The 57701-nt window shown below is 37.8% G+C and overlaps 2 protein-coding genes across 5 annotated transcripts; one reads left to right on the top strand and one right to left on the bottom strand.

Annotated features, from left to right (window-relative positions):
• Positions 1-1602: 1602 nt before the first annotated feature.
• Positions 1603-18753, bottom strand: ABCE1 (ATP binding cassette subfamily E member 1). Of its 2 annotated transcripts, none has more exons than XM_059826990.1 (18): positions 18736-18753; positions 12857-13024; positions 12460-12545; positions 11822-11919; positions 11321-11438; positions 9220-9357; positions 8991-9060; positions 7766-7862; positions 6717-6806; positions 5987-6108; positions 5082-5303; positions 4529-4588; positions 4386-4444; positions 4096-4206; positions 3854-3996; positions 3634-3756; positions 2378-2489; positions 1603-2132 (listed from the first exon to the last, which is right to left on the bottom strand). In XM_059826990.1, exons 2-18 carry the CDS (start codon positions 12957-12959, stop codon positions 2085-2087), a joined length of 1800 nt encoding a protein of 599 aa, XP_059682973.1. In that variant the 5' UTR covers positions 12960-13024; positions 18736-18753; the 3' UTR covers positions 1603-2084. The 2 variants fall into 2 exon arrangements, with proteins under 2 accessions (XP_059682973.1, XP_059682972.1); XM_059826989.1 differs by lacking the exon at positions 18736-18753 and adding an exon at positions 18535-18610.
• A 517-nt stretch (positions 18754-19270) lies between these two features.
• ANAPC10 (anaphase promoting complex subunit 10) lies at positions 19271-56066 on the top strand. Of its 3 annotated transcripts, none has more exons than XM_059826899.1 (5): positions 19271-19330; positions 25734-25850; positions 27260-27350; positions 28142-28262; positions 55734-56066. In XM_059826899.1, exons 2-5 carry the CDS (start codon positions 25736-25738, stop codon positions 55962-55964), a joined length of 558 nt encoding a protein of 185 aa, XP_059682882.1. In that variant the 5' UTR covers positions 19271-19330; positions 25734-25735; the 3' UTR covers positions 55965-56066. The 3 variants fall into 3 exon arrangements, with proteins under 3 accessions (XP_059682882.1, XP_059682883.1, XP_009812061.1); XM_059826900.1 differs by lacking the exon at positions 55734-56066 and adding an exon at positions 45927-46052; XM_009813759.2 differs by lacking the exon at positions 19271-19330 and adding an exon at positions 19827-19848.
• The last annotated feature ends 1635 nt before the right edge of the window (positions 56067-57701 follow it).

Genomic DNA, 57701 nt, shown 5'->3' with positions numbered 1-57701 from the left:
TAAGCACTGAGGGATTTAACAGTTGATACCAGTGTGGTACTCTGTTTACCTCTACTACTTAAAGACTTACACTGGCCTCCTTCTCATCTTTCCTGGGAGGTTCTAAAATACTACTCCAGTTGTAGCCCAGCTCTGTCCAGCAGTCACTGAAATAATCACTCAGTACGGGAGCAGCTATTTCAGCATGAGCTTTGCTGCAAGAATGAAGGCCGTACACTTTCTACAGAAACTTCCTGGGAAACAATGGAAAACATGGGCATGGCAGTAACTAGTAGGGCTGTGTTTTTAAAGTTTACTTTTAAAACTTGACTTAAAGTTTCTAAGCTGGGTCTATGCCCCACCTTGCTACTCTAGGACAGTTAAGGACTGAAACGTGCAGATACAGTGTTTTCTCCACCTTCACTGTTGCTGAAGCAAGTCTGGTTTTCTCTGGTTTTGCTGACAGACTTGTAGATTGGCCAAACCTTTTACCTGGGCCAAGATGTTTTAGGTTGCAGGATCCCACTGGTTATCAGGGGATTAAATGTAATATTTAGTGTATAATGAACTGAGATACACAGCTTCAGGTATTTGCTAAGCCCTACTTAGGACTGAGGAACAGAAGATGCAGAATGCAAGTCCAGAGGGGTTTGTACTCATCTGCATGACTTAACTGTAAGTGTTAGTGAGCCTTGGGAAGCTTTTGTCTAAACAGAAGGTGGTGCTGGGGTGAGGCTGTACTCAATACCTGTACGTCTTCATGGAGTACCGCTGCTGGTGTCATACAGAGGGATTTCTGCTGTCAGTTAGACATAGAGAGGTGGAGTATATGGGACATGTGATACTGCCAAGGTTATAAAACACCCAATGATGGCTTAAAAAAAAAAAAAAGACTAACCCCTGCCTTCTCCTGTAACTTATGAGGCAAAAATGTAAATAAAGAACAAAACTGTGTTTTCTTGTAACATTTTTCACGTGTCAGTGAAGGCAGAACAGACAACTTGCATGGAAAATACCCTTCCTTACTTTCAAGATACATAGCTGAAAGTTGTTTTTACATGGCTGCAAAACAAACTTGCACAAGTATGTAGGAACCCTTAAATATAGGCACTTTGCCCTCTGTCTCCCTGAAGGACCTTACTTTGTGTGGAAGCTGACTTTTGACAAGCTATTTTTTATTTCCCTTCATTTTTGTCTATAGCAAGGATCAAAGCTTTTGCTTTAGGCAAAAGTACTTCTTGCATCTTAACCTTGTAAAAGTTTAATCTTTACCTGGAAAGAGGGCAGGTACCAGTGCTTACAGATGGAGGAACGAGGTGGAAAACACAGCCGTTAACCTCTCTTCATGACGTAGGTTTAAGTTACAGAAGATTGAAAGGATTTTAGTATTTTCTTTAGGACTTTATTCATTTAACTGCTCATTCTCCTGTAACTAGGCCTGAGAAGATGCACAGGGACAGATAACTAAAAAAGGTGTAGATACCTTCCTTTATATTGTTTGTACTCCATCTTTCCTGTGTTCTTTTCTATAATATGAGAAACTGGGTGTGTGACAACATCATATAAACATACACACTTTTGAATTAGTAATTCAAGAATTTTTGCACTGTGGGAGAGAAGAGCTGCAAGTTAGGAGGATATTTATTTATGAAACCCTCACCCAGAGAGGTTCAACCTTTTTAAAATGGGAGTTGCTGCCATAGCTTGACATTCCTGGTAAGCTTCCCTCTGACACAGAACAGAGCTTCAAAGATTTTTAAAATGAGGAAGTGCAGTCAGTACTTGGTACATGAGTAGGGGATATTGACCTGAAAACCTCCCTTAAATTCTGAAAAATCAGGAGACTCATTTGCACAATTTCAAGGTGATCTATTTTGAAATTATTACACTGAAAATAGGGCTGTGTCACCAAAATATAGAAAGTGGCAGTTTTACTCTGACTAGGATTTACACTGCTACTGGTCTCGGGTGTTACACGCAGCAAGAGAGTTTAAGCTCCAAAAAATTAAGTGTTGTAAAACCTCATTGAGCCTTCTCATCCACCAATGTTTAGACTCCAATATGCACTTCTATATGCCAGTTACAAAGATGCTCAGATTCAGTATTTAGTCATCCAGGAAAAAGTAGTTTCCACTCTTCTTTTGTTCCACATCCTTGGGAAGAGAAAAAAGGTCAATGTTACTTGAAGTAGTCTTTGGCAGACTTGAACACAGCTGAAATGAAAGACACTTACCTAAACTCCCTTCTACTTTCCTTACTACTCTTACTACTCATTTCACATGCTGTTTTCCAGCACAGCAAAACTACCAGATTAGTCTTCATTTTGTTTGTTACTTTAAAACCTGTCTTTTTATTAAACAGTTGTGGCTTCTTTATTGTAAAGGTGCTTCTCTCTTACCTTGATTGAATTGAGTTTGTTTATTCTTGGTCTGTAATTGTTGGGGTCTCTTCTAAAAGTGATTTCAAGTTGAGATAAAAACTTATTCATTCCAGCCAGAAGAGTCTGTGGACTGTTAAGAGAGAAGAACATTCCAGCTACATTTTCAGAAGCTCTATGCTATGCAGATCACAGGCAGCTTTGATCTCCACCCTGAGCTCATTCAGGTTTGGTAACACAAATGTGAGCTGTGCCTGACATACCAGGATGTGCTACATTTTTAGTCAAACCATGTCTCAGACATGAAGTCATGGCTGCTACTCTCATCTTTCAGCAGTATCTCAGCATGGCACTACAGCTCTTCAGACTGCTACCTTTACATCTTTTTACTTTGTATTCACACAGGTGCATGCGCTGGCACGCTTAGTTATTTATGTTCAAAGAAAAAAATGGAGTCGCACCATTAGTAAGGTATAGCAAAGATCGTAACATATACTGATGCTGACAAATGGTTACGTGATCATTTTTTAGTTCAAACAAGCGTCTTGGAAGGAATACCATTAAAACCAGGCTAGCAGTGTGCTGTTAAGACAGTAAACACATTGCTAGATCAATGCATTTACTTCATCTGGCTGGTGTTAAGTACTTGGTAATTACACTGTCCTAAAAGCCTGTTTTCTAATAAGGCTGCTCCTCAAAAAGTCTCTGTAATTTACGTGGAATTATTTACAGGAACAAAAGTAGGCATGCCAAAAAGGACAGCTGTGAAACAGTAAAACTCTGTGTACATTATATGTTGCTGTCAAGACTTGTACTTCACAAGATTTGCATACAGGTACCCTTAGTACACTGCTTTCTTTTAATACATCTGAAAGTTATTTTCATAAGCACAGTTTACAACTGGTCCTTCTTCTCATTCCTTACAATCGATGCCACTGACTTGTTCCCCTCTGACTGTAATTTAATTGGTGTGCAGTTGCTTAAGGCTAGTTTATGCCAGGAGCTGGTCTGGTCTTGGAGAGCTTGGTTACATCCTCCAGCTATGGCCCGGCTCTGTGTCTGAGCAGCCTCCAAGGGTGGGTCAATCCCATTTTCTTTTCCTCACTTCAAAACAAAAGCCAGAACCCTCAGGACACTCTTGGATCACTTTAAATGCAGCTGAAGTTTCCACAGGCAGGGATGCTTCACCTCCATATTTTTGCTGACACTTCTGATAAACAATTTATTTCTACGTTGTCCTCCTTTACCTCGCTTACTAATCCAAACAAGTCTCTTACCTGTTTGCAAGCGTGTTCTTGGAAGGAATACCATCAAAAACAATCACACGATCAGCAAGATATGTAGCCATGATAAAATCATGTTCTACCACAAAAGCTGTTTTTTTAGCATGGAGAATGAAACTGAAATAGAAATTAAAGAAAAAAAAGAGAGCTGAATGTAAACTTACTGTAAAACTACTGAAAATTTCAGTTATTTTTCCCATCATGTATACATTACCGTTTAATGACTCTAGCAGCCATCAGACGTTGTTCAGAGTCCAAATATGCTGAAGGTTCATCAATTAGGTAGACATCTGCAGGTTTACCGAGACAAAGAGCTAATGCAACGCGCTGCAACTCACCACCAGACAGCGTCTGAACCTGTTGGGGTGGGGGGCAACGAGGCCATGTTTAGTTCGGGTGCAGGTAGGTAGTTAAAGAAGAAAAGTTAGGATGTTGTCTCAGGCAATTAATTAATACCTCCTGGTCAATGATGTTTTCTATCTGAAGAGGTTTCATTACATCAGTTACGAACTGGGGGTGTGTATAGGCGTCTCGGATCTTCTCATGCAGTAGCTGACGGACACTTCCCTATTAAAAGAAAAATGTTGCCTCTCAGTTTTATGCACTATACCACAAAAAACCAAGAAGAATTAGAACTAAGAGAGCCTCTTGTTATAGGCATAAGGAAATGCTACCTCTGTACTACAAACATGCTTTTTGTAGCAAACACAATACTTAATAAATTAATAAATAAGGCTTAAACGTACTGTAGATTTAGGACTGATCTTCTGTGGTTTGTAGCTGACATTTAGAACTGGGACCTCACCTATAAAAAGATAAAATTTATAATGAAAACAAGAGCCTTTCCAGTATCTTCAAAATAGGTTTCAACGAAGGTATGAAGCACTACCTCCTTCATCAGGCGTGAGTCTTCCTGCAAGCATTCGGATAAATGTAGTTTTGCCAGTTCCTAAAATAAAATGCAAGTTATGTATTACTTCAGACTTTTTAGCAACTTAGAACTCTAACAAGTCACTGATGCAAAAAAAAAAAAAAAACAACAAACAAAAGACTTAATAAAGAATACATTTTAAAATTAGACTGCTTTGAGAACTCACTTCCAGCAAGCAGCACTTGCTACTACTTGCTTTTTCAAATGGAAGAGACATCTAAAGCTAAAACAGTCTAGACTTGTGGCTAAGCTCACCAGGTCAAGCATCATCCTGCCAACCTAAGTTCTTAAAAGGGGGTAACAGACAAACACAATGGCATCATTAACATTCAATAACTTCACGTTCCCACTATTTAGAGAGCAAGCTCATGGCATGACATCTTCATTAGGATACAAGCACTTCAACCCAACTCAAACCCTGTGATGTTGAAGCCTGGCTCCCAGACTGAGAAAGGGCTTTAGGAGCGTGTTTAGGGCTGCAAAAGCAGTTTCCAACAAGAACTGCACTTACCGTTTTCCCCTAACATCACCATAATTTCAGAATCGGTGAATTCTCCAGCTACTATGGATAGTTCAAACTCTCCCATCTTTTTTTTCATTCCTGGATATTTGTACATACACATCTTTTTAACCTCTTCTTCATTAGCTGTCTCAGCCACTTTAAATACCAGAGATGCGTCTCGAAACCTTAGATTTTCTGTTGGAACGTAGCCATCTAAGAAAATGTTTATGCCTATGAAGGGAGGAAAAAAGATCATTAGGAAAAGTCCACAACAAAGCAAGACAAGATGAATTTCAATTCTTGGCTGTAAATTCCAATCGGATAAGGAGAACATCGGATTTTAAGTGGCATGTTAAAAGAGGCAACAAAACCTCCTCTCTGAAAGTGTGTACATTATGCAAATTGAATGAAGAAAAATCTTACTAAAATTACAGAAAGGCTACAGAAGCTTTTCCTGAAAACCTGGTCTTAGTAATGTGTGTAGGGTTTAAAGAAACTACTTGGACCCATTCTCACAAAAACATTTATTACTGAGTCTCAGTGCTACAAGTGTGGTCAATTCAGTTGAACGCTACATACCTCTGTACTGTGCAAACTGTCTCCTGCCCTTTCTCTACTATTTATAGGGTCTTTTGTGTAACTCCACTGTTTACAAAACACCTGCAAGTATCAAAATTATGTCCATAGCAAGAGACAAAGGGCATTTAATAATTAAGACTTTTAGGTTGAGTTATAAATTTAGGATCACACAAAACAGAAATTCTGCACAAAATAAACCAGTAAGTTTTTAGTTACTGAACTATTACAGGAAGAAGACATGTTCACATAACAGACAACTAGCATTTTGCTACCTTTTTTTTTCTTCCATAGAACTTTTTTGGTATGTTTCAAAAGAGAAATATGGCAAGAATTACCTTCTCTTACGCTGAAAGGCATAGTAACAACACCATACGCACTCGGCACACCGTACAGGCAGCAGATAAAGTCAGAGAGATAATCTAAAACACTTAGATCATGCTCTACTACAATAATATACCTGAAAAATAGAGCCAGAGAGATGCTTTTATACTTCAATGCAAACCATTTTTTTCTTTCTTTCTTACTCATCTTGCATAAGCAAAAGTTACCAACATGATTTTCATTTAATGTGGTTTCTTAGCTTTATACTAAATGAAGACAGAGTTCAAATGTCTGATAAGCATTTTTTTAAACTGTCTAATAAAAAGACATTGTGAACGACAAGTTGAAAGTCCATCTTCAGTGTAAACTGGCAGCTGCTTTATGTACAGTAAGTGGAAGGATATTGATTGACTGGAGCAAAAAATACTTAGCACAGTTTCAGGAAAAAAACAGATCTTTGTGAGAAGGGGATGGAACAGCAATATTCAGGAGAAAAATAACCACCTATGTTTTCACATCCTTACTCCAGAATTTACCTCAATACTGAAATAATACAGAAACTACAGGAAGTAAGTTACCAAAATGCAAAGGATTAGAGTATTACTGACTTAGAATATTTAAAACATCTATTAGCGTACCATACTGATAAGTCAGCACTTCTAGGGAGATGGATGGGATGTTTCTTCCCTCTGAAAACAGTCACTTCTTATTACAGTCTGGCAAAGCATTTAAGTTTGTATTTACCTGTCAGGGTTTATTAGGGATCGAATAGTAATGGCAGCCTTCAAGCGCTGCTTGACATCTAGGTAGCTAGAAGGTTCATCAAACATGAAGCTAGCCCCAAAAGAAAGAATGAAGTCTTAGTGAATGCAAACTTTCTACATATTCAAACCTAATGCTAACATTTCAACCATTAAATACACAGAAATAAAAAATTATCATTACTTATATTGAGAAAGAGAGACAAAAAAAGAGAATTATTTACTGACACCTGCCTTGAATCTCTGATGACTGTCACGTGAAATTGCTAAATGGTTTGAGTTAAGTATTACTTTGCCAAAACCTCTGACAAAGTTATCAAATGTTACAAGAAATCAACAATCAGTTGGGAATCCCATGCACTCAGGTCTGATACAGCTTAAATTTAACACGAACTGAAAAGTGCCAAAATACTTCAGGAGACTGGAAGAAGGGCATCTTCCAAAAGAGAAAAACAAAACAAACAAGAAAACCCACCCAAAACCTGCACCAACCAAAAATACCACAACCCTAACAAAAAGAAATTGGAAAAAAAAAAAAATTCAAAACAAAACCCCCAAATCCCTGTAACTTTTAATCTTGCTTTCTTAGTCCCAAGGAGTCAGGAACAGCATAGACGGCAATTTTCTGGTTTCAAGACAGGAGACGAGAGACACAAGTCCCCAAAGGTGGGGAAGGATCTCTCCATTTCTTACTCAGAGAGGCTAAGTGAGGTACGCTGTCAAACAGGATACATTCATGTGGGATTAGGGAAAGGTTATGAAGTTGTGATGCTGAAATTTAACACTGGCCTCTGAAATTAGCTATTTCCAGTCAGATGAATTAAAGTATAAAAACCCCAGAGATTATATATGGAGTAAACATGGATCTCGGCTGCTGAGTTGGTAAAAACAACTGGGTGGGTTTTTTTGAAAATCCTTTTGTTTAAATATTTCAAACAAAAGTATTATTTCTAACAATAAATGTAAATTAGAGGACCACATTCTGAGACAGCTTATTAGAAGCAATGTGTAACAAAAGTAAATTAAACATACATATCAGCCTTCTGAATGCAAACAACGGCACAAGCAAATCTCTGAAGTTCTCCTCCTGAAAGGTCCTCAACATTTCTTTCTTTCAGATGGGTTAAGTCTGCAAGTAAGTGGTTAATTTTAGATACGTTATAACAAACACAAAAATTCCTATTTTTATTACCTACAGAAACATGTATAATCACAGCAGACATCCTACACAAAGGAAAAAACAGAAAGAAGTAAAGTAAGTGTTCCGTTTATATGGAAGCATCATAATGCTATTTGTAAGTCACAGCAAGTTACAGCTCCTCTGCAGCATTATCTGATTAATTTGTATTGTTGCTTCTTATCGTGCAGAAGGATTGCATTTCTATTTGTTTTTCCACCACACATTTGGTAAAGATTTCTGGCTCTAAAAAGAAACTATACCAGTTTTAAAAGTGTTTCTTGTTAGACCTGGCTGAAGAGTTCTGATTTTCAGGAATATCAAGTCCCCCAAATGTTATTACAGCAAATGGGCAAAGACAGTATTTTCTCATCAGAATATACATTTCAAGAATACAGTGTTTCACTAATAAGTTAAGTGGGACCCAAAGACCACGCTCTTGGTGGTGCAATGCAGCCCCACCTTTACCACCCACATCTACCAAAAAAGAACCCTATTGTTAATTTAGTGACACCTAAATGAACACCTGAATTTAATAACAACTGAATTCAAAACACCTACAAAAAATTACCAGGGGTGGACTATGCAGATGTTCTTCCTATTAACTGCATTGTTCTCAGAAGTCAGTATTACTCCCATTATAATTAGCTATATACAGCTTTTTTGGGGGGAAAAATCCCAAGTTTTTTGCACTTGGATAATATTTTCCATATGCAATGGTTCTCACAAGAGAGGATGCTAAGATTTTGCCAGTTGTAAGCAAGCAAGAGCAGCAGATGGTAACTGGAATTTTTCCAGACTTAAAAATAAACACTTTCTACCATGAAACAGAAACTACATTAGATTCTGTTAACTAGCATGTATCAATTAGTTTGCCTTTGCCACTAGAAAGTATTATTTGCATTGGTTCAGATATGCTTACAGCAAGCCCTAGGCTTTAAACTAAAGCATCTTTACTTTCTTATCTTTTTTTTAAATTGGTATAATTTAAATCTGCTATGTCATTAGTAGTAACTTTATTTTTTCAGTAAATATGAATTTCTCAAATGCTTTGAAGTTTGACTTTACAAAACTACTTACCAAGCTGCTGACATACAACAGTTTGCGTCTTAGTTTCATCCTTCCTATCCAGAATTGATCCCACTGTTCCCTGCACGATAAATAATAAAAAACGCCACAACATTATTTCAACGTTAAAAATTTCAGACAGTAGTGGATTTTTGACATTGAATTATTCTGCTAAATAAAATCTTTAAACAAAAGATTTGCAGAAACTTCCAGCTTTCTATTAGCTCACAAAATGTCTCACCTTTGCAGCTTTAGGAATCTGGTCCACATACTGAGGTTTAATGATAGCTTTCAGATCATCTTCCAGGATCTTGGTAAAATAATTTTGTAATTCAGAACCTCGGAAATAAGTCAAAATTTCTTGCCAGTCAGGTGGATCCTGTGACAAAATTAAAGCCTATGTTTACTTATACCATTCTAAAAACATAATAAAAAATACTGAATTTTAAAATTCCCATCTATACAGCAAACAGAATATGCTTGCAAGATTAAAAAAAACCACTGGATAAAAGCTAGTTAGCAAACTTATGTTGCCTCTGCAAAGTTTCCATAAAAAAAAAAGAAAAGCTATAAAATTGCAAAATGGAGGGCAGAAGTTCAGATATTTTTTTCCAGGTGCACTGTCACTAGCCCCTTCAAGAAAAAGCCTTTTAAATCTGCACCTAGGATATGCAAAACTGTCCTTAGACAGTTAAGAAACTACGAGTGAAACTACTTCATGGGGAAAATGATAGTATGGATTAGTGTAACTGTACTTACTAGCTATCTGATCCAGCTAATCCAAAGGAAAAGGGGTGGACTGATAAAATCAACTTGCACAAAAGATGCAATAAAATTTGGTCATTTTCTCTGCTTCTAGCAAGTATTTCCAAGAAAACAGAAGGAAAAGACAAACGAAAAATCACAAAAAAAAAAAAAGGAACTGTTCAGAGCAATCACCCAAGAAAAAGTCCCAACTTAGACAGTTTTGTTTTATACAGCGCACTACTCTGAATGGTGCTGAGTTAATTATTTTGACAGTAAACAATATGGAAACAGAGCAACACAGCCGTATTTCCAAACCACGCAAATACACAGAGGAAATGCTTCATAAGTTTTAGAGCAGAAGCAGCATGGAAGATTCAGTTCATACCACGTGTTTCTGTGATCATAATGATTTGGCTCGTCACAGGAAAGTCTGATTTTGGAAGCATGGTAATTTAGTTAAGTACACATTCAGAAAGTCAAAAGTTTTGCTATTTCTGCAAGACTACCACCTGAAACAAGAAGTCCACAAAATAATATAAACCAAACTCGAAAGAGAATGGAAAATATAGCTGGGAAATTATTATTTCTTTGCAGTTTTAAGTAGCAGCCATGAAATGAATAATTAATTAAAACGTTACTCTTTCAGGTAAAGAAACTGATGAAGAAGGTTTGAACACACCTCTTCCTACAAGTCCTTCTTGAAGGACAAAAGTGAGCATCAGAATTCAACTGTCACCACGTGACTTGAAGGTGAGAAGGTGATAACTGAAATACTGTCTGATAAGAAGAGTCACAATAGTTATTATTTATGTCTTTTATCTAATAATATTCACTCTTTGAAGTAGTGCTAGGTAAACAAACCCCTGTAAATTATTTTGCTTGCTAGCGGCACAGTTTCACTTAGTGTAAATACATAGGAAAATGGATTATGATCGCCCATGAAGACCAGCAGATTAGAACTTGTTCTATGTCTGGTTCTCAAACAATACTATCAAAATTTCTAAGTATCTAAGAACATGAAGAAAGTAAGGATTTTCAGAACTCAGTATTAAAGTGTATAGTGGGAAATATCTTCAACAACATCTTGTGATAACAATGTATTTTATAAGAGACCATAGTCAAAAGAATCAAAGATAAAAAAGCCTAAGAGATGAAAAAGATACATGGTAAGCGCTCATAGACACTAGAGCTGTTCAGATAAAAACAACGTCGAACTTCTAACTCCAAAACTTGAACTACATAAATCCCTTGATGGGGAACAGGTAAATTGTGCAGGGGAAAAAAGTCAACTTTTTAAAGACTGGTATAAAAAAAACCCTTAAGTGTCCCTTAAAGACAGGAACCTACCTCTGATATTTATCTTTAGTGAGTTACAATTATAATTAGTATCCTTATCTTTCCTGAAAGATATACCAAATTTGCAAAAAAGCCTTTGTTAACAACATCCTTCTACTATTGTTTCTGTGTGGAGCAGGTCACTGGATGTTAACAGGGAAAGTGCCAATGTTCTTGCAAATTCTATCACATTCAATTCAGTGAAAAAACATAACCACAGCTATCTATAATGCCAACCCTGTTTTATTGCTGGTACCTACATCATATTTTCCAAGATTTGGCTTCTGTTTTCCTGCTAGAATTTTCAAGGCAGTTGATTTTCCAATACCATTGGTTCCAACCAATCCCAGTACTTCACCTGGACGAGGGATAGGCAACCTGTGCACAACATCGGTAACTTTGGATTATATTAATGCCATCACACACCAACGTTTGATGCTACAGTAAATGTTACAACCTATTTTCAGACTTTCTGATTATTTCAGCCTAATTTGTTAACTTGCCAATACATAATTCAAATTAAATCAATATTCCTTAAAAAAAGAAGATCAGAAGAAAGATTTAAGAGCAGTCTGTTCTTTAAGCAGGAGCTCTGTAAAATGAGGTCTAAAATTTTATTTCATTATAATACTTTTTAATAAGAAAAAAGTAATTAACATTCAAAAAGGTAATAACCAAGAACACCTTCATACACTCTATCTTTAGACTATCAAAAACTTGAATTTTTTGTCTCTTTTACATTGATTTGAAAAATACAATACCTGTGAAGTTTGAAGGCATTGGCACAATATCTATGTGTTGTTTCTTTCTCCAGGTTGCTAGGTAAGTTAACAATTGACAAGGCTCCAAAAGGACATTTCTGTAATTGAAATAAATTTATAGATTACTAGTGCACACAAACAATTTATTAACAAAATGCTGTGTTCTGTACTGCACCCAGCTATGCACTTAAATACTTCTTTTAAAAGAACTTTTACCAAATTACTTCACTTTCATATACATAGTCAACTTTCCAAAGAAGTTCTATACCACATTTTTCAAATTAAATAGTTAGCAATTTAGACTGTCAGTCTACAATACAAATAAGGCACACTGCATATATTCTCTAGCTCTTACAAAAACATCTTTCTCCTGCTAGGTGTCTATAGCCACAAACAAACCAACCCAAACAAAATCAAACAAAAACTAAGCCACAAACAAAAAGTCACAACCCACACCCCGCAACCCAACCAGCTCAGTAAACTGACACAGTACTTCACTTTTTATGAACAATAACAGTTAACAAGGTCTGATTATTCAGGGAAACAAAATTGCTTTTTGAAGTTACAGTATGCATTACTAAACTTAATAGCATAATACGGAATTTTTATCCCTTTAAATAAAGCAGCCTAACTTTTACCTTGATGCAAATACCACAACCAATACAAAGTGTTTCCGAGATCCACGCTATTTTGCTCTGTGATGAGACTTCTATGCAAAGTTTTCCTGGTGAAAAAAAATGAGATTAACTTAAAAAATTTCTGATGAATCAGAATTCTTGCCAGTACTATTAAATTCCACAGAGGAACATGTAACTGATTAATGTTCACTGAAGCTTCGGATCATCCGAAGTCCTGAAAAGTGGCATTTTTACTAAGAATTGTTCATGCTTTCAGTGATACTTCTAAAGGTTTTATGAAAAGAAGCATGAATGATAAACAAAAACCTAGCAATTATAAAAAACTAGTTCCTTCTCGTAGAACATTATTTAAAACTTCTCCAATTGCTTAAATACTTTGTTAAATTACATCTCTTACCCATTCGAACCACAGGACAACTCTTCTTGCATTCTTGACGGCATTTCTTTGGCTTACACTTGTCATGGTTGACAATAGCAATTCTTGTTAATTTGTCTGCCATAATGCACAGTTTAGGGTTAAACACATACACCAATTACGAGGTGGAATAGTGGGAGTCTTCCAGATCTGAAGAAAAAAAAAGTCCAAAAGACAACATAATTATTCATAGCACAGAAGCACAGAGAAGAACATACGTATCTGAAGTTATTACCAGCAGAATTCAGAGATGAAAAAAAGCAACATTCTTTGATTTTTTCCTCTTTTAAGCAAGACAGCAAACAGGACAAAGTCTCAAGATACAAGTAGTAAGGGTACTGATGTCTAAATAACTGCACTGATCTTTAACATCAGCCTTCCATTCCATTACTATTTCAGCACTGTAAAATAAAACTGTGATTATACCTGAGAATGTATTTGTTTCCAAGAAAAGCATGTCGTAGTAAGAACAGAAGAATCCAGACTGCTGCAAATTTCAGCTTTACAAGCTGCCTTGTGTAAAGTAACGTTGTTCATGCTATAGTGTCTGGTAAAGTCCAATTGTGACTACAACTATTACTCCAAGAATCTGATTAGAATATCCATTTTGCAAACTGTATGCCAACATTCTATATTAAATGATTAAAATAGTGTAAAATTTAAACTAGTTTTCAAAGTGAAAATTTGTAGTTGCATAGAGAAAAGTAATCCAGACAACGTGAACAGACATACATGATGATGTTTGATTCTTTTATCTTGAGTTTCATTAGTATTTGAAAAACTACACTTACATTATGCATTTCCTAATATGGTATCTATGATTGTAATATATTCCAATAAAAATAGGCAAGATTCTTTATAAAATTACTTTATTTTTAGAAGAGAAAGGTCTTGGAGTACTAGATCATTAAATATTCCTGAAATTGCAAATAAAGGCACTCGAAGGAGTGAAATCACAACTTGTATTCCTTCACATAACTGTCTCTTCCCTTGCTTAGATACCTGCAATGCACACTGACAAACACTGGATTGTACTGGGAATTTATGTTAACAATTGTAGCAGAAGGGAGGGAAGGGCAAAGAATTACAAATTTAAGTCTCGATAGATAAAAAAAGGTGGAATGTATGTTAAAGTGCATTTGTATTTCCTTTACCATATTCACACATAGTACTGAGAATAACAATAACAAGGCCTTTATCTTCCTGTGAGCAACACACACCTAAGGACAACTCCCTCCACTCACTCCTGCTTCAGAACAACAAAGACAACTGAATTATGAGGCTCTCGGAAGTTTACAAGATATTGCAGATGACAGACAGTATTTTCTGTTGGATGTCCAGTTCATCTTTAGTTGCTAAAGTAGCCTGCAGTGGTTTAGAGACTATTTACTACATATGGCTATTACATGAAGGTTGTGACTTTCCATCTCCTGAAAGAAGCAAGAATAAAATAGGTCTATGGCACCTTTATCATGTTAAATCCCATCCTTCCCTAAACCCACCTGTGAACTTTAGTTGGAAGAAATCGTACAGATACTACTGTAATAGGAAAGAAAGGAAGAGACTGGCATCTAACAGGGAGCAAAGGTCAGAAATGAAGATGTTATTTTATCTTTAAATCCATTATTACCATAGTTATGAATATTTTAAGTCGTTCCTTTTAAAAGTGGTAGTCTTACTGCTCTTTTCAATTTCGAAAGTAATTTTAAACTAATGTCTAAAGATATTCTTCATCAGATATAAATGAAAGTAATTATCAGTCACACTGCCAACCTTATGGTGGCAGTTTCTGCTTTTAATATTTCAATTTTTTTTTCTTCTATCTTTTAACATTTCCTAAGCCAAAAAATCCTAATAACATATTGATGTTTTCAAAAAAATGACTCAATATTTAAAATAAAATTAAAAAGTGATTTTACAGTTGTGTATCTTCAGACCAGATTGACAAAGTAGGGCTGAAGATTGCAATTACATCCATAGGCCAGGCTACCAGGCATGGAATAACGGGTTTGCAATTCTCACTTTAATACATTTTTCTTACATAAGAAAAAAAAGAAAGCCTTATTCTTAAAAACTCTAAGGATGTTTGAGTCAGGGTAATTTTCTAGGAGACAGATACCGGATTTTGTCAGTGCCTCAAATAAAGACACATTCTCTGGGAATATATCCCAGTGCTTTTCATAAAAGTCCTGTAGTTCGCAGCGCACAGAGTATTTGGGGGTGAATCACTCACTCTCTCTTTGGTTTCCCAAGGGAAGTGCCTAATCTGCGTCAGCCCTTTCTCCAACAACGCCTGTGTGGCTGAGTACCCTGAGCAGACAGACCACACCGTCTACCTTCCGGGCAGGGCTTTCCTTGCTAGTTATCTCAGCTCTAACCAGCATGTAAACTATTTCTATGGGTTACAAAAGCAAGCTCTAGAAGACAAAGCTGCCGTACTTCAGGAGCTTGCCTCCCCTATCCAACCTCCCAAACCACTGTTCGAGGTTACTGCCTGAGCCGTACAGACAGCAGACCAGACAAACTCCCCTCAGCCATCCGCCCTTCCAGGCTGGTGTTTAGCTTAAAGCACCAAAGCAGGAGAACGGGATGAGGGTTGCTCTAAAAGACTACGTCAAATATGGCTTGAAACAATTAGGTTTTGCCATCTACCTCAACAAGCTTTCCACCCAGTCTTGGTGGGATAATCAGACTAAAGCTTATACTACTACCCACTGCTGAATCAGACCGTGGTTGGTAAGTAATAAAACAGCCTGAGATTTTTCTTTTTCTTCTAACTTACTGATATGGGAAAGCGCCCATCTGTGTGAAGAGTTTTGAAGGGGCCACCAAAGTAAGAACACCAAGCATTTATAAAGTACTTGGTGGGGGTAATAGAATTAATGAACTGGCACAGAGACATACACTCGTACCTCCCTACTCCCATCTACATGACGGAAGTGTCAGTTTATCCAAAACTCTGCTGTGGCGTTAAACCATGTTCAATAAAAAAATATTTGTGACTTCTCTTAGTTCTGCAATACTTCCAGGACTGTCCTGATGTCTATGATGATAACTGTCCACAAGAGAAAACAATAATTTCTACTTAGAACTGACAGTCTAGAGCAAATTAAACACCACTGCCCAAAACCAGGCTGAAGTCAAGTTAGATATTTTTATGCAGTTGCTTTGGTGGCATTTAAATTAACATACTGAATAAGATCATCTGATTTCAAGGTGCAGACAGCAGAACTCTCAACACAGTGAACACAGGTCAGCAACACATACAACATGCATACGCTACAGTACAGCATACCAGCAATTGTTAAGTATAGTCAGCAGTTTAATGGCAGGAGAAACTGGTATTCAGAAGCATTTAAGTTCATGTGCGAAAATATTGATTTGTTACTAACTACAGAGTAAAGCATTATCTTGAATTAGTGAATTCTGATGGAGTGACAACAGAAAATCTTTCCAGAACGACGGACTGATGACACAGGTGAAAGAATGAGAGAAGGAATAACAACTGCTAGCAAAAAAAAAGTTCTAAAGACTTGACAGTTGTCCATTATGTCCAATTATGACACTTAAGACAAACACTAAAACATGTCTAAAAATAAGACACGAAACACTTTATCACAAGCATTTTATGTCAGTGTTCTTAGGCTCTCTGACACAGCTGCTGCTATCTCTGACACACCAGACGAAAATTAAAAAAAAAAAAAAAGCAGCATGTAAGCAGACCTTGCTACCTGTCGCAAAAGGCAAAGTAATGTACAATCTGTACAACAAATGTGATGTACTTCCATTAGAAAATACCAACATTTATTTCTTTCACAGGCATTAGCATTATATTAGAATTTAGTAAGTCAAGTCAATTATGACCAAGAAGGATTTGTAATTGCATTGAATTATTCAGATTTAAACAAAGAAACATTAAAAACGTAAATGACGACTGAAACATAACCAAAGACAATTCAATTAAATGATGTGAAGGTGAGGTCTGTGTTCAGAATTGAGCCATACTTCAGTTACTTTGCAGAAAAACAGTTAACATTTTATTAAATTACATTGCATCAGACCTCAAAGATAAATGCTGTGGGAAGAAGTGAGAACGAGTAGGATTTGAATGTTCCTCTGAAAATAATTAACCTCAGGAATCATCTCTCAATCCATTGCTAATGGACTACATACAGTCACTCTGTAACAAGAAGAAGAAAGTTAAGAACTAGAATACCCAAAGAAAATTTAAATGAAGGACAACAGATTTTCAAACTGCATATGGGAGATCACTATATTTCTAAGTGTCAAAGCAGAAATAACAGTAAATGCTACAAGTACAAACAAAATCTAAGAATTACGAACTAGTCTATGTTTAAGGTTTTGACATTTATTTTAGAAACTGAGACAATGTGCAAAAAGAAGTTTAAACAAGCTCCAAACCTCCCTGCTGTATTTAACTCATTATATTACTCACAAGGCATGACATGAATATGAAAATAAGCACAATGTTAACATGAAAAGCATATGGTCAAATACACTGACGCAGCATAGTGAGTGGGTGTGTTTAGCTGGTGCTGAACAGCATTAATTATCGCTGAATCTTTAATATTGCCTTTTAACACGAAGTAAAACGCATGGGAGTAAGCCCATAAATTAGCAATCTACCACATGAAAACTACAGAGGTATTTCACGACCACTTGTTTAGGATTAGAGTTTAGGAAACCATAGCAGAGAAACTTAGATTAGAACTTGAAGACTGTCATGGAAACTTGCAGGTGAAATAACTAAGTGCATGCCAGAGAGGAAACACTACCCTGGTCCTAGAGAAAAGCCCTGCCCAGTCTTTCTTTTGCTTTTACCCATAAGCTTGCAAAAAACAGCCTTACCCTATTACCTCATAAAACCTGCAAGAAGTCTTCATCTCCTCACCTCTCAAGCATGCACACGGATATTAACTTTCCCCAAAATAAGGCATAACGTGTCTTTTTTCCTCCTGAAGAAGCAGCCCCTGCTTTCACAGGGGAAAAACACCGGCCTTCCCTCCCCCGGACCCCGGCCACCCCAACACGGGGAGGCGGCGGAGGCTCTCCACACGAAAGCCGTTCCTGCGGCGGAGCCCAGCAGCAGAAGGAAAGGTTTTCTCCTCACCCCGTGCTGCTGCACGGCCCGGGACGGCTGACAAAAAAGCAAAGCGCTGGAAGATGACGTGCAACTCGCCAGAGACAGCGAACTGCATGTGCGGGCAGTGCCAGCCGGGGAAGGGACGGCCCCCCCCCCCCCCCCACGGGCCGATCTCTCCGCCCGGGCCGTGCCCACGCCGGGAGCGAGTCCCCGATTCAGTGGGGCGTGCGGCCCGGCTCCCTGGCACCCAGGGGGACCACGACTTCAGGGCGGCTCGGCGCTGCCGCGCAGCCGGCCCACCCGCCGCGCCAGGCCGGGAGCAGCCGGCCCTGAGGCCCGGGCGAGGAGCGGTCGGCCGGCCCCACTCCCGTGGTGGCTGAGGGCGAGCCGCAGGCCCCGGCGCCGCGGGAGGAGGCCGAGCCCAGCGGCGGGGACAGGGCCGGCAGCACGGGAAGCCGGCGGCGGCTCCCGGCAGGGGGAGGGGGCCCCTTCCCTACCCTCCCTCCCGTGCGAGAACGCCGGTATCCCCCCACCCGCCCCGTCGGAGGCCGCTTACCGGGAGATGGGGGAGAGAGCGAGGCGACCCCGCTCCCCGGCCGGGCCGCAGCGGGGAACCGCGTCCCCTGCCCTGTGGGCCGGCACGCAACGTGCTCCGGCCGCCGCCGCCACCCGGCCAAGATGGCCGCCGCCCCTGCAGGGCGGGGCCTGGGCGCGCACCATAGAGCAGAAGGGGAGGAAGGGAGGAAGGGAGGCTCACCATAGAGAAACCGCGGCCCTTCGGAGAGAGAGCGGCTCCTCCCGCCGCGGGGCGGGGCGCGGCGCGGGCGGTATCAGTCCGCGCGCTGGGGGCGCGACGGTTGGTGACGCCATCTTTGGGCGACACCGCCGGAGAGGCGCGTTACGGGCGAGGTGTGTCCGCTGTCCCGGCTCCCTGCCCTCGTCCCGGGGCGTTCTGTGAGGGGGGGACCGGGCCGTTACGGCCCACACCGGCTCGGTATCGAGGGGAGCCCCAGGGCAAGCCCCGCCCCGCGCCCCCAGCGCGCGCCGAGCTCCGCCTCTCCCCACCGGCTGCACGCGGGCACCTGCGGGCGGGCTCCGCCCCCTTCTCCCTCCCCCGCCCTCCGCTTTTAAACCGGGCTCGCGCGGGGCTTCGCGCGTGCGCGGCGGGAGCCGGCCCGGCAGCTCCCTCAGCGGGTGAGGGAGGGGCGCCCCGGGCGGGCTGCGGGCCCTGGCGGAGGTGGCGGCGCGCGCCCGCCCGCCCGCCTTTTGCCCGCGCTGAGGGGACTCGCGCGGCGCCGGCCCTGCTGCTCCTTCGCCGCCCCCTCACCCGCTGCAGCGGCTTCGAGGATCAGGTGGGGACGCCGCTTCCTACCGCCGCGAGGGGCTGAGGGGAGGAGGAGGCGGGGGGGGTGTAGCTCCCCAGCCAGCCGGCGGCGGGGAGCCGGGGGGGGCGGCTTCTCCCGCGACTCGCCTCCAGGTATCACGGCAGCCGCGGGAGCTGTGGCCGTGCCCGCGCAGAAGCTCGGCTGGCTGGTGCGGTGCGCTCGCTCGGCGTTCGGAGCGCCCACCGCCTCGGGGCTGCTGAGCCGGGTGCGTCCCCCCGGTTCCTCCCTCAGTGCCGGCCTGTCTGTTTGCATTGACCCCCCCGGCTGGGAGCGTCATCTGGTGGTGGAGCACAGCCGATGTGTTGTTTCCTGAGTAGGTGTTGCTGATTTATTTCCAACATTTAAGTGTTTTGTAGGCCTGGGGGGCACCGGTCATAATAGTGTGTTGTAAAACTAACTAATGATACTTAAAATCGTAATTAAAAGCCCTACAAAGTCGGGGGGGGGGGGTTAACAAGGAGGCCTGAGTGAAAGCAGCTTGATTTGTCAAACTGGCTTCATCCTCTGGTTGCTGCGGGTTTTAAAGACTGCCTTCACTTAATATAAGCGCTTGCAGAGAAGTGCTTGCGTCTTTTAAAGAACAGCTTATATCCTTACCAGGTAACAGCAGAAGTCTGGGCTTGTACAAAAATACAATTCTTAAAATGTATTTATTTAGATCGATTAGGCATATGTGTGTAAAAATTGCTAATGTAATTCTCTTGTGCAGTTGCTTAATTGCCTTATTTTTAGTGAAAAAAATTATGTTTGTGACAATAAAAGACTTGAGTAATCTTCACTAATGGGCTTAAAGCAATATACTGAAGGCAGAGTAAAAATAATATGTGTTTAAGATTGTATTGAGAATAATCTGAGGGATCAAATGTACAGGTGAGCTAGTTGTTGGAATAGGTTGCTACTGAACACTTACTATCATCATTAAATATTAATTGAACGTTAGTAATTTCAATGTTTGATGTCATTGTTTAATATTTCATGTGAATAAAAAAATAGGAAGCATAGTAAGATACTAGTTTTTGGATATATCTTGAGATCTTTAAAGGCCTTAAACCAATAAGGGTCCATCAAAAAAAAAAAAAGAGAGCGGGGAGAAGAGCTTGTGAGGTAAAATGAGTAGTGCAAGTATGAAAGCAAGGGGATCTAAGGTACGAAATCCCCTCCTGTTAGGAAGAAGAGGAAAAGCAGTCTTATAAATCATGGATGTAGCAGAAATGCTGGAGTAGTCAGTGCAGCCTTTGTTCAGTTTTGCTGGAAAAGTTATAGTCAGATACTTGCTACAACTGAATAAAATGATATGATGGGAATGCAATGAGAATAATAATTTCAAAACAAAAGAGCAAAGCTAGCTGGGCTTTGACCCCCTCAAAGATTCTGGGGAGGTGGTTTGGGAGGAGAATTTGTCAGTAAGTAGAAGGCAATTAAAAACAATGTGCGAACAGAAAATGGAGTAATTTGGTTTGTTAAGAACAGTCTGGATCAAACTTCTTTACAGTAGCCAATGCAGTTAATGAGGAAGGAATATAAGCAGTTTGTCTTGAGTTTTACAGGGTTTCTGCCATTGTCTGGATTGATTTTAAAAACAAGCTACTGAAATGTGGTGTAAAAATAATTTTTATGAGATCTTGTACAGCTGGTTGAAAAATTGCTTTTGAAGTGACTTGTAAATAATTCACTTGTAAACAGGGATGTCACGAAGTGTCCTTCTGGGGAGTTCTGTTTTGAATGTATTTTCATCGTTTTCTGTAACGGTGAACACAAAAATAGATATGTTGCCAAGTTGGAAGGATTGCAAGCACTGTATGGCTCAGGGTCAGAATTCAAAGTGATCTTGATAAGACTGCTAGCAGATTGGAAATCAGTGTAATTAAGCTCAGTTAACAAGAACTGAGGGAGGAAGAGAACACAGGGAGGAAAAATCAAAGGCATAATTAGTGGAAAGGTTATTACTGAACAGCAAACAGTATACCAAAAAAGCATTTGAGCCCTGTAGTGCATAGTAAATTAAATAGTAATCAATAATACGATGTCCTTTCGACTAGACAAATGTTATTTTGGCATGTTAATAGGTGTGATTAAATATAAAGACAAGGAAAATGATTACTCTGCTCTGGGGAATAAGGGCCTTAGCTACAATGGTATGGCTATTTTTTGAACCATAGTATGTAGATCTCTAGACTCTGCAAGAATATTAGGTTTATAAAACTTGGTTTGTGAGGGGAAACTTGAAAGGCATAGGCACGTTAGAAAAGAAGAAACTAAGAGCAAATTTGATGAGTGCTTTCACATCTATAAAAGGGTTGCTCCATACAGGCTAGTGATTTGAGTTCTCTGTAGAGCAAGAGAAGAAATTGTGCCTGTTTTTAGAAGGTAGTACTTGGGTTGGATGCTAAAGCAAAACGTTTGGCTTTTAGGTTGACTAAACAATGAAGCTGGCTGTCTGCAAAGACTGTGAAATCTCTTTTGTTGGAGAAGTAAATGGCTGGACAGACCTCTGTTGAGGGCAGTCTGGTGTCTCAAAGGTCCTTATGGGTGTGCCTTTAAACAGTACTGGGCGTACTAACATGGTGGAATTAGAAATTTTAATTGGAGAAAACTGCTTTGGAATCTGCAAAAGTTTCCTTGAGCCTGGATTTTTATGGAGCTTTAGTAGGAAAGGACCGTGATGTATCCTTCGTCTCCTCTTCAGTGTGTTGTGGAAGAGTATGCGTGTGATTGGTGAAGGGTTTGCGTTCAGGTATGCATCTTTTAAAGTGTTTTCTGCCGGTAGACTATGAGTGACCTGTCTGTTTTGATTGTGAAAGGTTGAACCATTTAAATCCCTTTCACTCTGTTTGTGTTTGTTAAAACACCTTTAATGGCTGCTGCTTCACAGGTATGTTCTCAGGAGAAGAGCAAACTTCTCTAAGGAAGATGCTGAGGGATAGAGTTCAAGGACAGGGAGAGAAAAAAAGCTTAGCCTTCCTGTCTTGATCAAAGGATGTGCATACAATGTAGTGGAAAGTGGCAAAATGAAAGTGTGATGTTGATCATGTCATTAAGACATTAATATATTAATGTTGTTAATAGGAAACAGCAGCCTATTAATGATCTTTTGGAGTAACTGAATTGGAAAATTGGAGATGTTTCCAGCCAATGCTTCTATAGACGCAGTGTGTCTTTCCATTTTTCAGCACGTGTCAGGGAGAAGGGCTTCTAGACAGATTGTTTTTACATAGTCTGAAAAAAATAATAAAAACAATTCTCATTCCATTATCTTCTTGGGCTAAGAAAATTTTATTTTATTTGGTGACTTAAATTACTTTTAATGTTACGTGTTTGTGTCTTGTCCAAAATGAGGTACTTTTACTTCTGCTAGTAAAATGTCCAAAAGTGTTACTTGAGTGAGCTGGCCTGTTGCTGTATTATTTTTCCTTAGTATTTCTGTCAGCTTTCTGCTTTTCAAATTCTTAAGAGTATTGGGAAGCTTCAGCAAAGCTATCCAGAATGTATTGCTACTGGTTAAACAGAAGTTCTGTCACGAAAATTTGACTTGATTAGTTCAGCTCATTAGTTCAAACATTAAAGATTTTCAGTCTTTCACATCCCTAACACACAATTTGTGGCTGACTTATTTGCCGACAGTGGTTTGGAGTTAAAATCTGGATCTTGGGTAGCTTTGCCTGTTAGATGTAAGGAAACAAGCCCAGTTTAAGACAGTGTTTCTTGCTGTATGTTTCAGACCCCCAAAAAGTATGCCTCAAACTTTTGTGAACCCATGCAGTACAAATCTTGGCAGTGTTGGGTTATTTAGAACTTCCCTGCGTGCGCTGAAGCTTATAAGAAATCTCAACATGATTGTCGTAAGGGATTCTGCATACTTTAAAAGTCTAGTAATTTTTCTAAAAAGCATGTGTAATCAACTTTCTGAGATAATCTGAGTATACAATGTAATTTCTGTGATTTACCTTATTTTGGTGGGTTTTGATGGGATGTTTGCGTACTCCTTGTCTTAAGGTTGGGTTTTTCATTAATCTGACAATAGCTATTTCTAGGAATGAAGATGTGACTATCAGATTTGGAGTTTTTTGTTAATTTTCTCTTGAAATCAAAATAATAAAGGAGTGTGAAGACTTGGTGGTGATGATATTCAAGAGAAGTTTTGTATCAAATGGATGATTTAGCTTTACTTTGTGAAGTTGGATTTTCTATGTATATTAGGTGGGAAGAACAGCATTATTGGTTTCTGTATAAATCTGATATTTAAAATGGCTGCAGCTCAACTTCTCTTAGTTGGTTCATTGTCACAAAAGTAACAAAACAGCGCAGAGTTTGAACTAGTAGGTGATTTGAGCTTTAAAATTCATGAGTCCAGGAAAATAGTCTCCCCAATGCTTAATAAACATAATTTGAATTTTGGTGTAGCATGTGAGTTGGACTAGATGATTTTTTGAAGGTCCCTTCCTCCAATCCAAACCATTCGGTGATTCCGTGAAAAATGTTTGGTTTTCGGGTAGCTGTGAACTAAGTGTTTTGTAATTTTTTTCAGGACTGTTTTAAATTCTGAGAAGATTGGAATACTTGTGACATTGCATTTTATTGAAGATGCTATCAAGAAATTTAAAGTTGTATTAAGTAGCAACTAGACTAAGTTACTTATTTTCTCTTCTAGTCTATAATCTATTCTACAGATATACAGGTTTGTGGTGTTGCCAATTCAGTAGAGAACAGTTACATTTTAAAGAGTCTATTGTAAATATCTGATAAAAGTTTTAAAACAGATAATGTAATATTTAAATACAGTGACTAGGGAAGATTTATGTGCTTGTGTCTTGTTATCGGAATGGCTAAATGGATTGCCTGCTTAGTTTTTTAATAGTTTGATATTTTTTTTGAACAACTTCTTTGCATGGACAAGGACTTTAAAACGTCTTGTTGCATGAGTTTTTTTTAATTGGATGGCATTAGGATTGTATATCTGTGAATTACATGAATATATATGTGTTATCTGTAGGATTAGCTGTGTAGTGTTCAACCCACTTATCTGAGAGGATGGTGTTTGAGCAAGGCTTTCTGTTTGTGGCCTTTTGTGACACTTACTGTTGTCAGTACTTTAGATTTTACTAGACATGTAATTATTTCTTCACATTTTTTATCGTAGTCAGGACTGCAGTCTTGTATATGAGAAAGTAGCAAAAAAACCTGGAAGTCTGTGTTTGCAAAATGAAAAAAAAAAAAAGCCAAGAGCCAATAGGAAGTGTTTGGTGTGGACAGCGATGTACACTATAGAATTCAGATTTCCTGTGTCCAACAAAGAGTTGTTAGCTGCGGAGTTATCCTTACATAGACAATCTTGTCTCTGCCTTGTATCAGTGTTGTAGTGGGTAAGGTCTGGGTCCTGTGGATACCAGCCTAGTTCAGTACCTCATTTGCTATCTAGGAGAGGTACTGGAAGACTTTTTCTGAGATTAGCAGAGCATAATATGATGTCATGCATGTAAGCAAAGGACTAGAAGTCATCTCTAATTCCTTGACTCTTGAGTGCTTAATGTTTAATTTTTAAGCTTTAATGTAGTTCCTTGCATGGAACTTATGTTTCTTTAGAATACTTTTTTTTAAAAAAAGTCTTTTAAGGTACTTTCTAGGAAGTAGTAAGGTGCTCTGTACTATATGAAATCCAGCATGATTATGTTGTAGTATATATGGCAGTAGTGTAGGTGTTGAGACTGAATGTGTTTACTTGAGCAGTGCAAGTCACAGCTAATGATTCCAGATGAAGTTGTGAACTTGAGGAAATGGACCATAGATGAATGTGGCAATAAACAATCCCTACTAAATTAGAGACTATATGATTTGTTTAAACTCTCATTTCCTGTTTTTAAGAAGTATCTCCAGGAGGACAAGGTTGATCTAGCTTCTGGATAGGCTTCTGGACTTGCAGATTAACAAAACTTTTAAGTGTATGTGGGGGCGAAATGAAGTTGTATTGCTAGCCTTTAAATCAACAGGGTCTGTTTTAAACAAAACCGTAAAAAACAAATCCTGAAACCCTGACTAACTCTGTATGTGTAAATTAGAATGATACAAGTATAATATGGCTTATGAATCTTCCAAATGTGTATTGAATTAAGGACGCAAAATTTAATGCATGTGGAACCTCTGATTTAAAGATATAGTTTATTTTTTACTTTATTTGTATACATTATTTTATTATCTATATAAAAGGTTCTACACACATGCAAAAATCTGTATGTATATGTGTCTATGTATAGACCCCATATTTTGTAGACTATTATATAAGTGTGAGGCCAAAGGCTTATGAACAAGCACAACCCTTTGATTTTCCCCTCAAGCTAAAAATGTATCAACTAATTCACTTGTTTTCTTTCACTAGAAATGACTACCCCAAACAAGACACCGCCTGGTGCTGATCCAAAGCAGTTAGAGAGGACTGGTACTGTTAGAGAAATAGGATCACAAGCAGTTTGGTCCCTTTCATCCTGTAAGCCAGGTAAAAATACAACAAATGATGTAAAAAGCTGAATGGACATTTTTCTTCTTAGAATATATAGTGGTTTATGTTTTGAGAAGAAGACATACATACAGAGTGTAGCAGTAGAACTGCTGTACTGTAAGCTGTAGGGGTAGCCACTACAAATAATTTTGGCCTAGTCTATATTTGATGCAATATGGAAGTTATAACTGTATCAGAAATTCTACAGTGAAGAAATATCTCCTATTAACAAAACAGGTCTTTTACTGATTTTATATTAAATTGTTTTTTTTACTTGCACAGTGAACAAACTAAACTATGTGAGCAGAAACACACCCAGCACTGTGTAATTGTTTCTATGCTTTGGCATTTTGCCTGGGTAGCTTTGATTTTTAACTTAGGTTGCCCAGCTGCATGATTTTTCTGAATGTTCTGTCCAAACTTTGTGGACTTGGCCATTGAAGTGTAGCTCCTTAAAATATGTGAGTAAAATGAAACGTATAAATGGTCATGAGGTGCAGTTAATGATAGCTTATACCTGCTCAAAATATCTGAAAACCTGTATTCTTCTCATTTGAGGTGGTTGAATTGCTATTTCAGAAACACCTGTTGGGATTTGATCTGATATCTTGTTGCAGTCTGGAGTCAGTGATCCCTTTATGTCATAATCTTGTGCTCAGGCTGAGTGTCTTTGGTCTAATATCCTGGTACCTTACTTGGAGAAAAATATCATATGGTTTAGTCACTTCAGAGTGAAGACAGTTTTTTTATTGCAGATTAAACTTCAACTTCTGAATTAAAACAGCAGCTAGTGCGGGTAATCAATAAAAGGATGTGATAAGTAAAAGGACAGATAATGAGGGAACAGAAAAATAACGATCTGGAGTTGCTTCTTTAAAGGTGACAGCATTAACTTTCAGGAATACTGTTCTTGGCATCTAATGCTTGTTCTAGCTACTAAATGGAAAAATTAAAAATATTTCAGGAGACTACTTGAAAAGAAAATGTTATATTTGGCTAAAATTTTATAATAAATGAATGGTCTCTGGTAATGATTTTCCTTTCGTTCAGCGGTTAAATTATAGGTGGAAAAGCCTAACCGTTAAGTATTGTTCTTGCAATTAGTATGAATTACTATGTAACCATTTGGGATTCTAGGACATATTGAATAGTTTCAAACCCCACAGACTTCAGTAGGAGATAAAAATGTAAAGACACTTGAGTACTGATCTTTGATTGACAGATTCCCCTGTTTCAGTTTTGTGTCACAAAAGCCTAGGCAGAACTCGGATATCTAGGAATATTTCCATATATGTTATAACTTAGGATACATACTTCAGTTTGTAACAGCTGTAGAAAAGTTACGTCTGTGATGTCTATGTCACAGAAATGGGATATTCAAGACTATCACCTTTTCTTTTTCTTAGGATTTGGAGTGGATCAGTTACGAGATGATAATCTAGAAACTTACTGGCAGTCAGATGGATCACAGCCTCATTTGGTGAACATCCAATTTAGGTATTAAAAATTATTCTCTATGGGTTAGGGTGTTGTATATAACTTGGTGTTAATTACTGTTCACCAAGATAGGAATTTTGGATGTGCAAGGACTCCTGGGTTAATCCTGTTACCCAACTGGTAAGAAGCCAGTTAGATAGCATTTATAAAAATGAGCTTTTTCAGATGTTGTGGTTACTAAATACCTAAATAAGCAACAAAAAGGAATGTTTAATAGTACATCAGTTGTAACAGTTTCACATTTACCTACCTAAGGTGACACTTTTGTCCCAGTTTTCTGTCTGAGTGTAATTTGAAGGGTAGATGACTTTTCAAAGTAGTCCTGTATGACTTAACAACTGATTGTTTGAGAAACCTTTTCCTATTCTATTCTCTGTAGGATGCTTTCAGTTCTTTTTCTTTAATCAAACTCTTAAGATGAGGTTAGGTGTTTGTCACCTTTTTTATTTGCTTTCTGGAGAACTCTTTGGTATAGCAATAGAGCCCATAGTTAATAAGCTAAACATACACTTCATCGTGTACAGGAGCTTATGTGGCATCTTGGCCTTTTGTTGTATTTCTTCATATACCACCACTTCTGAAGGCAGATAAATGAGAACAGTGAAAATCAACTCTGTGTGCATAACTTCATGTGGAAAAACAGCGAGTTGCTTTAACAGTGGTGCTTTTATAAATCAGTAAGAGTATTAAGTTGTAGAACATTTAAAACCTTGGGTATTACAAACTAGCAACAAACTCATCCTGAATATTTTTCTTTACGATGCTTACATAGCTTTTGGTCCTTCTTGCAGAAGAAAAACAACAGTGAAGACATTATGTATTTATGCAGACTACAAATCTGATGAAAGTTACACTCCAAGCAAAATCTCTGTCAGAGTAGGAAATAATTTCCATAATCTCCAGGAAATCCGGGTAGGTCAATGATGCTTTGCTTTCTGTCTTAAAATAGTCCTCTCTCATTAGGACATATGACGTAGTAAAATTGGTTTTGGAGGTAAAATATGGTGTTGTGCTTGGAGGGGGGGGAAATGGCTGGATTTATTTTGATGTTTGCTTCTGGTTTTTATCTTGTAAATTTACTAGGCTGGTTTCTGTTTTTATCAGGCTCTGTTACCAACATGGTTATAACAGACTTGATACATAGATCCTGTAACGGAGTAAAGAGTGGTGTTTTACAGAACAGGGCTGTTTAGAATTGGTTAAACTTTGATCTCACTTAAAATATCTGCAAACCCTATGCATTGCATACATCAAAAGAGAGACTTAGCTTTTAAATACTTGCATTTTTAAACTTACCTTGAATTCATGCCTTTTTTTAATAAATGGGTTGCTCAGCTATTGAGTCTCACTAGGAATCAGCATTTAAAACTACAGGTTTTAGTTATGGATGTGTATGGTGCATAAATATCTTTGGAGTCTGGGTTTCATTTTTGGGAAGCTGCATGTACTCTTATTAACTAGTAGCATCTGATTCAAAGGTCACATTGAGACCCTGGCAAAAAAAAATTGGGACACAAGGCCCGAGCATCAGTTATGCAAGGGTTTCTTTGTATTCTACTGGTTAGAGAATCTTCATAGAAGTGAGAATCTCTTAGGTATTTGCTAATAGCTGACTCTAGCCACTACTGATGGGTGAGCACTAGGGGAATTGCAACACTGACTTTTCCAAAATCATATAGAAAGCAAGCAAGATACCAATTTAAATTGGAAGTCTAGTGTAGATTACAATCAGATGTGTTCCTAAATGATGTTTTACTTTTGAGTATAGTTTCTAATCTTTTGCAATGTTTTTTTTATACTGGACAGTCACTGAGGTGTAGAAATTTTGGAAGGGATGCAGTATTTTGTTTCTAACAGTATGATGCAAAATCCTATTTCCATTTCTGTAGATACAACATTTTATGCTTAAGACTTCAAATGGGAGGTAGATTTGTAGTGTTTTGTTAATGTTTTTATTTACAGAAGTGTAATAGTCAAAATCAGTATTTTCTTTGTGGTGACACTTCTAGCCAGAAAAAGTTTCTTTGATGGAACAATTAAGATCAGATTTGAGTTGCTTTAACTGCTTAGTTTTGCTTGCCTTTTGGTGAATGGTAAAAGCAGATTTAAAAAAATCCATGATCTTTGTAGAAGTCTACCTTGTAAATTAATCAGGTTACTCATAAGCAGGTGTCTTTGCTAATTTTGAGTTAGAGTAGCCTCATGTTTCAGATTCCTGTTCTCTGGAGCTCAGCAGCTACTAGCTGATACATTATGAAGGTTTAACTTACCTCCCTTATGGCAGGTATTACAATAACAGGAGGATCAGAATGATGAGAAAAAGGAGGTGCTAAATAGTGGTTTGAATTTTTACTTCTGGGATTTTTCTTGTTTTCACTTGGTCTTTCAGTGTTTGGAGTCCCAACAAGAGCAACTTAAGTTGAAGGCTGTAGGTGCAGTGGGAATAGAAAGTATAGTAAACATGTATGCCCCTATTATGTTGGCACTATGTGTCTATATCCTTTCAATGATTTGTGATGTTCTCTCAAGTTTTGACCTATACTTTTATCCTAAATCTTAAATGGAAGGGTCTTGACTATTTTTTAAAATTAAATATTATTTTGAAAAGAAATGAATCATCACATTACTTTGACTTTCATCAGCTGCAGATTCTGTCTTTTAATCTTCTTAATTGCCTCGTAGCAATTTGGGAGTTGCACTCTGTAACAGGAACAGCAGCTCTATCTTTTCCTTGTGTTAGGCTACGGGTCTGTTTTCCGAGTATCCACTAGATGTCAATGTTGTCCTTAATGATCAGTTTGATTTTGTGCTTGGAGTCTACTCTTCCAATAACTAAATTACTATCCTTTTATAATAATGTTTAGTACAGCATTCTGCATATAATTGCAATAGCTTAAGTTTCTTATTCACTGGTGAACTTGCACTTTGAGGGTATATGTGTTATTAAAGATCTATAGGTATAATAAAATGTATTATAAGCATATTAGTCTTCTGCAGTTTTTCAGGCAATATTTCTTTAGCTTTTTTCTTGTTAAACACAGGATTCTATACATAACTTTTTCAGTGAAAAAAGGCACTTCTAAATGAAACAAGCTACTAGTATCTTTTATAGTATAGTAATGACTGTAATATGTTGCATGAGAGCAGTAATTCTTATTCATACCACATGCTTATATGCTTTTTTACTTCAAAACTGAGATGAAAATACGGTCAAGCTGCTTACTGATGAGACACAATACTTTGATGCTGTAAAGTACTAGTGACTAACTTTGTCGCCACTGTAATGTTAAATATTGCTATCAATTTCCATATTTCCTAGACTGCTTGGTACTCAGAATGTGTTTCTTAAATTTTCCTTTAGTCCTGAAACTTTCTCTTTTCTTCAGCTTCTCTGACACATAGGCAGATTATTAAAGCAGTGTGAACCGTTATGAGCTCTTTAGAGAAATCTGCTTAATTATACAATGATTCCATTGGCTTCAGGACTGATTAACTGGTTGGAAAATCCAGCTAAATAATTTTATATTTTTCCATGGATGCTTGCCCAACTTATAGTGTCTAATGAAACTCCTATGATGCCTCCATGTGTTTTTTCCTAATGGTCTAATTTTCAAAACAATGCGATGTGCTGTTAGGCTAGGTTTTATCACTAATGTAAGATTAGCTTTAGTTTATGGTCTAGTATGTACGCAGGTCCTTTTTGGAACCTAAGATGAAATTATTTTCCAAATAAAAGTTTGGGTTTCTTCCCTCTGAGAAACAAGTCATTTCTACCCCATCCTATGGGTGAGAACAGCTGTCATAATCTGGCAGTATTATTCCCTTGCTCAGCTGGAGGAACTACAGTTAAGATGTGTGCAGTAAGCCTTCTCCTCTGACTTAAGTGCCTTTTTATCATAGCTGTCAAGCTTGGAGAGCAAATACTTTCTCATTTCTAGTCTTAGAGTTCTCCCACATAATGGTGCAAACAGTCTGGATGGACAAGATAGTCTATAGAGGCATTTTTGGAACAGCATCCAGACTCCTCAGTATGTGATTTAAGTTACTACGCTTTCTCATGATATGAAAATAATCTACTGCGAAGGATGTGAGTGAAATGTTGGCTGCAAGATATTTCTGGTCTCTTCAAATAACGCTTACCTGCTTGTTGCCTTTGTACCTCTCAGGACATTTAGGTTATCAGCAGTTCACCTTGCCATAAAAAGATAGTGTTGTGATGCTAAGTGCAGGTAGGATTTCAGGTTATATTCACTTAGTAGCTTCAGTGGCTTCTGCTGTCAGCCTATAATGTAGGGACTTTACACAGCAAAGCAAGACACCTGTAAACTCTTGTATTAACCAGTTCTGCATCTTTGGATATAAAAGACCCTCTGGGAAGGTGTGGGTCAGACTTTCTGAAAATAGGTACTCACTGCTTGCATTAATTCACATCTGAGAAGCCACTGGTGTTTAATCCCAAAATCAAAGTTGCTTTAAGAGGCTGAACCCCTCCTGAAAGAGACAGTCTTCTATTCTGCTGTGCCCTGTAGAGGACTCAACAACAGAAAGTGGCATACATGTCATGGCTGTAACTAGGTAAGATGCAACTAGACAGGTATAATTTGCTTCCTGTTCCAGTGGGAGTTAGTTCTTCCAGCACACTTCTTGGACTTTCCCATGATTTTTGTTTTGGAATAGGACATGTTTTTTTATTTAGTTGTTTGTGTAGTTCAGAGAAACTGTCAAGCTTTGTGATAGGACCAAACCCTTGCTAGTGCATGGCACTGTTATGTGTACTTTGCTTTTCAAATTACTTAAGGGTAGTAATAATCCACATGGCAGATAAGATGTATTAATATTCAGGCCTAAAAGGGAACGATCAGAAATACCCTGTTTTGGGGGGGTGGCGGGGAGGAAACTGCTGACTGTGAATGTACTCTCTTTATGCAGTAGGGCAAATCTACAAACGGATATAGCATCATGGCTTTGTGTAACCTAGGTAAGAAAGGTGTTTGCTCTTGGCGTCTTTCAGAAGCCATTCAGTCTGAAGGAATGCTGCTGGAACAGAGTAACTTCCCTGGTTAACAACCTTTATAGGTGTACAATGATCTATCACTGGGCAATGGTGGATAGCTCTTATGTAGGAAAAAGACACTTTGTTGCTGGAGGTCCTATGTAGGAGCCTTTGCATCGAAGAACTATAACAAATACTAAATGTTACTTTGGAAGAGGCATGCTTTAACTCAGTTGCTGTACACTTTCCACCTGGAACAAAAGCATTCTTAACCTTTTCAACAGGACTCAGTCCTGAAGTTGTCTTTGAAGACTCAGGTTAAAGCCCTGTTATTTTAATATGTCTTTGCTGGCAGCAGTGCAAGTCCTTTGATTCAACTTTTTGTTGTCTTATGTTGAATTGCTGTCTCTTTTGTTTTCAGTTTGTTTTCTAGCCCTTTTGATCTTAGTGTTTTTGTATCCAGGTGTTCCAGAGCTGTCGCAAGCCCATCAGTCTCCCTGGTGGTGTGGTATTGTGACCAAGCACCACGGACAGGGCCACTTTGTCACTGATTTAAGAGATTCTGCACTAGAGCAGGGAATTATCAAACAGAGGAATGCCCAGACTGGGGAGCTTTTCTGAGAGGTAGCTAAGGAAGTCTGACCCTATTATAATCTCTTTACTACTACAGTGTCCAGGGGTTGTAGTGAAGAGGCCGGACTTTTCTAGACACTTTCTGAAATTCAACAGCTAGCAATCTCAACATGTTTTCTGTATGTGGAGTAAACATAGATACTGAGGAACAAGGAGATGCTAACTTGTCATAGGACTGTTGCAAGCTAGTGAATCAAGAAAATGTACTGCTTCTGAGTCTCTGATCAAACATCTCTAATTTAATGACATAACATCACTGTTCCCAGCCAATGTCATCATCACTGTAGACGATATGACCTGCTCATCATTCCTATGCTTATGGAAATCAACTAACATATGTTTCAAACTGTGGAAATTATGATCAGGATTGCAGTTTTCCTGCTTTTTATACCCTGGAATGGTAATACATTGGAGTGGAGCTTACTATGCAATCATGAGAAATGCAGTTATTGAAATAGCCTTTTGTGCATATGAGGTATGTGTGTACAAATAGCAAGATCCACATTAGATCTAGAAGAATTCTGAAGAATGGAAGATTATTTTGGTCCACACATCATAAAATTGTTAAGCATTTTTATCTTACCTTGGTCTGAAATGGTATTTTATGAGAAATAAACATCTCTTCTGTTGGATCTTAGAGGGAAAAAAAAGAGGAAAACTAAATATTTTTTTATGCTGTGGCATGTGTTGCATGTAGAAAGATATTTTTTCTTGTTTTGTCTCCCAGCATTCAAAAAGAAATCTATGAAGGAACCTTTCCTTGCCACAGAGGGACTCAATTAGGCAAGGGTACATTAAAGAGGCCCTGTATTTTTCATACTGTCAGTCTGACTTTACCTTCTGAGGCGGAGGAAAAGCTATGTGCCGGAAAGTGGCAACAGCTCCATGGAAGGCAGGAACTTGATGAAGTACAGAGCTTTCCTCGAGGGAACTCAAGTATATAGAGGCTAGGAACTGATCGAAGCACAAAGTTTTACATGTATGTGAAAGCTTTGCCTGGAGTTATAACCTTTTTCTACAATGGAAAAGGAATTAGGAAATGTGTATGACTTTTCATGTAAAAGTGAAAGAGCTTCTCTCTCCACTGCCAATGAGAAAAGGCAAGTTAACTTACTAATCAATTTGACATTAATCATTTATGTTATGCTGTGTAATACCTGTTTTGTAGCAAGTGTTTCATTACGTGGTTTCATCTCTTTTCTGTGAATGAAATTCTAATAGGAGGATTTGAAGAGATTTCTTAAAGCTTGTTTGTTTTATATTTTACTTCTGTAAAAATCTTTCTGGTATGGATGGCTTAAAACTTCAGTTAAATAAAAAAGTATGTTATCCATGCAGGGAAACTGTCCTCCAATGTGATGTGGGAATTTTTCATAGGCTTTGATGCAAATGTCCACTAGTGTATTGTAATTATGATACTATAAACAAATTCCAGTCCTTTCTTTGGTGGACAGGAGCAGGTTGCAGATAGTGCTCTGTGTGTGAGGGGGAGAGCCAAATACTTCAACTTTTTATACTGGTATTTTTAAAAATGTGGGGAAAAATTGTGGCCTTGTTGCGAGTACAGAATAGTATGGGAAACAACTGCAAATTTAGATGAGCATATTCTCCAACACTCTTTTGAAGTACGTAAGATAATAATACTGTTGTAGAATGCTAATAGTATTAGTCATTTTGTAGGAGGGCTAAGTGATTTGTTTGTAGTCTATGCAGATTATCTATGCTATTGAACCAATATCCCAAGTCAAAGTCCACATTGGATTGTGTCCAGTTTATACCTGATTGATTGAAACTTGTAATTGTGATGTTCGTTGCTACCAGATTGTGAATGCTTGACATTTTTGTTCAAATGAATTAGTTCTGTCTAGAATTGCCTGATTTACACTGGTATAATTTACACCTACCTAAAAAACCTCACAAAACCAAGGTAAAGCACCATACACACTTAGGTATAAAGTTCCTTCTTCAGTTAAGCCAAAACAAAGCACTCCCCCTTCCAGTCCTTAAAACCTATTGTTCCTATGTGCTCATCAATTTGTTATAATGACTCAACTTTTCTAGGTAACATTTTTCAGAAAAGCTATTTGTTTTCAGTGGTGCTTTAATATTGATTAAATAGCTATTAGAGATTTAATATATATGTATACTTTGGTGTTGTTCAAGTTTATTGCTTTATGGAATCCATATTTCCTTATTGATTATCTCTGTGATTGTCTTCTGTACTATGGACTTCCCAGATAGCTTTCAGTAGGCTTTTCAATTTTTGTAGTATCTGTATAATACCCAAAGTGGTAGAATACAGCCATGAAAGATTGCTGTTTTTTCCTGATAGTTTCTTACCTTCTTTATATCCCTGAAGGATTTCTTCAGGGAAGACATGAATAATGAAGAGCAGTGTGCTAATAGACTAGCCCCTTTACCATTCCTAATTAGTAAAAATGAAGAATCTCTTCTTTGCAAGAAGATTTTTGTATAAAGGGTGAAGGGAATACATGTATGTGTTGGTAAAAGTTCTGTGAGACTAGGATCTGTAATTTTTCCTCTTTGTACATTTTGTCAGTGGCACGGCTGTGCTGCTGACCTCTAAAAATTCTATCTAGACCTGTGGAATAGTCCTTTTTTTTTTAATTTTTTTTAACTCTACCGACTTCTGCAGCTGATTTCCACCCCTGTGCTTCTGGCTTTTGTGAAAGCATTTTATGTAGCCTTTAACCCTTAGTGCTACATATAGCATCTCTTTGTTTCTTTTAAACCATGGCTTTTCTTTTTAATGCCTGGATAGAGCAGAGATGTTCATCTGTCTCTTTTTGATAGCATTACCAAATTTTTGGAGCTCCTAGAGAGATCAATCAAATGTCTGTGTTATTTAGTTTCTAGGAATTGGTCCAAATATGTATATTTAGGTACAATAGATCATATATATATTTAAAACAGTAGCCCCCCCACCCTTTGCTCCCTGAAATTCAAGCTGTAATCAAACTTATGTGCTATCAGGCTGAGGGAAGAAAGCATGTTTTTCTTTTACGTGCCCAAAATGTAGTGAAAATCCCTGTGGACAGTTGTGTTTACAAGGGTAACTGTCTGCATTCAATTGTGGGTTATAAAAGTGCTTGCTTGAATAAATACACTGAGCTATCAGACAGAACAACCAATAGTTCGCTGGACTAATTGACCTTGTCAGTAGAATAGAAACACTTGCAAATAAAATTCCCATTGCCAGCAAAGTTGCAACTGAAAACCCCTGAAGAAACTGTGTATATCCTCTAAATATCTTGGAATGCAATGATTCAAGCAGCAGACATGTGCGGTGGGGGGGTAGGAGGGGGGAATCACTAACTAAGATAGTTTTATATACCAGCATTTTTCAGTGATTGTTTTTGGTAGCATGAGGTTATATGTGTTCCTAAAATCAGTAAGTAGTTCACTTTCCATATTCAGAGTTATGTTTTCTAACAATTTTTATTACTTTTACCATATCTTGAGTCCCCTTGTATTATTTGTTTTGCTGGTCTGCTTTTATTATAATGTACCCTTTTCAGAAAAGGCAAAGATGTTTGGCTAGTAACCACAGCATGTTGTAATGAGGGTGGAGTATGTTTGTCATTCTACAGCAATGGTTGACTTACATGAATGCCAGTGTCTATAACCACACATACTGTGGCAGTTTATCTTTTTGAATATATTCAAATTGCGTAACAATGGAAAAGAATCACAGTAAATAACAGAATATCTGGTCTTCCAATCAAAAGCATGATGGAACCATTTTTTACTTTAGCAGTGACGAGTCATGTATCTTATTAAAAAAAGGAAAATATTTAACTCCAGAAATAAGTCTTCACAAATGAATTAGTCATATATCAGACATTTCCTTTTGAAAAGTTGGATAATGTCACGCAGGTGGAAGTAGTATTAAAAAAAAGCAACACTGAAAGACATAACAGGCTTTCACTGTGTACTATAAAAACATGATTTTATTTTGGTTAAAAAACAAAACAGGAAAAATGGCATTTGGAAAAAAAGTCTGAAAAACAGTCTAGTTAGCTGCTAAATAAACTTAAGAGAAGAAGGTTTAAAAAAAGCAGCAAAATTTAAAAAGGGGGGATAGTGTATTTCACCTTAAGTAAGGGACAATGTGTAATAAGGGATTTTGTGGTTTTACAGCTCGGTGCATGTGTTTGAAAGCTGTTCTCTCAGCAACGTGGGTGGCAGGTTATGCTACCATATAATGTATTGTAGTTGGCTCTCCACACTTGTCAGGGTTAGTGTTCAACCATTCGGAAAATTTTCCCATTGTTCTATCATGTGAACCAAGGCTAGTGTTGAATTCCCAATAACCTTCTGCAGGAAAAAGAGGTTTAATTAGAAAGTTTGAAATTTGATTACTTCTGTTATTGTCTTAATGTACTTCTCTCTAATTTAGGTGCTTATCTGCAAATACAATCAGTTTTTGCTCAGAAAGATGAAAAACAACACTGTACTGCAGTTGCTTTGACACTTTTAAAAGAAAACTTGTATACTCAATTCTGTCTTTCTTCAGCATTAACACTCTATTTCCATCTTAAACATGTTTGCTTTAGATGGATCATAGCTTTTGGCAGCTACTGCATTTTTAGCAAATAATACTGTTTCTAGTAAGAGTTGCAAAAAAAAAAACTTTGTGTGAGGTCCTTGTAAACTGAACCTTGGGAACGTTATGTTATTTCTGTATTTTCCCTTTTGTGCTGCTTCTCTATTTGTGTCATGGTTATAAATTACATCGTTTGAACTAGAGAATTAAAACCACTTTATTTTGTGATTCCTGTAACTTAAAGAGAATGTTTGTTTTATGTGTATTTTTTTCTCTTTACCTGTTATTTCAGAGGCTGGCACACAGAGAAATAAGCAATTATGGTATTGAAATTCCATTGTGCCAGCACCTCCAGGGCATAATCCAAAAAAAACAGAAAAATCGCCTGCTGGGTTGTATGCAGTATGCTTGTGTGAACATCAGTGTCTGCTGTTCACACATCATTTTTTACTGAAAGTTCCTGTTGGAATAAAGGTTCTGTGTTTGGAGAGTGCACTGAGATATTTGTTGGTCAATGGTTTTTCAAAGTTTGTAGGGATTTCTAATTACAGTTTACCAATGTAGGCTTACTAGATACTTCTTGCAGATAATCATTAATGCTTCAGGAATAAGAGAAGCAAGCAGAGATTTAGTTTTGGCAACGTAAAAATCATATCAAGATAGAGCATGATGCTCTTGCCTTCGTTTAAGCATTCTGCTTGAAGACTGAATATGGGAGTGAGGAATAAGGTGGGTGGGTGGGGGAGCTGATAGCATGACAGAAGAGACTCAAATACTTAGTTTCCCTACTTCAGTATTTTAACCTGTTCCTTTCCTTTCCCCTATCCTCCCTCCCTTTTTAATGCAAACATGTTGTCTAGTTGACATTTTAAAACAGCACAAGTGCATCCAGCATTATAGCTTATACTGGGTTTCAGTGTGCAGGCTCATCTAGAATGTCTTCATGGTGCTTGATCAGATCCCCTGCCTCAGTTGATCAGAACTCATTTTAACTGTAGTTTGCACAACGTGTAATACTATTCACTGGCAAACTGTAGCATGTAGCAGTATCTTATTTTCTCATATGTTTTTAATTTCTCTGCACTTGGGCATATTGTTGGAGACCCTGGTAGGCAAACTGTTTAATGCAAGGATAGATGATTACAGTTTCTAGTCTTTTGCTAGATTCGTAAAAGTTAAGAGAAAAGGAATGGATTCTAACCAGATTATAAGGTTCAAGCTAGGTAAAGTGTGATAGTTTACCTTGATAGTCAAGATAATTATTTGTCTGACTGAATAAACACTGCTAAAGTCCTTCTACTAATATAATTGCCAGTGGCAAATGATGTCAGTGTATGCTTGCCAGAATAGAAATTATGCTTTTGGTTATCTACCTAAAAAAATATTACAGACTGACTTGACTTGTAGGTTTTTTGGTCCTGCCCTCCTCAACTATAGTTGAGATCATGTCATATGACCACAGAACTATATACATGTGTGTCTTTTTCCTTCAGTGAAGTAATTGCAAAAATGTATGTCTTTCCTTTTTACTGTTATCAACATGGTAATGGGCTAGTTCTTAGGTATAGGTTATCTTAATTTCTTTTCAGACTCATCATAATGCTTTTCCACCCAGGTGTGGTCTTCTATGTTAAACAGCAAATTAGTTATGATTTTATATTACTGTTTTTATAACTTCTTGTCGACAAATGTGCTGCAATGTATTGCAGAAATTAGGTCAACAGGTGGTTTGGGCACAGAATTAGATTTTTATGCCTGCATGCTGAATTTCCATACAGTGTTAATTGCTGTAACAACATCATGCATATTTTAATTTTCCTTGCTTGTAAATATTTGAAGGGAAGCTTCTGGTAATAATTTTAATTGTGTATGTCCCCAAGGGGAAATTGCTATGTGGATTGTCAGTTAGGTTTTTTCTTGGATGTTTGAAGAGGCTCCTGGTCACATAAGGCTTCAAGGTTTGAGCTAAGGAAAGCTGAAAACCTTTGCTTTCTTTGTTTGCCTGCTGTATTGTTTACTTGCTTTTGGGGAAGTGTGTGGGGGGGAATGATGAGTATTCTGGGAGGAATCCAGACACCTGACTTGACCAGTTATTTAGCAGAGCAAGAAGGTAGGTATCATTGAAGCTGTCTGTGACAAGGGACTCTTCTTTAATCTCTAGGGAGCAGCATGCTAGGGAGGAGGTCTTGGGGAAGTGCTTTCTGGTATCAGCAGACCTGTATTTGAAAGGGAAATGATGTTTTTCTGTAGTAAAGGGCCCTGCATACTGCATGGAAATCATTAAATAGATTCTTTCTTTCCCCCACCCCATTTGACAACCATGCTCTTTCCCATACTTGAAGTTCCCCAGACCTGAGAAATACAAAGTTATCTGCTCTGTTTTTGGATCCCATATGTAAAAGAACATCGTGGGAGTCCAGTACCAAACACCAGCATCTTCTTTCTGCGTTCTTTTGTGTCAAAGATGATACAAGGTGTTGCTCATTCATTCCTGCTTTTCTTTCTGGAGAGGTTGCTAGCCAGTTGAAAATATCTTGCAGTGGCATTTGAGCTATTTTTTCCACAAACTGTGGATCAGGACTGGGAGGATAAAGTCAGTGAATTGTAAATAATCAGCTTTGATTTACCTGATTTGTCTTCACAGACTTAATTGTGGAAACTAATCCTTAGACGGAGTACTAGATAATTTCGGACAGTGAGAAGTGCTAAATACATGCAGAAAAGGTCAAATCAAAGATCGATTCTGATCCCTCTGGGTGCTACTACTAACATAGTATTAAAATCCTTCAAAGAGGAAAGCCAGCAGTTGACATTTAATTTGGGTTAAGCATAAGAAAAGATATGAAAGGAAGGAACTTTCTAGGATACCGAAGAACTAAGTCTTGTGCTGTCGTCTCAACTGCTGTTGGTCAATAGGTGCACCACACCTTATTTTCTGTTTCACTTAAACGACTTGTAGGCAACAGCAGCTGGAAGCATCCTGTGACTATCTTAACCACTCTTCTTTAATAGTTCAGCAATGGGGTGGGGGGAAGAAGTGGCCCCACGGTAGAAGAAATTAGGAGCATATTGGTCTACCACTTACTATTTTCTGGCCTATGTGTGGCTTTCATGTTGTGAGTATCTTTATTTGCATCAGTACAAATTCAATCAGATTTAACTACTCGTAGTAGGTATTGCCTTGTGGCAAAGTTGTCAGGTGCTGCCACCAAGTAAGATTTCAAAAAAAAACTCAAAACAAATCCATAAAAATGCACTGGATGTGCCATGCTGTCTGTCAGGCCAGCACCAAAACAACCAACCAAAATTTTCCGTAAATTAACAAGTAGTGTTAGCGTGCATAAACAGTAGTAAGAATATATTATTCTGTATCTCTAAAAATGAAAAGACAGACTTTTTTCAGGTAAAAGTAGATGAACAAATGTGTTTCATGTAAGGTATATGAGGGGGTTTTATCATTACAATCTTTTTTTTTTAATTCCTTGAAGCTTAACATTTTAGTGGAAAACTGAGATTATTCACAGTGTCATTAAGAAAGTAGTTATGGAAAGGAATGCTGTTCACATGACAAGTTAAAGCAATCATTGAGGTTCAGAAGAAAATGCTACTTGGCAAGTGATAGATGTCTAGAACAAATACAGAGTTCTTGAGCAAGAGATTCAGTTGCTTCAGAGCTATCATCATGACTGTCCTTTCTAGAGTTAGGTCTTGCTCCCTTGATGGCTGAAATGCTATTTTGGTCACGGATCATGCATCTGCTAGGAGCTTTGAGCACACTGCTAGACAGTGCCTATATTGTATTCTTTGCTACATTTTTGGGGGGAGCGAGAGGGGTGAAATCGAACGTGGTTTTATCCTGTTTCTTATCTCAAGTAGTGTATGGAAATGTTTCTATAGATCTGAAGTATAATTCTTTCTTTCTGAGGTCTGTTCTCTGTCTTATTCTGTCATAAGATAACCAAGATCATGCATTCGAATCAGAAAAACCTTTTCCAGGATTTTCCCATTTTCTGCAGGAACATACAAGAGAGGGTGGAATGAGAGTAATAATGTAGCATATGTCTGGCTTGAGGGCCTGTGCTTTCTAGCTTTCTTCATCCAATTCCTAAACTAGGTTTATCTCGCACTCCTATTTTATTTCAGAATGAATTCTGGAGTGTTTTATGTCTCATGTTAAAGGAATGTTAACAAATACAGTTTTTTATTGAGGCTTTTTATGGATCCTGTTCTCAGTCACAGTCTTTGAGTGAACCATGAGAGTCTAGCCCCTAATACTTAAGCTCCTTTTTAAAATTTTTTTCTCCTCTATATCTGTCAGAGGTCAAATTCAACTGTCCGTATGAAGGATTTTTTGGATAATTTCTACTAGCAAGTGCAGGAAATCCTAATTTGTTTCTCTTATGTTCAGATTCATTTGTTACTTCTTAACAAGATGATATTACTGAGGATAATTAGTAAGGTTAAATCAAATAATATTTTGTTTTTTCATTGTTGCGAAAAGAGTTGCAGTTCCATATCATGTGAAATGATTTAGTAAAATTTTCAGGTAGGCTTTCCTCTGTTTGAACAGGTTTCCGTTGTGACTATAATGGTCACCATGTTTAAAGGAGAGATTTTCATAAATTGGCTTTGGGTAAATCCAGCACTGCTGGGGTAAGAACTTCTGTTGTAGAATCATTAGACATCTTACTTATACTGTCTGTCATGAGGAGATAAAGATTTACTCGCATAGCAGAATTAAATTAAGCAGAGGAGCATATGTACCAACAGGACCTTAAGATATACAGTAAGTCACATACATTTGTAATCCAATTCCATCAGCTTGTTACTGACTTCGCGTTTCTAAGCAGTAAGATGATATCCAACAGTATCTCTAGATTTAGGACTTAGTAGGTCTATCAGTAAGCAAGTTTTCAACTATGTCATTCTTGTGGTTTTTTTCAATGCCTCCTCATTCTTCAGGAGCATACATGATATAATTTTATTTTGATTCTCATACAGTTTATGCTGAAGAGCTGATATTCCTAAATCTGTTGAATGTACCATTAAGACTGTTCCAGACTGCTGTTTATAGTAGACAGGCTGTTGCAGTAAGGTAGTCATTAGCCCAACACTGTATAGCTCCATCTGAATATCTTTTTGAACTGTACATTCTTTGAGTGAATGGTGACTTGAGGAATTTTTGACTCCTAGAAAGAAGTCAAGAAATAAATTTTATCTAGATTGAGAGAAGCAGAGTCCAAAGTCTGACCTCCACATTAAACAGTGAAACATAGGCTTGCATTTTCTTGTGGATTTGTAAGAAAGCACAGGCAAAAGGTAAAAATTCTACTGTATTTGTTCCAGTACATTAAAGAAAAAGAAATGGTGTGTAGATGTAAAATTAAATGCTTCCATTGGGCAACAGTCCTGATTCCAGCTTTGCAAATTTATGAAAGTGTATTCTGGCTCATATAAAACTACCCAGCTGAACCTCTGACAGATATACTCCTATTTATTCTCCTTTAAAGTTAATTCGTATGAAAATATATTTCCAGTGAGACATGCTTATGAATTTAGGATCTTTCTCAGATGAGACATTGCATTGCATTTTTAAATTTATACAAATAGTTTTCACAACAGTCTCTTGCATTTGTTTCCAATGAGTAAATATTCCTTCAGTTGAGCATTACATCTGCTCTGGATCCTGTGAAATGTTAATTTGCATTTGCTTATTGAAATCTGGCGTGCTATAACAAACTTGAGTAATGTTACAGTTTATCAGGTTTTGCCCCACTTGCCTTTATTGAGTATCTGCATCCACAGAGTCCTTATCCAGATGTAAAAATGTTTTACTTGTTCGTATACTATACCTCTGCAGGATTTGGGGATTATTTACCATGGGTTTAGGGTCTTTAAATTCCTTGATTTTTTTTAGGAGAGGCAACCCTCTTTCATTCTTTACTTCCTCAGAAACAAGTCATTCCTGTGGAACCAGGAGAAATGCTTTCACTTAACCCCAGTGGTTTTTGTGTCTTACAAAGCAATGGCTTGTCCTATTGCTGATAAAGAATAAGTAGGATTTTTTAATTTGGTTACACTCAAATATAATTTATTGCAGTCTTTTCCTAACAAAGTCACTCAGGAACTACATTTTTGTGTAACAGATAAAATATTAGAGCCATGCAATTTTGTGGGCTTATCTTCTGGGCCTAGATCAGAAATCTAGTTCTCTTCAATGTGTAATAAGAGCCCTTTTTAGTGAGGGGAATGTTTTGCTTTTGGTTTGGATGTACTTTCTTCCCCTCACCTATAAAGGGTGCTTGAGAGCAGGCAGCTGTCTGCTACTACTACTATTGACTTTTTAAAAAATCTCATGGTGTTCCCATTTTCTTATATTTATTCATTTTCCAGTTAATTTTCTGAAGTATTCCAGCATTCTCTGGGATGCAAAGTGCAAGGCGTGAAGTGTAATTGCTAGGCTATCTCTGCTAAGTTATTCAAGATGATTTGATATAGGATTAACTCAGTGTAGCTAGTTTTCAGACACTTGAAGATTTAACATTCATTGCATAATCTGATTTTCTTTTTTCAAATACTTTCTTTGTATAATTTAACTGTAGCTATGTCTAGACATATTTCCTGGATATGGCTAAACAATTTTGAAGGTAAATTATGAGCTGATTTTTTTTACACTTTCACACAAACATAATATTATTCCGTTATATACGTTAGAACAAATGGGAACTGCAGACGTCGGAAGTACAGTTTTCATCCATTTTGCAAACCTCTGCACCTTTGTAAGATTAGTTATTTCCCTGTAGTGTTTTCAGTCATTTAACTTCCATTTGCAATGCATTTGTGCAGTGCATTCATACAGTCCATTTATATTGTTTCTGCTTGTACCCAGCAGTTCTGGTTCAGAAAAATTGATAGGACCTCTTCCTTTATGCTCTTTCTCCTGGTTTCTGATGTCTTAATTCTATTGCCTTAAGGTCCTCTTGTAAAAGGCATCACTTAACAAGTAACTATTGTAGGATTTTCTTTTAAAGCACTGCTCTTGGTCAATCTGTTTTCTGTTCTCTTTATATAGCTGTCTGCTCTTCCACTTTCTGCTGTCCTACTTCCTAGTTTCCCCTACCGCTCTTCAGTGGGTGGTTGAAGTGCTACTGTCTTCCCTGAGCGGAGCCTGACTCACCTGGAAATTGTGGTAGATGATGTCCTTGTTTTGGATGGATGCTGCTTTGAAGAGGGACCAGGGTTTTTAGATCTTAGGGCATTTCAGTGCTTTTTTTTGGGGGGAGATGTACTCAAATTCATTACTAAGGTAAGAATTTAAATAAAAGGGCTAGTAATGTGTTGTCTTAAGTAATTTTTAAGAACTTTGTGCCCCATTTCCTTTGTTATGAAAAACGTAGTCCACATACTTAACCAGACATTTTGTTTGCTAGTTCTGTCACTATTTTGTATTTTGTGTTGTGACTAGAAAGTTTGAATGCAGATAGTGCCATTTGTTGAAATGAACTTGGGAAACCGTAGGGTTTTTTGTTTTGTTGTTTGACACTTTTTTGTAAAGCAGTCTCCCTGGTTTTTTTCCTGTCTTCTGATCAGGTGAAAGTTACTGGGAAGGTTTTCAAAGAAACACTTCCAGAGTCACATTTGCCATGTTTATGCCATTGTTTGCTCCATTTTTACAACAGTTGATTCTTTAAACATACAATTGTTAGATAATCTTCTGTTTCTATTCTGTATCATCACAGAGCGTGCCAAAAATGACTTGTATCAGTTGTCATCATCTGCCAGACTCCTACTTAGTAGGATACTTACCTGTTACCTTGTGTATATGGGGCCTCCTCCTTAGTTACTTGTCCATAAAATGAAAAAACATTGCAGTGAGAAAAGCTTTTATGATTTGAAGTGCTTCCTAAAAGGTACAAAATGTTAGATTTTACTAAATGAGATTTGCACTTCTTTCTGAATGTGTAGGTTGGCTATATATTTTCTAGCAATTTTTTGTTGGTTTTTTACATATACTGTTTCCTTTCTCCTATCTGCATCTATAATACTGAGCTACTGATAATTTTAGTTGGATAGTACCCTGTTTTGTTTTTTTTTTTTAAATAATTAAAAATCCCTCATCCCTCTTTCAGAATGCTGGAATTTTGGAAAGTTTAAAGACTTGCAGCAAACCATAGCTTTTCTACTATTCATTTTAAGGACCAGACTGTCCAGATGCAGTCTGTTCCAGTATGTCTGCAACTTAGACTTTAAACAATTTAGGTACCAGAAGTAGGCAAACCGAAGCAAAAAGTTTGTTTTGGGCTGCATTACCTATTTTTGACACTGTCAGCCAGGACACCACTCTAGAGCATAAGCTCAAGAATTTTTTTTGTTGCTTTTTCAGCTTCAGCATACTATCTGCCATGCTCAAGGGAAGTAACTGAGACCTACAGGGACTTGGCTTCAGTGTGAGTCTGAAGGATTTCCCCTGATACCAGGAGTCTTCTCAAAGTTTAATAGCAGTGCATCTGCAAAGGTATGGCATTCCTGTCTATTGTGACAGCTGGCTAATGAGACATAGGTCCCAGCAGGAGAATGCTAATGAGCTTAGGATATGTTTGCCTTACCTTCCTCCACTCTTGACTGATCCTTAAATGAATTATGAAAACTATTTTTCATTAAATCAGAGATGCAAAATTTCACAGCTGTTATGACTGATTTCAGTTGGAAACAGTATTTCTTCTGGAGCAACAGGTTCCTGTTAAGATGGATTCTGTTTTAGCTGAAACCAAACTAAACTTAAATGACTTCCTGCTGTGGGTTGAAGGTTTGCTTTGGAGTTTTAGGCCTTATTTCCATACATGCACATATGAAACTCCATGCCAGACTGGTTTGTCACTCTGTATTTGCTGATTTGATCACTCTGCTTTCCAAAGGGACGGGGAGGTTTTTGGTTTTTTCTTAAGTTCCAGTGGATAGGATGGCTGCCACTAAAACATATGCAGACAGGCAGTCCTTCTCGAATGAGATTTAATTTATGGATATGTAAAGCATAAACTCTATTATTTAAAAGTTTAAGTGACCTCGCTCAACAACAAAAAAAGGATTTTAAAGATGTGGGACTTGAGAGCAAACTGTCTAAGCATATTTAACATTTTTGGCCTTCTCTGAAACATTATATCCATCTTGACGTACATTTTTGTAATTAATTTTGAGCTGCCTATGCATTGCTCCTCACAGAACATAGTAAAAAGTGTATATGGCACAACAAATGTGAAAACAGTGTTCCTTCTTTCCAGAGAGACTTTCCTAGCAAACAATCTGTGACAAATTCCTGAAGGTTTCTGCAGATACCTTTTCTAATATGAAGAGTTGATTTCAGCCAAATTGTAGAGGATCAAGTATTCAAAGATTGTCTGTTTTTTCTTTCTTTCTTTCCCTTTGCTTGCTCTTTTTCTGCCACCCAGAGTTAAGCAGACAATATTTTCTGAAATTACAATTAAGACAGTTTTGGCTGACAAATCCACAGTAGCTGGGCATTTGGCAGGCTATTTATTTGTCTCTCAGGCTGCATGTACCTGATTGCACAAGTGTTACCGGCAAGTATTGTGAGCAGATGTGGTAGTGCGAGGGTCATGGGCAGGGTGGTGGTTGCTTAAGTACCACGGACAGGGGCCCCTCCATGTGTGTCCAGACCATCTATGTCTCAACCTGTGAGACTTCCACCAAAGTGACTTCACCTGTCACGAGTTTTTTTTATGTGGGCAGTTCAGCACAGCCTTGACCCTTTTGCAAGCATCAGTACTTGGGATTCTTTCTTGCTTGATACTTTTGAAACAGCTGTTTTTCCTGTGAGTCCATGTCATAAAATTCTTGGTGGTCCACAGCAGGTGCAAACGTACCCCATTTTCTCCCATTTGACAATAGTCTTATGGGCATACTTACTCACCAGAGATTCCCTTTGTGTCTAAGACTTAGTTATTGTCCTCTTACGTGCTCCTCATCTGCTTTCAGAAGATTTCAAAGACAAACTATGAGGGCAATAATAAAGCAAAACCTGACTTTCCCTGTTTAACATTTCATGGATTAAATCTTAATGCTGTATTCTTCCTAGGTTTATTCCTGTTGTAGTATTGAAATTCTGTCTGAATCAATGAAGTACATCTGGGAAGAGATTGCATTGTTTTATCAGCATGGGGAAATTCTAATCAGGACACCTCATTCTAAAGAATATCAAACTGGACCAGTTAATGAAACCATTTCACGAGTTGACTGGTGAATCGCTTCTGCTGCATGAAATTTAGGTTACATTATAGCTCAACTGACATCATCTGCTTACTTCAGAAACATGCATGTTTCTGTGGTCTACGAGGTGGCAATGTGATACAACCCACTGACATTGTCTGACATGTGTTGTGCTGCTTATGTAATCCAAACATAAGATTTGGAAAGGTGGTATAAGAATCTCTATTTGAGCATCATAGGTGCTAATCCCTGGCCCAGCATGCAAGGAGGATATGGCTTGCTGGTTACCCATGCTGGGAACCTATCAATGCATTTTTGTAAAGTAGCTGTTTACTTGCAGTAACTGTGAATCTTGAAGGTGGTGTGGTTTAGCTGCTGTGATCGAACCTGCATTGTTTTAAGAAACTGTAAGAATTTAGGTGTTAAATCATGAGGAAATGAGAATGTATCAAGATTGTTTTTTATGTAGGGGACCACTAGGTAGTATAGAACTTATGCATGACACTATTTTGAGGAATTCCAATTCTTCAAACATACTTTTGTGTCCCTGAGGTGATGCCCAAAGGGGATGCCCACTGGCAATTCTCTATCACAGTTCCTGTTGGATAGCCATGACAAACTCATACAGGTGCTCAGGTTGGTAATGATGGCAATGAGCTGGGGGAGAGAGGAGGCATGGTTTGAATAAATTTCGGATCAGACTTCAGTTAGGTTTGTCAATAGTTTTTTGCGTTGTATCAGTGATCTGTCTGCAGATCTCCATCTATCCAGTTGCATGTCTCATGTAAAAACTACTTGAAAGTTTTCAGTGATACCTGTGTGTAGAAGCATTGTATTTTTAGTTTCAAGCATTACACTAGCCTGCAATTTAATGGTTTTATGCTATTTACCAAGTATTTTTTTTTTAAATCTTCTGTGGCTCGAATCCTTTTTGCACCTCGGTCCATTGCTCTTTCACAACTTGTCAAATGTATTTAAAACTTAGCTGATTATATTTTAAAGGATTAGATCCTCATAGTGGGATAACACTGTCTTAGGTGATTCCTTCCCAATCAGAGGCTATAACTCCAGTTTTTAGGTGTCTCCCTTTTACCAGGGGTTCACAGTGAAAGATCCTCAAGATGATGGTGAGCTTCTTTTGCTTGACATAATAAAGCAGAAGTGTTGCTTTACAGAGCATTTTCTAAGTAATATTTAATTTTTGCAAGACTTCTTACCACTTCATTCAGCAGTTCAGAAATGAGTGAAATGAAGACAAGCTATGGGGGATTCTGGACATATATATGCTGTCACTTACAAACAGCTTAATTGCATAAACTGAATTGGCACACTTGATGCACTTGATTATTTATTTGGGTACAAATTATTCCAAGAGAAACTCGGCAAGATGTGTTGAAAACTGATCTGTGCAAAATGAAGTAAAATTTAGTGCATTCATGAAAACTTGGCGTAATATATTTTGTCATTTTTCTTAGTGTTTCCCTGTTAAGTTGAGCTGATTGAGCACTTCTCTAGTATATTTTCAGGGTCTCTGTGGACTTCTATGCTACTTCTAGGCTCAGATACATATTCTGTGTCAAATACTTACTTTGGTAATCTGTATCAGTAAACTTTACTTGCTCTTTCTAGCTTGGCTTGTGTGTTTAGTTGTCTTTATTTTAATCAGATACAACTTTCTAACACCTGGGCATTGGTTAATTCTTACTGTTTTCATCTGGAGCAGAATACTCTGAAGAAGGAGGTTCTATAAAACTTTTTGCAAGGATCTTTTTGACCTTTCTCTTTTTCAACCTTCCCAGTCTTCCCAAAAGTTATTTATTTCAGCTCATTTGAACAAAAAGCGTATAGATGACAGGAATTTTTAGTGTTCGCAGGTTTCACTGCCTAATATAGCTTATTCTGCAACTAGTCTCCTGTCTGCCCAAACTCATAGTTGAATCTTTCTGAGGGATGGACTGTGCTCCTCTAGACTCTTCAGGAACTGCCATTTGGAAGAATGGAAAACTTCTCTTACCTAATGGACTGAAGTTAGATTTCTTGACTGTTTAAGGAGGTGACTGATTAAGACCACAGAGCCACCTCCTTAGGTGGTCGTTGCTTCGTTAGAGCAAAGAAGTGTGCTTTTCACAGTGGGTCCTTTGAGCATGTTTCTGTGTTTCTTGTTAAGCTGCTAATGTGGTGTCCCTCCTTTGACTCACTTGGAACTTGCGAAGTTTCTTTTGGACATGCTTCATTTTTCTGCTGGAACTGGTGCATCACTGCTATTAACTGGTTCTCTTCCTTCCTAAGTGAAGTGATGGCTGAAGCCCAAGCTCTGCTACTTCGTGTGTTGACAGTTCCAATACTTGGAATTATGCAGAGGTCTACTGATTCTGAATCCTGGTAGCTATATGGTAGGGCATGGCAGTTATGGAAAGAGAATTTTGGCAATTTAGCCAGCCTCTTTTCTCTTTGCCAGTTGTTGTGAAAACATACTTGGATAGCTGTTAAAAAAAAACAACCCACCAATGGCTAAACAGGAAAAGCTTTTCCCATATTTGATCACTCAGCTTGGAGAAAGTCTATGTATTGATAAATACTTTGTTTCTGAAAATAGTATTTATTTCCTCTGGAACTTAGTTTTACAATCTTCTTCTGCTTGGAAGCAGAAGTTATTGAGAACACCTGCTTTGAAAAGCTTAGGGTTTTTATATAACTGTATGGTAAGAACTAGTTAAGCACACAGAAAGGCAAAATTATACTTGTGAAGAAAATCTAGCCACTACTTTTCATTTCAAAGGTGGCTAAGTCACTAAAATAAAAAGAAGCGGCTTTAACATTTTTTTGAGGAAAAGTAGAAGGGGTAAAATCAAATGCTCTTTGGTTTCACAGCCTGTTTTAGAGGCAGCCACTAGAAATATGTGTTGCCATTTGGATCTAGTAGTACAGTTGATTAAATGGAAATGTGATGAGGTACCAACATCTCAGAACCATGTTGTATCGTGCTGAAGCTGTGATGGCAGCAGTAGTTCTTAGCTTTCTGTCAGTACATGTGTACAGAAGAAGATTTTTTTCTTTAGGGGAAGAAAGCAGGCTGCTTTTTCTTCCTATGTATGCACAGAAAAACTTATTCCCCTGAAATCTGGGAGCCCTGTGTAGCACACATTCTAAGATGTTTGTAATGACCCTGAATATGAAACTACTTACAGTGTTTTTTTCCTTCCTGTATCTTCATAAAAGATATCTTCGTAGGGCAACAGAAATAATGCGTTGTTCCAAGGATGTTAGCCTACTGTAAATATAGCAAACAACTTAGGTTGGGTTTATAAACCTAGTAGAAGTAGTAGTTTCAGTTGTGTGCCACTTTGAAGACACCAGAGAATTTAAGCAGAATATCACTCAGTATGGAGAAGAGGTCAATATTGAATTTAAGTAGGATTAAGTACAATGGAAAAGCCTTCTTTGGATAAATAATTTGCTATCCTATAAGGAGGCCAGCAATACCAGTGTAGAACAAGCTTCCTCTTAAAAGCTCTGGTCTTGTGTACGGTCATCGTTCTAAAGTGTAGCCTCAAGTTGCTTTGGCCTTGATTTTTTTTTTTAATTTATTTTTATTTTATTGTGTAGTTTGCATCTTCTATGACAGAACACCCATTAGTTGCAATAGCAGGTTTGCCAAATGTGTATGGAATTCTGTAAACCTCTGGACTATACAATAAAGTGAAGAAACAGGGCTATTAAATTGGCTGGGGAGGAGACTTCCACTGAGAACATTATTTCTTCTTTGGCTTTCAAAATAACATGTACTGGAGTGGGAGTATATGTCCATAGGTAAAGCTGTAGCACACAGAGGACAGGAAAAATAAGAAAGCAATGGAGAGAAAGCAGGAGAAGAGATAGATAAGAGTATATAACAGCAGCAAAGGACAGGTGAGTGATTTTTCCATTTCAATTTTTATACCTGTGTTCCTTTCTTTTGACTTTCATGCTCTTTGTGTTTACCAATTGACACAAAATTTATAGAATTACAAACAAACTTAAAAAAACCCCAAACCCTAGGCTTTTAGTATGTTGTATGTAGGATTAGTCTAGAACCGCAGGAACTGTCCTGCTTTACTAATATTGAACTTACACTGATTCTTTCCTTTGTTTCCCCTTTTGTAATCTTTTCTGGCAAAATGTATAACAGAAAAACTTCCAATTTTCAATTTCACTCAGGTAATTAATAATATAGCTGATTTTTAAAACTTTCCTGGAAGCCAGTTAATTGTGACTGATTCTTAATGACCTACATAGGAGGAAAAAATACAGGAGGAAACTTAATCTGGTATTTTCTCATAGTGGACTTGTGTTGTAGAGTATATGTATATGCAGTGGCTAGTGCTTTTAAAGAACAGGGTTGACAGCAAAATCAACTGAAATGGATTTAAAATACAGCATTTACTATAGGTTCAGCTGCTAGTGCCACCTGTACTTCAAGGTTGCGTGACCCTTTGCATTTTAAGGCTTAACTCTTAGTTACTTTATAACTTTTGCCAAAGTTCAGTTCAGACAGATTTTTTCCATGCCAGATGTCTGCTTTGGGTTGAATTTTTTTGAAAGTTTCAGCCAAAGCAGTTCTGTTCCAAGAATAAGGCTAGTGAAAAGTATGCTATTTTGCTTGTGTGAGAATATTCTGGTGTCCTTCTTTGATGCTCCAGTGCCCCCAAGCTCTGAAGCAAGGATTTGAAATTTGGCAATAGCTCAGCCTTTGTGTTGAGGATGTGCCTTTTGCCTCCCTGTAAAAATCCACCCAAATTTCCAGACCGGTTTACAAGGCTTTGAAAGATTGCCATTTGCATGGGTTTAAGAGGAATTTCTTAAAACTTCACAGTAAGTTTCCTTTAGATTCTGTTCACACTGGGAATGCTCCAGGCAGAGTAGAGCTGCATATTTCATCCCACTTCTGCTAGGAATTGTAACGGCTGGATCTGGGTGCTGACATTGAACTAAGAGTGGGCAGCATTTTGTCTTGTACCACCACCGCCTATTCCCATGTCCTATTCCTTCTCCCTGGTGAAGAACGTGGGCCCTCTGGAAAAAAATCTGTCTCGCTCATCTGAAAGAGCATGACAAATGTGGAGGAGAAGAATTTAGGAGCGTGTGTGTGTCTGGTTTGTACCATTCCTTTGGTCACAGGAAACTTGTGTATCATATTGGCAAAACATTGCTTCCTTTTCTAGTGGATGTTCAGATAATAATTGTTAGGTTTTGTTGTATTTAAACTTTAGTAGTTGAGTGGGTCTCAAGGTTTTAATAATTTTACTGAACTACATAGGCATCAATTAAAAAAAATTGGACTCTAAAAGTGTCACATACATAATGTTATTTAGAGGGCAAAAATCAAGAGCTCAGTTTTTTCAAACATTTAAGTCTAACTCAGACCTCTTGCACTTAATACATTGTAATACAGCCTCCAACTTCTTCACAAGTGTTGCATGCTTTGTCCAAGAGGCAACTATTTGATTGGAATGGGGAAAGGGGTGTACTCTGAGGATGAGTCCAGGGTTTGTATGGTAAAGGATGTGTATTCATCTGCTACAGAAGTTGGAACATGTGGAGTAAGTGAAGCAGAGATTTCAGGAATTAAAAAAAAAAAGGCTTTGTTGCTAAGACAATTGAATGCTGCTTGATGAATTGTGTGCAATCTGTGCTTAGTTACGGTGTTTTCACATGATGCACTCAAATAACTGTTCCTAGGTGACTGCTCATACCGTGTGTTCTCATGGCTGGTTTGAGAACTCTTATCAATTCGCAGAAATGCAGACACTTAACTGCAAGTGAACTCAGTGGGGACTAAACTCATGTAAAATACTGTATGTTACTAGGGACAGTAAAAATCAGGTTCAAAATATGTGAAATTGACATCTGGAACTAGGGAATATTTTAATCTAATTAACCTAATGCCTTAGTTGCCTGTTTTACAGATGTAGAAATTCTCCCATCTCTGTAGAAAGGCTCGTGAAGAAATTGGTTGCCTTTGTAGCCGGACTGAAAGATAACATGCTATAAATAAAGCATATGACCACTCCCCATTGATCAGGGATGAAACGAAGCATTGATAAATATGTAATCAAAAGTTTGTTTATGTAATAAGATACACGTATATTATTACACTAGTAAAATTACCTTTGCAACTCTTAACTTTCCAATGCTTACCTTTATGACCCTAATAATTCTCTTAAAATAAACTATGTGATTTTTCTCCGTGAATTTAATAAGCATCCAACTTTGTTTTGTACAAATAGTCCAATTTTGCCAATCCCTCGGTAGCTCTCTTTAGCAATAACCTTTTAATTTTCTTTTAAATTGTAGCCACTTTACCTTAGTATTAGTTGAATAAAATATTACTGGGATCCTCATCCGTTCTAGTCACTGTGGAGACGGAAAGCATACTTGCTCAAACTGACTACTACCTTACCATGATAAACTTCCCCTTTGTAAAGCTGCTCCAACAGTAGATCATTTTTATCACTTTGTAAAGCCAACCGTAACCTGAAGTTTCCTATGCAAAAAAACATTTTGTAGGTTTTTTGAAAGGGACAGGATTACAACAAATAAGTGACTGTGTGTTTGTGGAAGTGTCTAGCTCCTGGAGTGAAAAGATTTGCTGCTAAGGTTTAGTGAATTTAATGTTTTGGAAATTATTTGTTGGAGAGCCTGCAGCAGTGGAGAGTTTCGGGTTGTGGGTTTTTTCTTTCCTTTTTTAAGGTGGAGGTGTGAGAGGGGTTTTTTTGTCTCTTTAAACCTAAATTAGTCATGAAACTTTTTTATTTGTTTCTTGGGTCATTCCCTCAGGGTGTTTGCTGCCTCTGAAACAGTAGATCTCAGATGGGTCTTTAGAAAGCTTCAGCACAGGCATTTGACAGGATGTTTGTCATGCAGTATTTTCAGGAGAAAGATGGGAATTTTGAGCTGCTCAAAGCATAGCTTTTCCTTAGAGGAACTCTGCTGCTAAGAACAGCAGTCTTATTTGCTTAGCTGTGTGAAATCCACTTGCTTGTGGACAACTGTTTTGGGTTTTGATTTTTTCTTTTTCTTCCCCCAAGACTTCCGCTTACTTGTGTGCTCTTCCATATGTGTTTTGAGTGGTGCTTTGAAGTTGGGCAACTAGCTTTAAACAAAAGCTGTTACCACACTTCTGCATAGCATCTAGCTTGATTTCAGCATGCTGATGTGTCAGTGATGTGGTTTAGAGTTAACGAAATGCAATTCTTTGCTTGCTTTGACATTGGTTTCTGTAGGATTAAAATGAAAAAAGAAAAAAATAATCATATTACACTTGGTTTGGTGTGTAAAAGCCAAGTCAAAATGAACCTTAGAATGTGATTAAATGGCTGTGCAGCAGTTACTAATTGGCCAGGCATCTATCTTGACACATAGATGAGATGAAGTCCGCGAGTTATCCTGTATTTTTTCCTCTGTCACCTTCCTCATCCTCCTCCTCAGTCCCCCAAATAATCTAAGGAATTTCTGAAAACCCAGACTTTGCCTGGATTTAGTTTGCTACGTAAGTCATTCTAGGTTATCTTAGTTCAGAGTGCCTAGATAAAACAATTTAACTTCAAGAAGCATATTTTCTGTCATCTTTGAGCAGTGTACTTCAGTAACAAGATCCAAATAGTACTGCTTTGACTTTCTTGAATTTATACTCAAGTCTGTCTTTCTATATTGATTTTTATTTCAAGCTTAAGGCATAAAATGAAGGGTAGATTCTGAAAGGCAAAAGCAAACACAACTGTAGTCAACTGAATTAATTTGTATCCAATTACATCAGCAGTAAATTAGCTATGAGTATTCAACTGTACTATTACAATTCTATTTGAAAAAGTAACTAAAGTCTGATTTGCAAGACTCTGCTCTATTAAGCAGGTTTAATATGTGATCATTTATTTTAAGTATGTTAACAGTTTCTGAATGTTTTGCTTTTTTGTCTTGTTTTTGGCAGCAACTTGAATTAGTGGAACCAAGCGGCTGGATTCATGTTCCTTTAACAGATACTCAAAAGAAGCCTATTCGCACGTTTATGATTCAGATTGCCGTTCTAGCTAATCACCAAAATGGAAGAGACACTCATATGAGACAAATCAAAGTGTACACCCCGGTGGAAGAGAGCTCTATTGGTAAATTTCCTAGATGTACAACAATTGATTTCATGATGTATCGCTCCATAAGATAAAACTTCTTAATGAGAAGTAATAAAGGCATTTTTTGATGGCAGGGTTTATTTCAGTGTAATTATATCTTTATGTTTATACTTTGTACGATTATGAAATAAAGATAATCTCGTGCTACAGTGTATTGTAGTCTGTAATTTTGCATTGCTTTTGCTTGGAGTCTTTGAGTGCTCTTGCACTGTCTGAGAGGAAAAAAGTGGGCACTTTAAAAGAACGCATTTGTGACTGGGAATCAATAATTGGTTTGATACAATACAGTTCTTTTTTTCCAGGTGATTTCTTCCCCTAATGATCATGCATAGAAATAGTTTGTTCTATAGTGTTACTGTTCTTTCCTTGACCTAAAAGTTGCTCTTTTTAAAGAGCGTTCTTCTTGAACAGACATGGTTTAAAGACATTACCAGTAGTATTTTTCTCATCATTGCTTATGTTAATGTGTTGTACCCTTTTCTGTATAGGTTTTTTCTGCTTAATGACTGTCTGCATGGATTTAGCCTTCTTTGTAACAGCAAAGTAGATCATAGAATCATAGAATAGCTGAAGTTGGAAAGGACCCATAAGGATCATCGAGTCCAACTCCCTGCTCCTTGCAGGACTACCTAAAACTAAACCATATGACTAAGAGCGTTGTCCAGATGATACTCCTTGAACTCTGACAGGCTTGGTGCCGTGACCACTTCCCTGGGGAGCCTGGTTCAGTGACCCATAATGCAATGAAGATGACAATGACATAAAGAAAACTGAATCTGTCTGTATTACTCAATATAGTATATACATAAATATAGACATACTTAGTATCGGTCATCTAAACGTGATAGCTGTCCAAAACAGGAGGAGAGTTAGGAATGCTCCAATATCATGCAATAACAGTAGGAATGAACCTGAAGGTCCAGTGCACCTTCTAAAGTACTGAGAACTCAAGTGTGTAACACAAGGTAATCTCAGACTCATAGCATGGAGTTTCTTTTAACATGTGTTTTAAAGTAAAGAACATTGCAAGAAAAATATATGCTTTGTCTACTTGCTATGTGTACGAATATTTAACACCTCCACTGATGTCTCATAATCACTAGTTATTTCACCTTTTAAAAAACCAGATTTTTAGAAAGAGAGGCTGTTGAGGTACAATAGTTTCTTTTTAAATGTTCAGTACTGATCAATCCCATTCTTCCTCCTAGCCCCATAAAAGTTGATGGTAAATCCAGACTTGTCTCAGCCAAGGAAAACTTCTGACACTCTTTTTAATTGTGAGCAAGGCAAGGCTAATAGTGGAGGCTCATCAAGCAATGATACATCATACTCCAGAGGAGAAAGAAGGTGAAATAGAGGAAAATGGGAAGGTTGTCAAAGAAGGAAAAAAATTCAGCTGTTGAAATACTTTTTATACTTCATGAAGTAAGCTGTTGTTTACTGAACAGTTTTGTCCTCTGGCTGAATTCCACAGTCTTTAGGAGGGTAATTAAAATGGGCATTTCCTTGTGGAGAAGTCCATGACTAGCCTGAGTTCTCTATTTAAATGTGGATTCAATCATTTCAGGAGGACCTTAATGGTGCTTTACCTTTCTGTGTAAAAGATGTATCAACAGCAGAATTCCTGTTCAGCAGAAGCTGGTTGAACTCGTGCTTTTCACCAAGTCTGTCAGTTCAGTGGGTTTTATTATATAGTGTCAAGGAGTTATACATTCCTATTCACTTATTTGAAGCAGAGTTGGTACTTTTGATCTACCACTTCATATTTT

Source organism: Gavia stellata, chromosome 19 (assembly GCF_030936135.1).
Source record: "Gavia stellata isolate bGavSte3 chromosome 19, bGavSte3.hap2, whole genome shotgun sequence".
NCBI lineage: Eukaryota > Metazoa > Chordata > Aves > Gaviiformes > Gaviidae > Gavia > Gavia stellata.
This window is presented reverse-complemented; position numbering and strand designations above follow the sequence as displayed.

Excerpts from the sequence above, each read along its gene's own strand:
- ABCE1 (XM_059826990.1), bottom strand. The coding sequence starts at position 12,959 with ATGGCAGACAAATTAACAAGAATTGCTATTGTCAACCATGACAAGTGT. Across the intron at positions 4,445-4,528 it reads ACTCACGCCTGATGAAGGAG|GTGAGGTCCCAGTTCTAAAT; the intron begins GTAGTGCTTCAT and ends ATCTTTTTATAG. Across the intron at positions 3,757-3,853 it reads GCTGCTAGAGTCATTAAACG|TTTCATTCTCCATGCTAAAA; the intron begins GTAATGTATACA and ends TTTCTATTTCAG.
- ANAPC10 (XM_059826899.1), top strand. The coding sequence starts at position 25,736 with ATGACTACCCCAAACAAGACACCGCCTGGTGCTGATCCAAAGCAGTTA. Across the intron at positions 25,851-27,259 it reads CCTTTCATCCTGTAAGCCAG|GATTTGGAGTGGATCAGTTA; the intron begins GTAAAAATACAA and ends TCTTTTTCTTAG. Across the intron at positions 27,351-28,141 it reads TTGGTGAACATCCAATTTAG|AAGAAAAACAACAGTGAAGA; the intron begins GTATTAAAAATT and ends TCCTTCTTGCAG.